The sequence below is a fragment of the Salvia miltiorrhiza genome, chromosome 5 (genome assembly GCF_028751815.1).
Source record: "Salvia miltiorrhiza cultivar Shanhuang (shh) chromosome 5, IMPLAD_Smil_shh, whole genome shotgun sequence".
Classification (NCBI taxonomy): domain Eukaryota; kingdom Viridiplantae; phylum Streptophyta; class Magnoliopsida; order Lamiales; family Lamiaceae; genus Salvia; species Salvia miltiorrhiza.
Window position 1 is genome coordinate 45,184,826 of NC_080391.1, and position 72,089 is coordinate 45,256,914.

Genomic DNA, 72,089 nt, shown 5'->3' on the forward strand with positions numbered 1-72,089 from the left:
CTCAGTATCTGTTAAATTTATTCCCGGTAATCGGAAATAAAATCTCAACTCAATTCAATCAGCATCTCTATCTCAGCTCATTTCTCAAATCTCATCATTCTAACTCTATCCTCGGTTTAGTCACTCGTATCTCTATTTAAAAGACAATCTGTCTTATCTAATCATAAAAAAAAAAGAAAGTCTTGCATCTCGACATCTCAGTTCTCTCAATAGTGTTAAGACACTATCTCACATCATAGGAAAAGTACGGGGTGTTACAATAGAGCTCGAAAATACTGATAAAATCCGAAAATCCCGCAAAATCCCAAAAATTCCGAAATTCCCATCGGGCACTATTCACTGCTGCGCGACTTTCTTGTTTCGGTCATATCTTTCTCGTCCGAACTCGGATTTGCGAACCGTTTGCGCCTACGAACTCGTATCGAGACGAACTACAACTTTCATTAAGATCAACAGTCCAAATTCAAACTTCATATTTTTGTAAAATTCATCAAAATACGAGCAAGTAACATATTTCACAATATAAAGCAATTTAAGCACAAAACAATCATCAAACACTCAATTTCCTATAAAATTAACATCATAAGAACATTAAAAACCATGGAAACATGAGTGTTATCAACGATCGAGTGAAATTTTACAATTCAAACTAAACAATCGAAGCTTGGAAACTGAACTAAGAAAATATACAAATTAGAAATAACAAGAAAACTGGAAAGGAAATACAACGAAATAAAACAAACGTGAGAATGACGTCGAGTCGAGATGAATCTCTTCCCGCAAGAAGATTATCACCCCGGTAGTGCTTACGGTGTTGGCGAATCTTCCCCAAAGGTAAAACGACGACGCCTCGTTGGATGTAGCACCACAATCCGGCGAGCTCCGGCGAACGTAATGGGATCAAGAACTGAGCACAAGAGTGATTTTAGAGAGTATGAGAGTATGCAGATTTATGCAGACACTTAGCTCAGTCCTCTTAAGAAACAACATCGCTTTTGGAAAGGTAGCTTGTGGCTTTGAACCTACTATAGTCAATCTTATCGAGTATACCAGCGGCCTAGTGGATATGGTTCCTTGAACTAGTCCTCCTTGGTGTATACTAAATCAACAATATTGACACAATATTGCTTCAATCCTCATTCGTTCTTACGTTTGTGTCCATTACAGGCCTTGGAACACCCCTTTGGATTTATAAGTGTTTCAATCGAAGCGGCCACACTTCACACTTATATAGGTAACTCTTAACTCAAGCATCCTGCTATACTTGTCCTCATTGAGGAGTTCTAGAGTTATTAAAAGTCAAAGACTTAACCTCACCACATGCAGGTTTTCGAACACTCACTGTTCTACAAGGAATAGGTAACTCGAGTGTTCAACACACAGATTCTCATAGCTTAGTTGTCCCATTGAACCAAGTTCTTGGGATCCTCCAGTCATCATAGTTGGGTATCCACTATGATCATCTTTAAGATGTGGGTTTCAAACCCATTCCCCCTAACAACCTATACATTTGATCTCGATGGATACTTTTAGTCAACAGATCGGCTATATTATCAATTGATCTTATATAATCAATTGTGATAACATCACTCGTGATCAAATGTCTCACGGTATTATGGCGTCGACGAATATATCTCGACTTACCGTTATACAAATTATTTTGTGCTCGTCCGATAGCAGCTTAACTATCACAATGAATTATTACGGACGACACAGGTTTCGACCAACATGGAATATCCTCGAGGGAATTTCTAAGCCACTCGACTTCTTCACTAGCTTTATCCAAAGCTATAAATTCAGATTCCATGGTCGATCTAGCAATACAAGTTTACTTCTTGGATTTCCAAGACACAGCACCACCCCCCACAGTGAATACATAACCGCTCATTGAGAACAAGTCTTTTGCATCAAATATCCAGTTTGCATCACAGTACCCTTCAAGTACAGGGGGCTCCCTAGTATAATGAATCGCATAGTTCTGAGTATATTTCAAATATCTCAAGACTCTTTCAAGAGCTTTCCAATGTTCATTACTAGGATTGGCTGTAAAGCTGCTCAACTTGTTGACCGAGCATGCTATATCGGGACGAGTGCAATTTGTTAGATACATCAAGCTCCCAATAATCTTAGCATATTCTATAGCATCAACAGGTTCTCCCTTATGAACATTCAAATGTACACTAGGTTCCCATGGAGTCTTAGCTATTGGCTTGTCAAAAGCATTGAACTTCTTTAACACTTTCTCAACATAGTGAGATTGTGTTATTGCAATGCCATCAGGCTTTCTTAGAATTTTAATTCCAAGAATTACATCAGCTAAGCCCATATCTTTCATGCTAAAGTTTTTACTTAGCATATTTTTCGTTTCTTGAATCACTCGGGAATTACTCCCCATGATGAGCATGTCATCTACATAAAGACAAACAATAACATAACTGTTATTAGAATTCTTAATGTAGACACACTTGTCACACTCATTGATTTTAAATCCATTTGACAACATTACGCTGTCAAATTTCAAATGCCATTGAAGCGGTGCTTGCTTCAATCCATATAAAGACCGTTGGAGTTTGCATACTTTGTGCTCTTTGTTCGCTATTATTTTCACCACGCCGCAAGTATACGGTGTAGTTGCAATATAAGGGAAGCAAGGTCGTATTCCACAAGGATTGGTGAATTTAAACTTCTAAATATTATTAATAAGTTGTTTTTAATCTATTTAGACAACCAAAGTTGAAGAGATTGAAGGTTAAATCAAAGTTAAATTAAAGCAAGCAAACTAAATAACAATAATAAAAACTAGTTAATAAATTGGGGAATGACTTAAAGGAAAGTTATCATAGGGACTAGATTTCGATGGATCATAATGAACTTCAATCTAAATCAATTTAAATCTTGATATGGCCTACTTATCTAGGGCGATCTCCCCACTAGTTTTAGCCCCCTCCCGGACGACTAAAACAGTAGATTGTCAATTTCTAACCTATAACTCCCAAGAGCACAAAAGATCAACAATCCCTCACCCAACTCTCAACCTCCCGGTTTATTGAGATGATATGTATCAAACTCCTAATCTATTGTAATTATCTTCTCCCGATTCAAATCACAAATTAGAAATGCACAAAAGGTGGCCAACCAATCATACAAGAGATAAATCTAGGACTTGAAAAGACAACAATAAGCACAATCAAGATATATATTGAACAAAGAAATCAATCCATTACAAATCCATCTAATCTAATCCCTAAGATAAGAGATTTTAGCCAAGCATATTCATAATAAAAGCAAATCTCAAGTCATAAGAAAACATAAATAAAGATATAGAGAGATAGAGATTCATAGACAAATCCTATAATCTTGATCTTCAATCATGTAGTCTTGATGAGCTCCTTTCCAAGTCTTCCCCTTCTTTATTTGATTTTGGTGTTGTTTTTGTGTGTGGAAGAGAGAAAAATGGTAGAGATGAAGGCTAGGGTTTGGAATTGGAGTGTTGGGGAAGATGAAGTGGGTGTGTGTGGTGAATGATATGAGAAAAGAGGAGAAAAATGGAGTTTTGAGCTAAAAATCACGTCTGGGCCCACCAAAAGGCGGATCCCCGCCTCTTTCCCGCGGTCACGGCATGAACCGCGGTTGAAAACGCGGCTGGAAGCAGGGGAGGCCGCGGTCATGGGCCGCGGCCGCGGCTCGGACCGCGGGTGACTGTCAAAAACGTTCTGGACTGCTCTGGAGCAGAGGCCCGCGGTCGGGCCCGTGGCCGCGGCCCGGACCGTGGGTTACTGGGCAAATTTGGAGCAGTGGCCCACGGTCGGGCCCGTGGCCGCGTCCCGGACCGCGGGCACCTGGGCTTTATGCGCAGTCCGCTTGTTCGGTTCCGTTCTCCCTCGTCCGGACTCGGATTTGGTCGCCGTTTGCGCTCACGAATTCCTATCGAGAAGTACTTCGATCTCATGTCTTCAAAATCCTCCAATTAATCCTTGATTTTTCCTGAAATCACTGCAAAACTACACCAAGAAATCAAAACTTCACAAAACTCAAAATTGGGATACAAACACATATTAGCAATCAATTCAAGGGGGAAAAAGATAACAATTCATGCGATATTGAGGTACGAAAACCATGTTTGTCACTCTTGTCCAGGTACTACAAACCCTTCAGGTTGCTTCATATAAATTTCATCTTCCAACTCGCCGTATAAGAATGTAGTTTTCACATCCATTTGGTGTATCTCGAGATTGTGCAAAGCAGCAATAGCGAGAAGCATCCTAATAGATGTCAACCTAGTCACAGGCGAATATGTATCAAAGAAATCATACCCTTCTTTCTGCCTGAAACCTTGAACGACAAGTCGGGCTTTGTACTTATCTATAGTACCATCAGATTTGTACTTCTTCTTTAGGATCCATTTGCATCCTAAAGCTTTGCAACCAGGTGGTAGATCTACTAACACCCAAGTATGATTCTGCATAATGGAATCAATTTCAATATCTATGGCTTCTTTCCATATAGCTGCATCAGAGCCAGATAAAGCTTCTTTGATCGCACCGGTTCACCGTCTAACATTAAGACAACATAATCCGGTCCATTGACCTTAGCTTTTCTAACTCGTTCCCCACGTCTTGGTTCTACATCCACAGGTTTAGACCTTGGTCTTTTCCTATTAGGTGGTACAGGATTAGAACTCGAGGCATCATCTACTTGTGTAGAATTGCTAGCTACGTCTAAAGGTTTAGAGCTGGTAGCTTCACACTCAACTCCATTGTTCGAGTTAGATACACCCTTATCCTTATTGGGATAGATATTTTCAAAGAATATAGCATTCCTTGATTCTATCGTTGTCCCTGCATGCATATCGGGTATCTCCAATTTGTGTACTATGAAACGATAGGCACTGCTATTAAGTGCATAACCAATGAAGATACAGTCCACCGTTTTAGGTCCAATTGTAACTTGCTTTGGTAAAGGCACTTCTACCTTAGCTAAACACCCCCACACTTTGAGGTATTTATACGAAGGTTTCCTTCCTTTCCATAGCTCATAGGGAGTTACATCTTTCCCTTTGAGTGGAATTTTGTTCAAGATATAGTTAGCCGTTAAGACAGCTTCCCCTCCACATGTTTTGGGGTAATCCTGAACTAATCAACAAGGCATTCATCATCTCCTTAAGAGTTCGATTCTTGCGTTCAGCAACGCCGTTAGATTGTGGTGAATAAAGAGCCGTCGTTTGATGAATTATATTGCTTTCGTTGCATAATTCAGCAAACGGAGCTACATATTCTCCACCTCTATCACTTCGAACCATCTTAATTCGACATCCAAGTTGATTCTCGGCTTCATTTTTGAAGTTTTTAAAAGCTTCAATAGCCTCATCTTTACTTTTCAATAAGTAAAGATAACAATATCTTGTGCAATCGTCTATAAAGGTGATAAAGTACTTCTTACCACCTCTAGTTTGCACAAACTTTAAATCACAAACATCGGTGTGAATTAGTTCTAATGGTTTAGTGCTCTTTTCAACCGATTTAAACGGTAACTTAGCCATTTTGGCTTCAACACAAACTTCACATTTTTCTTGTGAGTTAAATTCATCAACTTTTAGTAAATTCATTTTTACTAATCTTTTTATAGAATTTAGATTAACATGTCCAAGTCTACAATGCTATAAATCGGAACACTCAATCAAGTAAGCATAAGAAGTAGATTATTTCTTATTGATAGTTGCCTTGGCAGGCTTACAAGCTCTCACGCCAAGTTTGAAAAGCCCTTCGGAGGTATAGCCTTTCCCAAGGAACTTTCCCCACTTGCGAATTACAACATAATCAGCTTTGAAAAACAATTCAAAATCTTTCTTAGTGAGCTTAATGCCCGAAATCAAATTCTTTCGGACGGTGGGAACATGTAGCACGTCCTTCAAGGTGATCTCCACGCCTGAAGTGAGTTGAAGAACCACATCTCCCATGCCAAGGACTTGAGAAGTCCGCTCGCTAGCCTCCATGATCGTCTTGTTTTCCACTTCTTTGTAGTTGTGGAACAACTCACGATTGATGCAAATGTGGACGGTAGCGCCAGTATCCATGAACCAAGCATTTGGGCTATCAACATGATTCACCTCGGAAATCATCGCCGCAAAGTCGTCTTGGTCCCAATCCCCAAAGTCCTTCTCGACGTTGTTGACGTTGTTCTTCGCCTTCTTCCTCTTTGGCTTGCGGCAATACTTAGCGATGTGACCATGCTTGTCACAATTGAAACACACACCATCGAACTTTGATGGTTGTCCTCCACCTTGCTTCCCTTTGCCCTTGTTGTTGGGATTAGGGCGACCACACTTGTTGGAAGGACCGCCTTTCTCGGTGAGATTGGCCTTTGCATCCATCGGCGCTTTGCCCTTTTGATCACGACTCCTCACATGATCCTCCATTTGAAGCTTTGACACCAAGTTTGCCACGGACATCTCCGAGCGCTCATGCTTCAAAAGGTTTTGAAAGCTCCTCCAACTAAGAGGCAACTTCTCGATGATGATCGCTACAAGTAGTGCATCCGCCAAGGGCATTCCTTCGGCTTGAACTTCATGTGAGAGAGTTTGGAACTCTTCCACTTGGTCCATCACGGAGCGGGAGTCGACCATCTTGTAGTCCAACCACTTGGTGACGACATACTTTGTAGTATTCATCTTGTCCACTTGATATTTGAGATCAAGTGCCTCACACACCTCTTTCGCGGTCTTATGGACCTTGAAGACGTTGTAGAGCCATTCGTCCAAGGACATGAGAACGGTGTTGCGGCACAAGTAGTCGCCTTGACACCAATTCGCATACCCGACACGAACCTCGAAGCTCGTCTCCCCTTCACTCATGGTTGGAGGCGCATCCTCCGTCAAGAAACCGGCAAACCCCACGGTTGTGAGGTAGAACAACATCTTTTCTTGCCAATACTTGAAGTTCTTGCCTGAGAAAATAGAGGATTTCTCGGCAAGACCCAACGTCCTCGACGTTTGCAACGGGGCCATGGTGGAAGTGGAACCACCCATTGATCCAAAGGATGAACCAATGAAGGTGGAGGCAGTGGAGCCAATGGTGGCAGAGGCAGTGGAGCCAATGGTGGCAGAGGCAGTAGAGCCAATGGTGGCGGAGGCGGTGGAGCCGTTGGTGGCGGTGCCGGCAGCAGGGATGGTGGACGCCATTTCTCCAAGCAAAGGTTTTAGGTTTCGAAAGTTTTAATGTAAATTAAAAATCCAAACTCGAACGTGCGGCAGCAGCGAATAATCTTCTTGCGATTGTTACAATAGGGTACACGATCGAGTCAACTTTTACAATTCAAACTAAACAATCGAAGCTAGGAAACTGAACTAAGAAAATATACAAATTAGAAATAACAAGAAAACTGGAAAGGAAATACAACGAAATAAAACAAACGTGAGAATGGCGTCGAGTCGAGATGAATCTCTTTCCGCAAGAAGATTATCGCCCCGGTAGTGCTCACGGTGTTGGCGAATCTTTCCCAAAGGTAAAACGACGATGTCTCGTTGGATGTAGCACCACAATCCGACGAGCTCCGGCGAACGTAATGGGATCAAGAACTGAGCACAAGAGTGATTTTAGAGGGTAGGAAAGTATGCAGATTTTTCGGTAAGCAACAATGCCATGCTCTAGACCTATTTATAGGCTACTCATCAAGGGGGGAAAATAAAGACTGCATTATGGGAATTAATCCACATATAGCTACTGGGATCAATTCCAGAATTCAAAAGGATGAGCAGTTTCGAAAACTGTTGCAGCTCTTCAAAAGCTTGGGCGGGCTGAACGGATGGGCTTCTATTGGGCTGAAAAACAAATACAATTGGGCCGAGAATTAACAATCCAAAAAACCCAAAAATATTTTGTCCAAAAAATTATATAGTTTGGACCCAAACACCACCCAAAGCACCAATTGCCAAGATCCAAGTCCTTGGCCGCGGCCCGCCCATCCGGCGGCGGCGTCGTCCGTCCGTCCGATCGATCGATCGTCGGCGGCGGCGCGCGTGTGTGTGTGTGCGCGAGGCCATGGCCTTCATCCAAGCCCACTAGCAAGCCCACAAGTTATTAGCTCCATGAGCATTTCTATTCTTATACAAGAGTATTCTTCCCTTGTTTTCCAATGTGGGACAATAACACTTCACAAGTGTTATTTCCCTTCTCAACATCCAAACTTTGATATACAATATCTCACTCACTGGAAATCGGTTTTGAGACTTCAAGTATACCACGTTCATCTACTCGAGACGTAGATTAACATCCAATAATTATTTCAATCAAATAATAAATATTTAATTAAATAATTAATTCCAGAAATGGTCTAAAAACCATATTTCCAACAGAAGAGGATGATGGTATAGGTGTAAATGAAATATGTAGTGAGAATGAAGGAGATGAGCATGATCACACTTTTTCTGATCCTTTGGGGGTTGGTTCTGATTCGGACTCTAGTACATATAGTGACAACATGACAGATAGTGATGAAGATGTAGTGAAGGATGAGGGTATGATAGGGTCTGGAGACCAGGGTGAGCAAGGAAACTTTGAGCTAGGCATGACCTTTGCCTCGGCAAAGGATGCTAGAGAGGCTTTAGCCAAATATTCTGTGAGCTTGAGCTTGGAGATGGCTCAACTGTTACTATAATGTATGATATGCAAAAGGTGCTTCCTTTCTTATTAATATACAGTCTTTATACTTAAACATATTAAAGAAACTTATATAGTTCTTTTGCTTCTTTTGCTAGGGTTTGATGGAAGCTGTTAAAAACCAAATTCCAAAGGCAGAACACAGGTGGTGTGCACGACACATATACTCTAATTGGAGTAAAAAGTGGAGAGGGAAGGAACTGAAAAAAAGATTCTGGATAGCAGCATGGAGCTCTTTTCATGAGGAGTTCAAACTGAGCTTGGCCAAGATAAGCTCAATCAAAAAGAGTGCAGCTGAGGACCTGCTGCATTATCCTTCTCAGAATTGGTGTCGTGCATATCAAAGTTTCAGGTGCAGTACTTATATGGTGGACAATAACATTTCAGAGTCCTTTAATTCTAACATCATAGAGGCTAGGCATAAGCCAATCATCAGTATCCTTGAAGACATCAGAGTCTTAACAATGTCTAGGATTAGGGATAGAAAGAGGAGTGTTGCTTCCTGGAAATGTGATTGGTCTCCTAACTCTATGAAGCTATTTGAAATTGCAAAAAGTGTCTTGCAATGTTATATGGAATGGTGAGGATGGGTATGAGATAGGGGAAGGTGAGGATAAACATACTGTTTCTTTAGATAAAAAAAAAAGTTACACCTATAAGATTTGGGAACTAACAGGTATTCCTTGCTGTCATGCTCTTGCTGCCATGTACTCTTCATCCTTGGATCCCATGAGTGTCATGTCCAACTGGTATCACAAATCGACATTCATCAAAGCTTATGAACATTCCGTTAAGCCTGTTCCGGGTTTGAAGTTTTGGAATGTCAGAGAATCTGATGCCATAGAACTTCCACCTGTGGAGAAGAAAACTGGGAGGCCAAAGAAAGTAAGAGTCAGAGCAACAAATGAGCCAAGGAAGAGCCACAAGCTATCAAGAAGGGGACAGAAACAACACTGCAGCATATGCAAGAGTGAGAGCCACAAGAAGGATAACTGCCCTAAAAGACCAGTTCAGGTATCCTTCTACAAACTGACAAAACTGATCTTCCTTCTAATTTTTAATTTGCTTCCATAATTCATAGGTTACACAGGAAACTCAAGCTTCTACTTCATCTACTCCTGTCAAGTTCAAAGCAAAGAGGGGTGGTAAAGGAGTTGGATTGTATATCAATCCTGAGACTGGTAGGACAGTTCTACATGTAAGTTCTTAAAACTAAGTGTTCATTTGATTATCCATTCTTCACTTAACACATACTATATGTTGACATGACATGTTTATGCGAACCACAAAATAGGGTGGCAGCTCACAGTCAGTTGTGATAGATGAGGGTACCCCCAGAGAGCCTGATCCAAACAGTAAATTTGCAATTCCAAATGAACTCGAGTTGAGGAAGGAAAAAAGAAAATTACTTGGAAGCAAAGGAGAGAGACATAGTTCAAAAGTCAGGAAGATGGCCTCCAATCCATTCAAGCCTCCAAGAGGCAAGGGAAAACAGGCGCTGGACCAAGCAATCCTCAGGAGATCACCTCGAGGGAAAAATGTCAATTCCACTGCTGGATCAACCAGTTGAATTGGCATTATGTGTTAGCTACTCAAAAAACTTGTGATTTTGTTTATGGTTTTTGACATGGTTGGATGAATGTTAAAACTTGTTGTTGATGCTCAAAACTTGGTGGATCAGTTGGTTATTATGTGATTGAATCACTTTTTATTTTGTCATTGGAAATCTTGTTGTTTTATGTCCTTGAATCACTTTTTATTTTGGTGTTTTGATGAATCATTGAATCCATTTTTTATGTCAAATAAGAAGACAAATCTTAATCCAAAACAGGGGAAATATGCTTCATTTCATAGGCAAAATATATGTTGGGAACCTTGTGGAATATCCTAACCCTTGTTTTGATGATACCAAAATTCATAGGACTTATATGTAATAAACTAGAATCGTTTTGAACTCAAGTGTTAGAGTTCGTTTCTAGTTTAGTTGCGGTGTCAAAGACTGAAGACTGAAGACTGAAGAACGAAGACTGAAGACTGCAGATACCAACTGAAGTATCAGTTGAAGAATTAGTTGAAGACTGATTATTTAATGCGCGCAAAGGACTGATACTAAAGTCAAGTATCAGTTGAACATTCCTCCTAGGACTGATCTTCCAACGTTCAGAGGAAGCCACGTACGCACAAGTACAGCCGCATTAAATGCAGAGATCTCAGAATATCTTATCTCTGCAGAGGTCATTCCTATCTGGTGGTTACTTTTCAGAGATGTCACATCTCCTGTCCATCAAAGAGAGCCATTTCCACACAGACAAGGAACCTCGAAGATTGAAGCCTCAGCCCAAATTCGAATTGCTCTCCAACGGACGATTTACGCCAACGGATCTATTCAAGAGTTCTCCTACAAATAGCGCTCGAGGATCACTTCAACCTTCACCGATTCAACGACATAAGCTGAAGCTCTGCCGAAATTGCTACTCAGCCTAAAGCTTAACCGCCCCAAAGCTTGAATCAAAGAAGAGAATTCCAAAGCCAAAATCAGTCACTGCTGATTACATACATTCTCTTAGACCCTAGGCATATATCTGTTTACCCAGAAGCCAAAGGTCAAACTTACTTCAAAGAACTTGTTCTTTGTAAGTAAAGTTGGCACTCGTTCAAACCTCCCCCCCATAAGAGTGTTTGAGTGGTTCGGAGTTCAGGAAGGTACTCTGAACTCTGAGTGAAAAGTCTGAGCACGAGGTGTGCTTAGCAGGGAAATCCTACACGAGGTGTGTGGGTGCTGAAGAAGAGTTTTCTTCAGTCTACGGTTGTGTGCACCAGGCAAGCACATGGGTACGGTTTGTAGTGCACCAGTGAAGCACTTGCGGAGTGGATTGTTGGTCTGATCAACCAGCCGTGGATGTAGGAAAGGGTTTTTCCGAACCACGTAAAAGTCTCTGTGTTGTTTACAGCTTTCAGTTTTACATTCTTACTTGTGCTATTTCTATTGATAAAACTGAACACTGACTAAAAGCAAAGAGAAACCTTAATCCAACTATCTGCTCCACCGAGGCTATTGCAAAACGAAGTTTAATTTCCGCTGCGTATGATATCAATCTGACTGAACTATCCTCTGATAGTAAGGAAGAGTGATATCATCTCTATCTTAGCAAACACGATTGAAGCCCTTACTTGGATCAGTTAAGTTCCAGCAACTTAACTGATAACTCATTACTGAAGAGCTTTCAGTATGAGTCGTCAACCCTGTTGGTCAAAACTGATTTCAGTAAAACAGGAGTCCTTGTTTGCATGTAAAGTTTCGTTTTGATCTCTGACTGAGATCCCTCTGATTGAGGTCAGTAGATTGTTGTAAAAATAGCCTATAGGTGTATTCTCCCCCCCATACACCTATTCGAGACCCCCCGGACCTAACAATTGGTATCAGAGCAGGTTGTTCGCAAGAACTATCTGCATCTGACTAGGTTCTATTTGAACTAGATCATTTTTCTTAAAGGTCTCGAAAAAGTTTTACTCTTTCTTTTTGTGCTTGCTATTTGCTCTATCTGCTGTTATCTGTTCTCTCTTTTTTGATGGAGACTAACCACAGCAGATTATCTTCTCTACCTATGTTTAGTATTGAAAAATACGACATATAGAAGTTTCGGCTTGAAAGCTTCCTCATCGCCCAACATTGCCGAATGTGGGAAGTCATCACCAGCGGACCGATCACCATCACCGAAACTATCAAAAGAGTTCCTGTTGATCTCCGACAGGATCCTTACGATGAGGTCCAGCCCAAGTCAAAGGCAGACTTCACCACAGAAGAAAGGAAGCAAGATGAGTTAGACAACCTCGCCAAAAGCATCATCTCCGGCACCGTTCCTGACAAGCATGTCATGAAGATCATCAAGTGCGGAACTGCAAAGGAGATGTGGGACATTCTGGAAAGAATGTGCGTAGGTTCCGAGGAAATCAAGGAGAATAAGCTATCAATAGCTTGCCAGAAGTTCGACTCCTTCCTCATGCTCAAGAATGAATCTGTCGAGGAAATGGAACAAAGATTCAATCTCATCTTGAATGAAGTTCAATCCATTTCCAAAGACAAATACACTCAACGAGAAATCAACTTGAAGATTCTTCGAGCACTGCCACGTGGAGAATGGCAGATCTACTCAGTCGCTCATCAACATAAGCCAGGTTTCAGTCAGCTCTCGACAAACAAGCTTTTCTCCGATCTCATGGCAAATGAGTTCGACCTTCTGAGAAATCTTGGTAACAAGAAGGCTGGAGGATCAGACGAAGATGGTCCATCAACCTCAAGAGGAGTAGCACTGAAAGCCTCAACCAGAGAAGGCAAGAAGCAGATCAAGGAACCAACGGAACTCAACCCAGAGGACTTCTTCAGTCAATATGCCTTGTTGATTGAAAGATTCAACAAGATGGAGTCCAAGTTCCGGAAGTACAGAAGGTTCCACAAGCAGCACTACAAAGGAAAAGAAAGAGAAGGGAACTCCAGACATTCCACAGATCGAAGCGGAGAAAGGAAGTCAGCCGCTTACGACATCAAAGATATGGAATGCTTTGGATGTAGAAAGAAAGGGCACTTTCGACATGAATGCCCTGATCTGACTCCAGCTGAGCGCAGAGAACTGAAAGCTAAGAAAGATCGTAGCTTTTCGAAGAAGAAAGCAATGGTTGCTGACGATGCTGACTCTTCCAAAGACACATCAGAATCATCCGACTTCGACAGTTCCAGCTCAGATGATGAGAGCCGAGCCCTAATGGCCAATGAATCAGAAAGCGTGGCTGACAACAGCTACGACAATGGAATGAATGGCTCAGAGGTAAACTCTCACTCAAAAACTCCATTTACTGATAACTTCCTGATGCTTTCAGGAGACCACTCAGAATCTGGAGATAGCTCATCCGATGAAACTGACGAGTTTGATCAGCTCATGACTGATCACTGTCAGCTGAGGAAAATTGTAACACCCCGTACTTTTCCTTATGTTGTGAGATAGTGTCTTAACACTATAGAGAGTACTGAGATGTCGAGATGCGAGACTACTTTTTTTTTGTGACCAAATAAGACAGATTGTCTTTCAAATAGTGATACGAGTAAATAAACCGATGATGGAATTAGAGTGATGAGATTTGAGAAATGAGTTGAGATAGAGATGCTGATTGAATTGAGCTGAGATTTTATTTTATTTCCAACTACCGGGAATAGAGTTACCGGATACCGAGTTATCAGAGTTTGATTGTCCTATTAAGAAAATAGGAATAATAAGTTGGAAATAGAGTCGAGAAAGAAAGAGTGAGAACCTCGATGAAAATAGTCGGTTAGAGAGAGACGTTTAGTCTGTTTGTGTTTGCTGACTGCTTTGATGTGATGTTATGTGAATTACGTGACTGATTGATTATGTGATTTCTGTTACGTGTGTCATTATGACCAAGTTACTATGATTTTTATTTGGGACCTTAGCACTTGGATTTTTGATTAAGTTTCCAAAGAAAGTGCGATTTATTTTTATCGAGAAATCGAATGATGCCGGTTTATGGAAATTTTTCCAAAGCATAATATTTTTTTTAAATTATTTTTCCTATGATGAGGAATGTTATAATTGAGTGAGTGCGCTAATATTAGTGCTATAATTATTTTATTTGATCACATGAATAATTATATTATGGTATTTTATTAATGAGTGATATTTCCATAATTTTTGTGATTATTATTTAATCACCCTACTCACACTATTACTTTAATTTCCCTACCATGTGATTAAATACCACAAATTGAGAGAGTGTAGAGATTAGAGAGAGAGATCAAGGCATTAAATGCCATATATTCTCAAAGATTTCCAAATATCCTTTAAGATCACAAATCTTTCATAAGATTTCCAAATCAATTCATATCTTGCTAAAGAATTTCTCTCTCTCCTTCACCCCAAATTTTCGACCACTTCACTCTCTCCCTCATCTCTCACTTCACCTCCATTGACAACCATTAACGAGACCTTCGGAGCTTCACAAAATCACACCAAAATCACAAATCACCCTCTAAATCTTACACTAAACACTTCCACCTCCTTGAATTCAAGAAGAGCTTTGGAGTTTGATCTTCAAAGTTAGAGAGAGAAAGTTTGGTTTTGGGTGTAAGTTTGGGTAAGTGAGCTTTAAATTCATAGATATAACTTGTATGATGATATATATGGGTATATTTGAAGGATTGAAGCAAGAAATCACCCCCTCTCTTATTCTTCATAATTTTTGAAAATATGGGTCTCATACCCTTCAAAAAAAAATTCTTTTTCTTTTCTTGATTTGGGGTGAAAAATGAGTTTTATATGATGATTGATGAAGATTGATGTGTGTTGTGAAGTATGTGCTTAGAAATGAGAAAGTTTGATGTAGTTTAGTTTACCCAAAATTGGGAACTTTTGAGTTGATGATTTAAATGATGAATTGATGATGTAGATGAGTCCATGAGATATATATGATGATGATTGATGGAGTAAATTGAGTATATGATGTCAATTGATGATTTTGATATGAGTTGGTTTACTAAAATTAGGGCTATGTGTATCTATGCTCTAATTTGTAAATTTATGGAGTATATGTGAGTTTAAATGACTAAAATTGATAGATATATGATGAGATTAAAGATCCATGTGTGTTTATAAAATTTCAAAGAGTTTAGTTTAATAAAAATTAGGATTTTCTTGCTTATGTGTCTATTAAGTGATTTGACTTAAGATATATGAAATTGAGCATGATATTAGTGTTTTAATATGTTTGATTAAGTCTATTGTAAGCTAAGTAAAATTTGGACTTAGTTTAGTTTGAATGAATTTTTGAGTTTTCATATTTTGAGAAGTCAATAAATGATAAAATGAGGTCTAATTGATTTATGACCATTATGTGAACGTTTGTCATGCTTTTGTTAAGAGTTTGCGTTGATACATGAGTTATCATTAGAGTTTAGTTTACTTGATAAAAAGGGGATTTATATGTGTAAAATGAGTTATATGATGTATGAGGTCATTAATGAATGATTGAGTGATTTTGAACATGAGAATGAAGAGAGAATTGAATTGATGGTTCGTTGAAACGTTTTACTTGAGATTTGAGTTTATGATGTAAAAGAGGAGAGTCTAGATTAAGTATGATGAGTATTTTAATGTGCTTGAATGTTTTTGAGTGTTATATGTGTTTAAAATAAGCTTTGATGAGTTTTCTTGGATGGAATGTTGAGTTGAGCATTTAAGAGTTTGAGATGAGATTTTGGTGATTTTCGTAGGCCTACTGACCTACTGTGATCGACGGTTTGTCGATGTCAAAAAGCTTTGAATATTTTATAGAAAGTCCCTACATGAGTCTTGAGCACCCCTGTAAAATGTCAAGTCATTTGGACTTCGTTTACTATTTTTATAAAATACAAAACCCAAACTGCACATTTCTACCGAGAGTTGCAGAGAACAGGGGAAAGAGTCATTATTTTCAGTGACTTCCTGTGTAATCTAGCTTACCAAATGTTTATGGTATTAACCTTATTGTGTTCTCTAGATATAAACCAAATTTGAGCCCAATTTGACAACATTTACTATTTCTCAAAAATCCAAGTTTTCGATTGCTCAAAACTGCCGAATATGGTAGACTGTAGTAAAACAGTCATATCTCCCAAACCACTTGGAGTTTTTGATCCTACTTTTTTTTAAAAGAAACTAGACTCAAAGAGGTTTCTTTTGGTATAAATTAAAACTCCAGGGGAGTTCTGTACAGAGTCTGGTTAAAGTTTCAAGTCGAGTCTGTGTAAAAACAGAGTATGTTTGATGATGTTTGATTGTGTTTCTTATGTGCCTTTATGTGTTTGTGTTGCCTATATGTTTGAATGATAATTTGACGAGTCTTATATGAGAGATAAATCGAGACTTAGAACCATGATTTTCTTGAAACCTATCCTTGAGCTTAAGGATTTAAGATGAGTGGAGAGTCTATATAGAGTTGAATAAGGAAATAGAATATGAGATAGAGCAAGAGTTAAGGCATGAGATTTTGTTAATAAGTTTCTAATCGAGATTCATTTTATGACATGAACCTTCGATGATGACGATGATCCCTGAAGACACGAGCAGAGCAAGGAAGTAAGTAACTCCGCTTTGACGGGAGATTTTGAGTAAGGTCTTCAGGTGGGCAATATTTTGAGTATACGTATATCGTACGAGCTTTCTAAAATGATTTGATGATGTTATGAGATTAACAAATGTTTTGAGATAAATGATATTTGAGAATTGTTTGACTTGCCAATTTTTGATGTTGAGCTTGTGTGTTACCCTCTACTGTTGAGACGAATTCGGTCCTGCCACAAGCGGAATTTTGTGCACAGAGGTGACTGTGAGCCGTCTTCGGGTCGGCCGGTCACGGTACTTGAGAGGGAGGCCTACTTCTCAGTACCTTTGATGATGAGTAGTGGATGCGGTACATATATGTTGAATGTTTAAACTGCGCAGTTACTTATTTATGATGTTGATTATGAAAACTGCATGCACAGATTCGTTTAATGCTAACTTATTTCTGTGTATTGCTGAGAGGTGGCAAGCTTCAAACTTATAGCTCTAAGAGCACATTTCTTGTTTTTCGGCGTTTGCCCACTGAGTATTACGTACTCACGCCCTGCATGTATTTCTAAATGTGCAGGCTAAGCGGGGAGCGAGATTGGTCTGGTGCTGGTGGGGAACCGTTTCAATCGATGTGATCATATTTAATATTGCCGTTATGATTGATAGAGTCTTGATGATTAAAAATACTTCGTTTCCTTTCGAATCAAGTAATATACTCACGGTTATGTGTCTTCATACATATAATCGGTTCGCCTTTTGCTGCGATACTCTGCATATTATGTTTCCTTATGAAAAATAAGCTATACCTGTTTTGTTTTTGTTCGTGAAATTCCTGATAATTAAAAAGTTATAACGACGTTGACGATTTTACCATTGGGTTCATTTATGATGATTTTCCTTAGCATTCTTTAATGCGAGCTTCCGCTTGATATTCGACCTATTCTTCTTATCTTTTATTCTTTTAAAAATAGTCGTATCGATACTCGTACCCCACTATCACTAGTGTCGGGAATCGGGCTGCGACAAAAATGTTCGAAGATCTCCTCAAGCAGAATCAGAAAATAGACAAGGAGATCAATGATGAACGAGCTAAGAATCAGACAATTATCTACTTTTCGGATGAAACTTGTCTTGATCAGCTAATCATGGAGAACAACCGACTGGAAGAAGAGCTCAGAATCTCCAATTCAGAATGTGAAAGAGCATCTCATGAAATCAAGAGGCTCAATCACAAGCTGGAAGAAACAGCAAGAACTGCATGATGCAGTCTCCCATGATGAGCAACTTTCCATCGAAAGGACTGGTCAACAGCATCGGAGGAAAGGTTGCAGCTGACAAAGGAAAGGATATCATGATCATCTCAAAGGACGATCCTTCTGAAATCACAACCTCAGAAGAATCAAGAGATCATGATATGGATGAAGTTCGCAAGCGCAGACTGATGGCTAGATCAAATGTTCCACCTCCGAGAAACTACAAACGAGCTAAGGAGGCCCCCAACCAGATCATTCTATTGAAAAGGCTGGAAAGCAGATTTCAGTCGAAGATCCGGGAAGGAACATCAGGAGTCAAGAAGAATCTTCCTCACCCATCCAGGGGGAAGAAAAGTCACATCAGTCAGAAACTGACATCCTCAGTTCAGTTTCAGAAGGAACAACATCCATGGAGACCAAGCAATACTGAGTCCAGACGAACAAAGAGTCATCCACGACAACAAGCTACTGGACATCAGCCAAGTCTCCAAAAGTCTGCAAAGACTCAAGTATCTCAGGAAAGATACTTCGCCGAGCAAAGAAGACCTCAACCACTCATCAGACAGAACTGCTACAAGAGTGAGGCCTTCAGAAGGATTTCTCAACAGAAGAATGCTCATGTGTCACCTGAAGCGCCAACGACGTCAATCAGACATTCAACAAAGCGCAAGAGATCAGCCAGACCAACTTTGAAGCAGATATGGGTTCCAAAGGGAACTCGAGCTAACATTGAAGGACCCAAAGCTTGATTGGGTGCCTGAAGCAACTCTTCCTTGCAGGTCAATGTCAGGAAACACAAAAAGAAGGAAGAGGCCAAAGCTTCAATCAGAACGTGGTATCTGGACAGTGGCTGTTCGAAGCACATGATGGGCTACAAAGAATATCTATCTCAGTATGTTGAGAAAGCTGGATCCAAAGTTGCATTCGGAGACAACTCAATCGGAGAAACAAAAGGCTACGGTGTGCTCAACATGGGTAACGCCAGTATCAGTAATGTTAGCTTTGTTTCTGGTCTTAAACATAATCTGTTGTCTGTGAGTCAATTTTGTGACAGTGGTTTCACAGTGAAGATCAAGAAGGATGAATTCACTGTTAGAAACAATCAAAAAAATGTGGTTCTGAAAGGATTCAGACAAGGAAGTCTCTACGTCGTTTCTTTGGAAGACAGCCCACCAGAAACGTGCCTCATCAGCAAGAGCAGCTCGGAGCTCAATTGGCTATGGCACAAGAGACTCAACCATCTCAACTTCAAGACGATCAACAAACTTGCTAAACATCAACTGGTAGAAGGTCTTCCTTCTATTGTGTTCCAGAAGAAGCAAGAATGTGAAGCATGCCTCAGAGGAAAGCAGACGCGGACGTCATTCAAGTCAAAATCAGGACACTCCTCTGGAAGGATTCTGCATCTACTTCACATGGATATGTTTGGCCCGATCACTCCAAGAAGCAACAACGGTAGGAAGTACACCTTAGTAGTTGTGGATGATTATTCACGATATACTTGGGTTATCTTTCTCTTCAAGAAGAAAGAGACACTGGAGGAACTGCCAAAGCTGCTGAGAAGACTGAGCGTTGAAAAGGAAGTCAACATCATCAGCATCAGATCAGATCGTGGGACTGAGTTCCTCAATACTGTCATTCGTAAGTATTGTGATGAACAAGGAATCAGTCATCAAACTTCTGCAGCAAGAACTCCACAGCGGAACGGAGTTGCAGAAAGAAGAAACCGGTCTCTAAAGGAAGCAGCAAGGACGATGCTAGCCGAGTCAAAACTCCCCTTGAAGTTTTGGGCCGAAGCAGTCAACAACGCATGCTACACGCAGAATCGCTCCTTCCTCACTCAGAGACATGGAAGAACTCCATACGAGTTATGGAAGAACAGAAAGCCATCGATTGCCTACTTTCATGCTTTCGGTTCTAAGTGTTTCATACACAACAATGATAAGAAGAGGTTGAACACTTTCGATAGCAAGGCTGATCCAGGAGTCTTCCTTGGATACTCTGGAACAGAACGTTCAAGAAAAGCCTATCGAGTGTTTAATACTCAAACTCTTTGTGTTGAAGAAACACCTTATGTGATCTTTGATGAGTCTACAGATGGTGAAAAGTATGTTCAGATCGCTGAAGGTTCCAAAGTTGAAATCCACAACATCGAGCCCTCTACTGTCTTGGTGTGGGGACCTGGCAAAGATGAAGATGCTGAGATGCTTCAGTATCAGAAGATCAACCAAAGGTCTGAAGTTCAGACTGGAGCCAATGCAGACGACATCAGTCAAGGGGGAACTTCAGTTGCTGAAGTTCGAGTTGAAAGCGCAGAAGCCGCCCCAGCTCAACTCTCCCCTGCTCCAGAAGGTGCTCAACTTCCCAGAACCATTCTAAGCGAAGAAGCCTCACCTTCCCCAGAAGAAATCAAGAAGTATCGAAGATGGTTCGACATCAATCAGAACTGCATCAATGAAGATAAGAATTTCAGCTGTTTCTTATCAACTACAGAGCCCAAGGATATTGAAGAAGCTCTGAAGTCTACTCAATGGGTCATCGCAATGCTAGAAGAACTGAATGAATTCAACCGGAATTCAGTTTGGGAGCTTGTGGATCGACCAGACGATGCAAAGGTGATTGGCTTGAAATGGATTTTCAAGAACAAGGAAGATGAAGAAGGAAACGGTGTGAGAAACAAAGCAAGGCTAGTGGCTAAAGGATATAGTCAAGAAGAAGGAATTGACTACGACGAGACGTTCGCTCCAGTTGCCAGATTGGAAGCAGTCAGACTCTTCTTAGCCTTCGCAGCTCACAAAGGCTTCAAGGTACACCAAATGGATGTCAAGTGTGCATTTCTCAATGGAGTGCTCACAGATGAAGTCTATGTAGAACAACCTCCAGGGTTTGAGGTTGCTGGACCAGAAAAGGTGTACAAGCTGAAGAAAGCGCTCTATGGGTTGAAGCAAGCACCAAGAGCGTGGTATGATACTCTCTCGGAGTATCTGGTTGAACAAGGCTTCAAAAAGGGATCTGTAGACTGGAACTTTGTTCACTCTCAAAGAAGGAGAAGATCTCTTGCTTGTTCAGATTTATGTCGATGACATAATCTTCGGATCCAAATCCGAACGCATGTGCAAGAAGTTTCCTGACATCATGACCAACAAGTTTCAAATGTCCATGATGAGAGAAATGAATTTCTTTCTCGGATTGCAAGTCAAGCAGACCAACGAAGGAATACTGATCAGCCAGTCCAAGTATGCCAAGGAGCTGATAGCTAAGTTCGGTATTCAGCACATGAAGTCAGTCAAGATCCCAATGAACACAAACTGGAAAGTTGATCCAGGTTCAGAAGGAAACTCTGTCTCTCCGAAGAAGTACAGAGAAATCATTGGATCTTTGCTGTATTTGACTGCGAGCAGACCAGATATCGCATTTGCAGTCGGGGTATGTGCAAGATATCAATCAGATCCTAAGGACGCTCATTTGGATACAGCAAAGCGGATTCTGAGATATCTCAAAGGCACGCCCAATTTAGAATTGTGGTATCCAGCAGACGACGACATCAAGCTCACCGGATATTCAGATTCAGACTTCGGTGGATGCAAGCTTGATCGCAAATCAACCTCCGGAACATGTCAATTCCTAGGCAACAAGCTCATTTCTTGGTTTTCAAAGAAGCAGCTTCAGTCGCCACCTCTACAACTGAAGCTGAATATGTTGCTGCCGGAAGCTGCTGCTCACAAATCCTGTGGTTAGTCCATCAACTAAAGGACTATGGGATCGACGAAAAGGAAGTTCCTATCTATTGCGACAGCTCCAGTGCTATTGCAATCTCCCAGAATCCAGTTCACCACACCAGAGTGAAGCATATTGAAATTCGACATCACTTCATTCGTGATCATGTCGAAAAGAAGAATGTCTCTGTGGAATGGATTCCCACTGCTATTCAGAGAGCGGACCTGCTGACCAAGGCTCTTCGAGAAGAGAGGTTCAATGATCTATGTGCAAAGATCGGCCTCATCAACCCTGAAGAGTGATGCTGTGTTTGAAGATTCTCTCAAACAGTCATGCTGACTGGTGGTCAACCAATTGCTGCTTCTACGTTCGCCGACGTGGAAAGCAATGAAGTCCGAATGCTCATCTGAAGAAGAAGTCATCCTGATGAATCAATCAGGATCACGTGGTATCAACTGACTACGATGTTCAGTTGATCAGTAAGTATTTTAAATGCTTACCTTTCAAAATCAGTCATTTCAGTTATGAGCTTTAAGTTTTTAGTTCAAAATCTTTTCTCTAACTGATCAGTTTCTTTCAAAAACTTTAACTGATTGTTGGAATTGTTGGAAAATGGAATATCCGTGAAGGACAAGATTTTTATAAAGTGAAAATCTGTTTTGATTGAACTTGTCCTGATCTTTTTGCCAAAAATCTTTCCAACCTGTGTGCCTCTGCAATAAAATTTCTTGAAAAGCTCATTGACATGACAGTATGTAATGATGCCTTTCAACTTTTTGAAGACGCAGTCCCTCGCAGTGACGGCAGACGCGAATTTTCTCTTCAAATGCATTTTAGGCACAGTTTTCGAAAAACCTTTCATCTTCTTACATGGTTCAAATCTTCTCTATTTATACCATGTTGTCTTCACGACTTTTTCTGCATCAACTAACAACTCTCCACAGCCTTCACTGTGAGAAAAAGTTTCAATTGTTTCAAAAGTTGCAGAGAAAAATTGTTCCGACTAAAGGAGAAATCTATGAATGCAAAGTTGTTCGCTATTTTATTAACACGCCGCAAGTGTACGGGTGCAATTGTGTACAGTAGCAAGCAAGGTCGTATTCCACAGAGACTAATTATTATCAATTCCTATCCTAAATTATTCTACTCTATCTGGACAAACGAAGTTGACAGTTTTTGTTGTAAAGAACAAAATAAATAAATAACATAAAACAAATAAATCAAGCTGCGAAACAGAGAAATAGATAAAAGAAGATTTCCCAAGGCAAAGGTTTCAACAGATTCTCCTAACTAACATGTTCAATTCAATTAATAAGACGATTCCTAAGGCAAATCTCAAAACTAGTATATACCCACTCCCGTGGCATACAAACCGTTGATTACATGCAAGGCTACCGTCCCCGGATCGCACTTCTAACATGCAACTCCTAAAAGCTCATAGGATTAACGCCCTCACAAATATCAATTCCCTTTAGAATTAAATATATGTGTTCTATGTTCTTAGTTCAGGTAATAATTATCATCTCCCGATCTCAAATTAAAACCTATGATTATGCTAAATTGGTGGCCAATCAATAAAGCAAACAATTGTAACAAGAACATAAAAAGGAAAAACAATCTCAATTAATTGAATCAAACAGTCAGAAATTCAAACCATGTCTACTCCCTAAACCCTGGGAAAAAATGGATTCTAGCCACACATAGACATATGAACTAAAATACAATTCTCAACAAAACTATAAAACATTCAACGATGAAACCGTAGTAAAGTTGAGAATCTTCAATCTTGCTCTGGCTCTGTTCTCCGTCTCTCTCAGCTCTCAGGAAAAGTAAAATATGATACAAAGTGATAAAAGGTTCACAGAATAAGTTCTTGGGGAGTATTTATATGCCCTAGGTCTTGTAGCTCTCAAAAATACCCAAAATCGCTAAAAAAAACGAATTTTGGGCGGAAATACGGCGACTCGCGCGGCCACGTCGCGCGGCCGCATGGCTGGCCCGCGTGACGAAACAGAACTCCTGACAACTTTGCGCAGAGATTTTGTTTTGGCTCGTTCTCCCTCGTCCGAACTCCGATTTATGATCCGTTTGCGCTCACGAACTCCTATCGAGACGAAATACAACTTGTATTTCAGCCAATTCTTCAAAATTCTGCTTCATTATTTCTGAAAATTCGTTCAAACACAAGCAAGTAACAAGTTCTTGACCATAAACGAATATAAGCTCAAATAAACCATCAAACACACAAAATCCTCACAACTAAGCATAAAAAATGACACACCAAGAGGTAAAAATGCATGTTTATCAACCCCCCAAACTTGAACTATTGTCTGTCCTCGGACAAAACAAAGATGAACCAAGAATTAATCAACAAGAGCGCAGAGAAAAGTGGATAACATTGTGGCTTCAGATTTGTTTCTGAAAATAACAACATGCATTTGTATCTCCTATTATCAAGATATCACAATCATGACAAACTTCAAATTATGGTCTCAATGACTTGCAATCCTCGTCAAAAAGATATAGAATATAAGAACTCTCAACTCTCAAGTGTATCAATTAATATGGACGTGTATACGCTCAGTTCAAGCAGAACAAGTACTCAACCATATGCTTCTCAATCGTCTCACCTCTCCACCACTCAATGTGTGCTCCTATAACCAAGATCAAAAAGAGCTTTATTGAGGGTTGTAATGTAGGCTCTTTGGTAGGGTATGATATATTTGGCTAAGTGACTAATAGATACTCTCAATGTAGCACAATCATCAACCTTATAACATTCTTACTCAACGCAATCCTCCACCTCTCATAAAACCAAAATTTTCAATATAAAAACCATCACAACTCATCAATTATTTCTCATAACATTATGTCTCTCTAATGCATCCTATGTACCCATTTTTTCAATTTTTTTTTTCAACAACTTGTAGAGTACTAGGATTTTCAATTTTAAACCACAAAACATAACTCATGATCATTCATCTCCACAACCCAATTATCTCCCATCAAATAGTCTCCAAGCTTCCACCCATAGCTAAATCAAAGAATATGGAAAAATAAGGCTCAAAGGGGGTGAACTAGGATCATATAAAGATATAGGACAAATAAGGGATAAATAGGCTAGCAAAGATGGCCTTCTATCATCTCAAAGTTATTAAGCACACTATGTGACCTCGAGGGAGAAACCAAGACAAGTTCTAGTGAGAAACATGCATGCTCGAACAATCACTCAAGAATAAGAAATAAGACTGTAAAATGGTGACAGTCAAGGCTCAAATCTCACAGCTTATTTCATTGATTGCAAACACATAGAAACCACGCTTATCATTCATCAATCATGCTCAATAATCACGACAATATCAACACAAATGTATGCAATTTCACAATTTTAAAGCATAAATCATCATAAGCCAATTATCCATCCAAATCCCTACACAACTCATATCTCCACCAAGGTATCATCACAGAGAAACCACCAAAGCAAGACTAACGAACTCAACAACAAAACAAATAAAAACAACTAAAAAGAAACAATGCACCCACAAAGACACATCCCCCCAAACTTATTCACCGCCAAGGAGAATAAGCTTGAAAAGGATTTGTGGGGCACAAAAAAAAAATTAACAAACGAAAAGAAACGAACTAACCAAAAAATGGGTTGCCTCCCAATAAGCGCTATTTTTAACGTTGTTAGCTCGACAAAACAGCAACCTCTTCAAGGTGGCTGGTACAAGCAGTGCTGCGAACAACTGCTCCCTGCTCCACTCTTGCCAGCCATGCTCCCTTCCAACTTTCGATCACCTGGGTCCTGCCAAGAAAAAGGATCTGTATCAAATGTATTAAATACATCAACACTTACCGTTCCCGGATCCTTTGCTTTCTTGGGCACTTCATCCTTGTGGATGCGGTATGGTTCATAGACATAGAAAGTTTGGCTCTCAGCATGAACTCGCAGTGTGAGCTCTCCTTTCTCCACATCAATTAAAGCTCTTCCCGTTGCAAGGAACGGATGCCCCAAAATCAGCGGGATTTTGTTGTCATCTTCAATGTCTAGAACCACGAAATCGGCAAGGAGAATAAAATCCCCCACCTTCACGAGCACGTTCTCCACAATTCCACGAGGATAAGTGACCGACCTGTCCGCCATCTGCAGCCTCATTGATGTCGGCTTCAACTCACCAATTGCCAGCTGCTGGAAAACAGATAAAGGCATGAGGTTTATGCTCGCCCCTAGGTCGCAGAGTGACCTTCCGAAATGCTGGCCTCCAATAATACAGGAAAGTGTGAAGCTGCCCGGATCTTTGACCTTCGCCGGCAGCTTCCTTTGTAAGATTGCGCTGCATTCTTCATTGAGATTCACCGTCTCAAACTCTCCCAGCCTCCTCTTCCTCGAGATAATGTCCTTCAGGAATCTAGCATACTGCGGCATCTCCTGCAGTGCTTCCACCAATGGAATATTAATATGTACTTTCCTGAAGATCTCTAAGAATTTGGAGAACTGCTCTTGTCCCCTCTCTTTCTTCTGGCGTTGAGGGAGAGGTGTAGTCACAGTTGCTGGTGAAGTAGCTTTTTGCTTTTCATCCTTCTTTCTGCCAGAAACCTCAACAGTGACCTCCTCAGCTCTTTTTTCAATCAACTGTGCACTCTCATCTTTTGCCGTCATGGCCCCTTCCTGTGTAGTCCCGTTCAGCAGATCAACCATCTTAAAATGACGCTGGGGAAACGGCATCCACCCAGGAGGACGCAGATGAGGTGGAAGTCGTCGGCCTTCCTCATGGACTCTCCACGATAGCTCTCCTCTCTCCATCTCACGAGATCCATGGCTACCTTCAGAGGTGGCTTCATTCTTCAACCCAATGGCCATGCACTGCTCCTTGGGATTCACCTTGGCATTGTTTATGAGATTGCCCGACTGTTGGAGTTTGTTGACGGCGGTGGCTATTTGACCCAATTGGGTCTCGAACATCTTTATTTGAGTCCCCACAGCAACGGCATTGGACTCTAGCTTTTCCATCCTCTCATCTGCCTTGGAGATGAACTTCATCATCAGCTCCTCTATATTTGGCTTCTTCTCTTCATTAATGATTCCATTCGTAACAGAGAAGCCTGGTGGAGGTTGGATTGCATTGTTGGGATTCCCATAAGCCAAATTGGGATGTGGACGCCCTCAATGATGAAACTGTTGTCCACTATTGTATCCACCCTGTTGCCCATGCTGAAAGTTCCCATAATTTATGCCACTGATGTAGTTGGCGTCTTCTACGCCTGTTGGGATCTCCACAGCTGGCTCAGGATTGCCAACAGTTATAGCATTGATCTTCGAGTTCATCTCTGCCAGCTGAGTCAAAATCAACGCCATAGGGTCCGAACTGGAGGTAGCAGCAACTTTCTTCAAGTGAACTCTCTCAGATGGCCATTGATAGCTCGTGGTGGCCATGCTCTCAATGATCTCCATAGCTTCAGAACTCCCTTTCTTGAGCAATGAGCCCCCTGCAGCTGTATCCATGAACATCCTGGTGCGCTCCCCACAAGCGTTATAAAACATGACCACCAGAGTCCCCTCATCAAAGCCATGGGACGGGCACTTCCTCAACTTCTCCTGGTATCTCTCCCATGTCTCTGCTAGTGTCTCTCCATCGAACTGTTGTAATTGGAGAATCTCCATCTTTAACTTCAATGTGAGCCCGGGAGGATGGAACTTCCGCAGGAAAAGATCTGCCAGGTCCCCCCATACTGGATTGGCTCCCAGCTGTAGAGTTTGATACCACGACTTTGCCTTATCCCTGAGTGAGAATGGGAAAAGGCGGAGTCGTATAATGTCATCAGGGACTCCATTCATCTTAACAGTGCTGCACAACTCCAGGAATTGCGCCAGATGCGCATTGGGATCATCCACAGCTTTGCCTCCATACTAGTTTTGCTGCACCATCGTGATCAAACCAGTCTTAAGCTCGAAATTATTCGCGTTGACTCTTGGAGGCTCGTAGTACTGATACTGCGGAGTGAACGCCTCATTGATCGGAGGCTGCTTCTGAACCTCGCGGTTTTCCTGCGCCTCAATCAAACGCTGCAGTTGCTCCTTGAGAGCACGAACTTCTTCTACGGTAGCCATAGAACTACCTAGCAAACTTCAGAACAAAAAATCAGGACCACAAGAAAAAAATAAAGAACAGAATTTAAATAAACAGAAAAAAATTCCAGATTAGTATCAAATAATTAACAGATAATACTGATAAAAATCAGTTCCCGGCAACGGCGCCAAAAACTTGTTCGCTATTTTATTAACACGCCGCAAGTGTATGGGTGCAATTGTGTACAGTAGCAAACAAGGTCGTATTCCACAGAGACTAATTATTATCAATTCCTATCCTAAATTATTCTACTCTATCTGGACAAACGAAGTTGAGAGTTTTTGTTGTAAAGAACAAAATAAATAAATAACAGAAAACAAATAAATCAAGCTGCGAAATAGAGAAATAGATAAAAGAAGATTTCCCAAGGCAAAGGTTTCAACAGATTCTCCTAACTAACATGTTCAATTCAATTAATAAGACGATTCCTAAGGCAAATCTCAAAACTAGTCTATACCCACTCCCGTGGCATACAAACCGTTGATTACATGCAAGGCTACCGTCCCCGGATCGCACTTCTAACATGCAACTCCTAAAAGCTCATAGGATTAACGCCCTCACAAATATCAATTCCCTTTAGAATTAAATATATGTGTTCTATGTTCTTAGTTCAGGTAATAATTATCATCTTCCGATCTCAAATTAAAACCTATGATTATGCTAAATTGGTGGCCAATCAATAAAGCAAACAATTGTAACAAGAACATAAAAAGGAAAAACAATCTCAATTAATTGAATCAAACAGTCAGAAATTCAAACCATGTCTACTCCCTAAACCCTGGGAAAAAATGGATTCTAGCCACACATAGACATATGAACTAAAATACAATTCTCAACAAAACTATAAAACATTCAACGATGAAACCGTAGTAAAGTTGAGAATCTTCAATCTTGCTCTGGCTCTGTTCTCCGTCTCTCTCAGCTCTCAGGAAAAGTAAAATATGATACAAAGTGATAAAAGGTTCACAGAATAAGTTCTTGGGGAGTATTTATATGCCCTAGGTCTTGTAGCTCTCAAAAATACCAAAATCGCTAAAAAAAAACGAATTTTGGGTGGAAATACGGCGACTCGCGCGGCCACGTCGCGCGGCCGCATGGCTGGCCCGCGTGACGAAACAGAACTCCTGACAGCTTTGCGCAGTGATTTTGTTTTGGCTCGTTCTCCCTCGTCCGAATTCCGATTTATGATTCGTTTGCGCTCACGAACACCTATCGAGACAAACTACAACTTGTATTTCAGCCAATTCTTCAAAATTCGGCTTCATTATTTCTGAAAATTCGTTCAAACACAAGCAAGTAACAAGTTCTTGACCATAAACGAATATAAGCTCAAATAAACCATCAAACACACAAAATCCTCACAACTAAGCATCAAAAATGACACACCAAGAGGTAAAAATGCATGTTTATCAAAAGTCATGGAGTGGAAGAATGACGCTCACATACCTGGTCTTCACCGGACCCTTCCACTGGACCTCAACGTCTCTCCGGCGTCAAAGTTTGCTCTACCCTCACTTGTATCCAGCGAAGCGAGCGTCTTCCATCCTCATGCCCGGTGCATCGGATTGAAGTATCTGAATGAAATAACACAGACTTCATCGTCTTCACAATAAGACCTCTCGTCCACTGTGAAGCTTCGATGCCAAGCAACAACAATGAGCAGGAGCTCGTTGTCAACCGGGGGAACTATTTTCGTTCTTGCTCTAAGTACAAGTTTTTAGGTTCTATTGTTAAGGGGGAACTGTTTTCACCCCTTGTTTAGAACTTGTACTGAGAGTTCAGTCGTTTTGCTGTCTAGAACTGCTGTGTGGTTTTGGCATCATCAAAAAGGGGGAAATTGTTGGGAACCTTGTGGAATATCCTAACCCTTGTTTTGATGATACCAAAATTCATAGGACTTATATGTAATAGACTAGAATCGTTTTGAACTCAAGTGTTAGAGTTCGTTTCTAGTTTAGTTGCGGTGTCGAAGACTGAAGACTGAAGACTGAAGACTGAAGACTGCAGATACCAACTGAAGTGTCAATTGAAGAATCAGTTGAAGACTGATTATTTAATGCGCGCAAAGGACTGATACTAAAGTCAAGTATCAGTTGAACATTCCTCCTAGGACTGATCTTCCAATGTTCAGAGGAAGCCAAAATCAGTCACTGCTGATTACATACATTCTCTTAGACCCTAGGCATATATTTGTTTACCCAGAAGCCAAATGTCAAACTTACTTCAAAGAACTTGTTCTTTGTAAGTATAGTTGGCACTCGTTCAAACCTCCCCCCCCATAAGAGTGTTTGAGTGGTTCGGAGTTCAGGAAGGTACTCTGAACTCTGAGTGAAAAGTCTGAGCACGAGGTGTGCTTAGCAGGGAAATCCTACGCGAGGTGTGTGGGTGCTGAAGAAGGGTTTTCTTCAGTCTACGGTTGTGTGCACCAGGCAAGCACATGGGTACGGTTTGCAGTGCACCAGTGAAGCACTTGCGGAGTGGATTGTTGGTCTGATCAACCAGCCGTGGATGTAGGAAAGGGTTTTTCCGAACCACGTAAAAGTCTCTGTGTTGTTTACAGCTTTCAGTTTTACATTCTTACTTGTGCTATTTCTATTGATAAAACTGAACACTGACTAACAGCAAAGAGAAACCTTAATCCAACTATCTGCTCCACCGAGGCTATTACAAAACGAAGTTTAATTTCCGCTGCGTATGATATCAATCTGACTGAATTATCCTCTGATAGTAAGGAAGAGTGATATCATCTCTATCTTAGCAAACACGACTGAAGCCCTTACTTGGATCAGTTAAGTTCCAGCAACTTAACTGATAACTCATTACTGAAGAGCTTTCAGTATCAGTCGTCAACCCTGTTGGTCAAAACTGATTTCAGTAAAACAGGAGTCCTTATTTGCGTGCAAAGTTTCGTTTGAAACTCATGAATCTACTTGAAAACTGAGAACACCGAAAAACCCTCGACTAATTTCACTAAACTACGCAAATGCTCCCGATTTTTGAAGCCCTATTCACGATTTAGGGTTCAACTCATTTCAAATTTGCCCCAAATTAAAAAGGGGGGTTTCAGGCCGTTAACTGCGGGGCCCACAATGATTAAAAAAAATAAAAAATAAAGGAAACAGACGACTTGAAATTGGCGTTAAAACGGAGGACCAAATTATTCAAAATTAATTAGTTCAGGGGTTTAGTTGGCCCAACTTCGACTATAGGGATCCCAACGTGATAAGGGCCACCATGATAGGGGCTTATTTGATACTTTTCCCCTTTTTTTTTAATTGGATTTCGCCCCTTCCATCTTTTTCGGCCATTTCTCAGGCGCCGTTGCTTGCGCGACTCCCTCGCCTTCCTCTTCATCAATTCTCGGAAGTTGATGGCCTCTCCTCCCAATCTTCACAATCCTCTTTCTCGGTAGCCATAGCTTATTCTTCAAGAAATCTGGCTCAATCACATCGGACACCTCGACTAGATCGCCGTCGGAGATCGAGACATCGGACGTAATCAAGAAGCAGGAGCCCAGTTTTCGGGAGCGGGCGTGGCTGTAGAATGGGGTCTGATTGCAGTTTCTAAACTCCCGTGGACCCCTTGCGCGACCTTTGTTTTCGCCTTTTCGTCCCTTGCGATTCCGACCAGCAGAAACTCCCCGTGATTGTCTTCTTCCACGGCGGCAGCTTCGTCTACCTCTCCTCCGATATGAAGGCCTACAATGAGGTCTGTCGCCCCTTCGCTCGTACGCTCCTGATCGTGGTGGTGTCGGTGAACTATTGCCTGGCGCCGGAGCACCCGTATCCAACTCTATGCACCGCCCAGTCCGAGACAACGTTTGCTCGGATCAAGGTGTTAGGAGTGGTGGCCATACAACCCTTTTTCGGATGAGAAGAAGCCAGCAAGTCGGAAATGGAGCTACATGGGATCGATGTCATCGTCACCAATCAGCGGACCCAATTCATGTGGACAAAAAGGTGCAAAGATGCCTTCCCATGGCTTCTTATTTTAATTTGTTGTGCAGATCAAACAATTCCCGTGGAGAAATCACATGGAATCGGAAGAAATGGCTAACAGTCCAAGAGTTCTTTCTGTGGCAGTGAAGGCCGAGGTTCCGGTGAAGGCTGGCCGGAAAAGATGAAAGGGGCGAAATCCAGAATAAAAAAAAAAAAAAAAAGTTAATAGCATGAACCCACCATTTTCTCGTTGGGTTTAAATGTACCATTTTCATGGGCTTTGGGGGTTTATTTGGGCCAACGTCGAGAATGGGGAGTGATACGCTCTAAGGGTGTCTACTTCAGGGGTGGATCTGTACCTTAACCCTTTAAAATTTAAATTCACAACTAGAAATAATGTAAGTCGAGAATTTAAGTTTTAAAGCTTGAATTCACGATTAACAATATTTCTAGTTGTGAATTAATTTGAAACTTGAATTCACAACTAATGTTATTTATAGTTGTGAATTCACGCGAATTCACGATCAACAATATTTCTAGTTGTGAATTCACGCCTAACACTATTTATAGTTGTGAATTTATTTAAAACTTGAATTCACAACCTAATGTTTTTAAATTCACGACCAGATCTATGAATTCACAACTTAATATATTCTTGAATTCACAACCAGATCTATGAATTCACAACTAAAACCATAATTCACAACCAGCTCGATGAATTCACAACTGAATCGTTAGTGTTGGTTGCGAATTCGAGTTTTAAAGCTCGAATTCACAATTAGTTGTTTCGGTTGTGAATTCGAGTTTTAAAATTAGAATTTATAACCAATTTGATGAATTCACAAGTGAGTTTCTAGTGTTAGTTGTGAATTCAAGTAGTCGTGAATTTGAGTTTTAAAGCTTGAATTGACGACTAACAATATTCGTAGTTGTGAATTCAAGCTTTAAAACTTGAATTCACGACTAACAATATTTTTAGTTGTGAATTCAAACTTTAAAACTCAAATTCACGACTACTTGAATTCACAACCAAAATAAATCCTGGTTGTGAATTCGACTGGTTGTGAAATGCGCAGATTTTTTATAGGGTAATTTTTTAATTTTTATATGCAAGGGCAAAATAGTAAGTGTGGCTAATTTTAAATTTTTTTTATTTTAGTGGATAATTTTTAAATTTACTATTCCAAAGTGGCTATTTTCAAAAGGGTTAATTGCATCAAAATACCTGACTTTTTCCCAAATTTTGGTTTTTTGACAAACTTTTTAATTGTAGCAAAAATTTTAGCTACGTTTCAATTTATTGCAATGTCCGTCCCGCGTATATTTCTGGCCAAATTCATGCTGAGGTGGACCTCCGTAAAGCTTAGGTGGCATGTCGTGCCGGGTAATGAAACATTGTCGTCTCAAATCCATTGCAATAAATTGAAACGTAGCTACAATAAATTGGCCGGAAATGAATGGATTTGGCCGAAAATATATGCGGGACGGACATTGCAATAAATTGAAACGTAGCTAAAATTTTTGCTACAATTAAAAAGTTTGTCAAAAAACCAAATTTTGGGAAAATGTCAGGTATTTTGATGCAATTAACCCTTTTCAAAATCGACTCTAAAATAAAACTAATGTTTGAATATCTTTTAGTTTAGCTTGTGAGCGCATCATGGAGATGTAATTTTATATAACTTTCTATAATTATATTTTGAGAATAATACTCCCTCCGTCCCAATATTGTTGGCCACATTTCCTTTTTGGTTTGTCTCACTATTGTTGGCCACTTTCTAAAAATGACAAAGTTTATTTTAATTAAGTCAACAATTGTTGGTCACTCTCTAAAAATGCCAAAATTACTCACCAATTTTGGTGGACCACACTCAATTAAAACATAACACTCAATTTCTTAATCTTTGTGCCAAAAAGAATGTGGCCAACAATAGCAGGACGGAGAAAGTAATTTATTTTTTGTATAAAAAATAAAATCATTGAACGTAATGTATAAAATAATTGTTTTACTCTTATATGCAATTTTATCAAATAAACACCATTTTGATATTATAAGGCCTATGACATTGATTATACTACACATAATAACTATACTTTTTTAAAATATCTTAATAGAAAGGGGGAATTATATAAATATGATTACAATTTTATTTCATAATAACTAAACTTATACAACTTCATTACTAAAAATATAGCTTTGTACTATTGTATTACACAATATGAATATCTTATAAAATTTCTTATGTACAATGAAATATCCATATGATAAGTTCAATATTATAAGACAAATATTACAACATATGTTAAATTATACAAAATATATTGATTTGTCCATCAATTAATTATAGGAACTAAAAATATTTTAAAATATAAACAATACCTTAACATAAATTATGAGTATGTTATGCTTTTATTTTCTTTCAAATGAACTATTTTGATATTGGGTCAATTCACATTTTATTTAACAATTGAACTCATCATTAAATGATAGCATAAAGTAATTTTTATAAATATTTTTTATATTTATTGAAAAAATATTTAATCCTCCCCCGTCCACAAAAAATAGTCCCTTTTTGTTATTTTGGGATGTCCACAAAAATTAGTCTCTTTCTATTTGTGAAAACTTTCTATCACATGGTGGTCCCTTTCTCTATTCACATTACAATTAATTATCATTATGAATATTACTTTTAAATGGGACACATTCTCCACTCACAATACATTTAACTATTTTATTAAAACTCATGCCGTCCACTTCTAGGACTAATTTTTATGGACGGATGGAGTAAGTAGCAATCATGACCCATTAATCAATAGTTGAACGTTTTATTAAATTGAGATTTTATTAAAAAAGAAAAAAACCTATAGAACCCTTGAAAGTACAGAAAAGCAGGCTAAGGACCGAGCTTTGTTAAAACATTTTTAAAGAAAATCCAGAGAAAAAGAGTACTAGTCTAAAAAAAGGCCCCGAAGGACGAGAAGAAGCAAAAACAAAGTCACACGCATGAGGAGGGAGGACCTGCTTTGGAAGCTCCGACCTAACCATTACCCCCAAGCAAGTCCGGGACCGCCCTCATGCAAAAAGCCACAACACCAATTATGCCGAGAAAACCAACAACAATCCTTCACAGCCAACACAAGCGAGAACACGGCAAGGTAACCCGACCTGAACCAGCACCAGGGACAGGCGCCAAACCCAGCACTCCCGCCGACAACCCAGATCAGCAGATTAACCGAGAGAGCAGCAGTCGAGCTCGGGTAATATCCCACGCGATCAGGGAAACAGCCGCAGCAGACATAACCGACGAGCAAGCAGCCGAACCCAAGAAAAATAGAGCAACACAGCAGGTTCCAAGCTGAGCAACCAGACCAAACATCTCGACGCTAAGGCCCAGAGAAAGCTAATCTCTGATATTGATTGGATAAATAAATGATAATTTTGTTAGGAAAAATTATTGCAACCAAATTATTTACTTTAATATATATATTGATTGGAATCTAACTAATTAACCGACTCTGTGCTTGAGTTTTGACCAACTTCCTTCAGTTTTCTACAATCCAATAAAAAGCCGAAACATTCATCAAAAAGAAAAAAGAAAGCGAAACATTCATCAAAAAAAAAAAAGAAAGAAAGAAAGAAAGAAGCCGAAACACGGTAGCTAAGAACAAGGTGAAATTTGCATTCTTTAAAATAACCATATTTGTATGGTCATGTAGCTCTGCTAAACTTTTCATCACCTGGAAGACCTTTTGTTCCCTTTTTTCTCTCTCTTGAGCTCTTTCTCTAAGTTCTTAATCCTCGCCGCCGCCGACGCCAACGACCGTATTCTTGGATCTACCAGCTTCGACGCTTCATCAACAGGTGGAGGTGGTGGTAAAGACTGCGCTAGTTGTGATAGAGACTGATGTGATGGTGGTGCGTTATAATTCAGCTGCATATGAAGTATGAACCCCTTCAGAGCGTCGGAAAACGAGGGATTTGGTGGCAGCGGCGGTGGTTGTGGAATATCCGGTATTCCCAACATCTGCTTCACCTCAGGCTTCTTTATCACTGCAAATCGAGGAGCATTCGAAAAAAAATAAGAATTTGACAGGAGATTTTAAAACTGGAAATTTGAATACTACTCCATTATACATAAACAGGACTCACCCAATCCGTACGCAATGGTATACAGGTGTGAGGTAATCCAGTAACAACATATAGCCTGGAGAGAGAGACAGACAGACAGACAGAGATAGCAAGTAGGCAGGTGGCAAAGACATGTCAGGAACTCAACGAAATATATTAGCTAACCATGGAAAAGGATTTTTTTCTGGGAATCAAATCATGAGTTTGAATACTGATCTTAATACTTGGATCTTAATACTTGCCGGTTTTTGCAAAGGAAAATCCCAAAAAAGGGAAACAATAAGTATCCGGATCATAGGAAGCAATAAAGAGGCATTGCTTCACAATTGTTTTGGCCGTGGAGACAATATGACAACTTCTTTATATGTGCAATACCACAATGAGGGTATATAATAAGTACAACAAATTTATCATGGCGAGGATGAGCAGTAAAAATGGAATACTTGCTGAGATATAGGGCGTGACTTATTTATTTTTTCCATTAACTTGGAAACTGAAGTGTAGCAGAAGTATAATAATAGTACCTTCGGGAAATATTCAGTGGCAGGGATCGTTAATATTGCTAAGACTGTAGAGGCGAAGAATATGGCCCCTGGATCGCCCACTACACCTTGTTGAGTGTTGCGCTAAAAAGAGATTATTAATCAAATTAAACAGCTCTTATTTGTGGAATCTGACAGTGAATAGGAAGTCACATTAAACAACATAGGATCCGTAATAACCCTTCACAATAAAATGGAGAGGATCTAACACTACAATCTAAATTTTCACCAATCAAAGAGAATTATCACTGGTCGGTGGTGATAATCAGCATCTTCACAATGGAAATAAAATGCAAGCAACATAGTCTCATGCTTACATTTGCAAGAGAACTTTGCCATTAAACTCAAGAGAATAAACAAAGATACCATGCATGGTGGATCAAACCATGAGATATGGATAAGGTATATTACTTTTTGTTTCCTCCTTTACTAGTTCAAATGGATACTATAAGCACAAATTTCTTGCATGCATGCTGACTAGAAAGAACAGAAAGTAAACCCCAGAAAAGATTGGGGAGTCACAAGAAACATCAAACAGTGAAAAATGAATAAATGGACATTAAATTACGGATAGCCTCACTAAAATTTCCAGTGAATTAGTATAATGAATATGACAACAATTCTTCGTAAAACCCTTTAGGTCCCAGAGAAACCATAAATTATAACTGACGAAAAACTTAATATTAACAAATGAATATTTTATACAATTTGTAGTTTAGTTAACACGACAGTTTCGCAGAAGTGTCTGTGTCGACATGGATATTGGTAGGATACGCCTCGGATCCTTCAAGTTGCACTGGGATACTCCATGGAGAGAGAGATAGAGAAGAGACAGAAGTGTTCAGACATAAGTTTAGAAGAGATAGTATCCAGACTTTAGTTTATTAAGTAGTTCTCTTTTGAGAATCTTAAACAACACATTAATTAAAAGTCTCTTCATTAAGTGGCATTAACTAAAAAATCCTTCATTTTCCCCTCTAATATACTATCAAGCATTCAAACATTAGAATTTCCTTCTACAATCTGCTTAGAATTTCCTTCCATAATCTGATTGGAATCTCCTTCTACAATCAGCTTACAATTTCCTACTATTTTGATAAAAACATTCTTTATTTATTTTGTGTTGTGTCCAAAGTTAGTATGTTGTCCCCATATCTAAAATTCTCTTAAAATATGTATCTGACACTCGGATCCACACCCGTGTCCATGTAACACCAGTTAACATCATGAAATGCTTAATTTATGTCGCATATGATTTGAAAGTGCAGTAACCGTGCATACTAGTCTTAGTAGACGTCACATCAGATGTACATGTTCATTGATTTGGGAATATATTTATGAATGTTTAACATAGCCTTTTGCAACTTCCCATGTAAGAAATTTAGCACCACTTGACATACCATTAAAATTTCTTAGATGTAATTCATGTACGATCTTGATTAAAAGGAAATTGTATGTATAAGAAAACAATTAACCTGTAAAAACTTGAAACTGTTTCTAGGACTAGTGAAATATTCAACACATCAATCCAGGAATTATTTAACTACAAGTAAAATTCTAACACCTCAACAACATAACTTTCGGAATTCCGATAATGTAACTGTGCAAGATACGCGGTGCTTCGATCATAATAACAAAGCATTCCAAAGAACACCAGCACAGGATTCATATCACACGATATTTTCAAGTAGAACATTAAGACATTTTTTTTGGTAGCCTAAAAGAAAAACATGTAGTGAAAGATACCAAGCAAACAAAGAAACAGTTAAAGTGACTGACCTTCATCATTATCCAACATGTCAGTGCCGTCAAAACTGGCAAGATATGAATTGCATCTGGAGTAGTCAAATCAGTAAACCAAAACACTCCTCCCTCCTTGAAAGATTGAACCTTTACTGCCATGTTGTTGATCTGCACATAAAGTGATGAGGCAATAGTGTCAAATTCTTTGAAAGTGAAATAACTGAGGGATAAACACAAATGTACGGGGAGCTGAGGGAATCATGTAGAAGAGTTAAAGGAAATGTGATCTTACTGCAAAGATGAAACAGAGAAAGACAGGTCCGCCAAATAGAATTCCATTTACAGGGGTGAACGGTGTAACATCATATCTGTAACAGAAAGGTGCAACCATTTCTGTGAACTGCGTATTCTTAATCCGAGTATTTTTACCAAAAAAAAACAAACAAACAAACAAACAAACCAAATAGTAATTATGATCATTATCATGACCAAAAAAAAGAAAAAGATATTTGAAACTCAGTAAGATAACAATTGATGTGCGTGCAGGATAAGGACATAAGCCAAACAATATTTTATGTCTTGTTGGTGGAGCATAGTGGAAAATATTTAACTCTACTTATCCTACCAATCAATCAATGAGGTAAAAATTACAAATGATGAGGCAGATACTATTGATGGAAAGATTGGTTAGTTCAAGTCCAGCCTATGACCAGTATTGTGGCCCAACTGATGTGGAACGTCCGAACGGCAAGCGCTTTAGGGTTTTTGACAATTTGCATTAGGAAATGAAGAGGTATCCCAATCCAAAACCTCTTATAATCATATTAACCAAGGACATTAAAGCATATTGAGGTCACCAAAACCAGTAAAATGGTGAAAGGGGTGGGAATTTATAAGCTATATGGAAGGACTAGGCACAGCAGACACTATTGAAGGCTGAATCTGTTACACCTCCAGTTTATGCCAGAAGGAAAAAGATGCAAGTATAGCAGCGCCTGGCTTTAATTAAGTTAGTTGTTTTAGTTGTGGACTAGGAGTTCCTTTAATGGGCTTCATAGTTCACCGTCACGTTGTTATACTAAAAAAGTTAAATGTTTCCAAAAGATTCTCTTAAAAACAAATCAATAGGACGATATGCTATATTGCCGACATCTCTGCAGGGCAAATTGCATGCATATCTCAGATTCAGAAATAGAGTAAACTACATAATCTCTGCATTCTGGAAGGTGAATCTCAAGTGTATATGGTCTAATGTAAATATAGGGTATTTGTGTCCCTCTTTGCCTTTTGAAAGCAGTAATAAGGCAATAACGACTTACGAAATCTGCCTTATATATTAATATGGAAAAGTTAGACCACCCAAAAGAAAAAAGTAAATAAGTAGAAGTAATAGAAAAGGCTACATACTTTTTATATAATTTTCCCGATAATGCCTGGGATTCAGCAAGAGTAATAACCTGGAAACAACCAATGAGCATTTGTCAAGTGTAGAACAAAAAGGGGTTTCTGGAGCATAATCCTTCTTTAGAGAGTATCATTCAAGCTGACATCATCTAACAAGCCTATAGACACGCATTCCAGTAATCAAGCAGAAATTCACAGACACACATTCCAGTAATCAAGCAGAAATTCGCAGCAGGTTAGCAGCCAATAATAGTTTGATGCACATACCCCACTCTTCTTTTTCTTCAGAATCTCATCCAACTGGGGCTTTATAAGCTGCATCATAAGACATAACTTTGGCATCAGAGAGAGCGGCAGTCATTGTTCATGACATATATGGAGTTAAAGGAGATACTACCATAGGAATTTGGCAGAAGAAGACTGAAAAATGTGTTTTTATTTTTTTTAGGGGGGGGGGGGGGGGGGGCTTAGACAGATGTGTTGCACAACTGAGAGAATGTAAACGTTACAGCAGCGCAATTCATCGCTTAAAGTTTCTCTTTTTTTCGTGTATCAATTTTCAATATGTTTTACCCTCTACATTTTCGAGAAGGGGAGGAAAGGGGCCAGATGAAATTTAATATGTTGTATTATAGAAAAATATTACATATCCTTGTCTTCTAGAGCTTTGTGCCATAAAGGGGAAGACAGGGGGAGATGACAATATGCTGAAATGAATCTAATCAGCTAAAGTTGTGACTCATTTATAAATAAGCATACATTACTTTAGCCAAGTGTAGCTACTGGCTCGACCAGACAGTATGGTTCCTAGGTCATAAAACAATGAAACATCTAGGAAATAAGTATGCAATTAGGCAATCCAAATTCAAGCCAAAAATATCAATGGAATCGCAACACAAAAGAATCAACAGAAAGAACTTACAGTGAATTTTGAAGCAGCTATAGTGTGACGGATTGTAAAAGGAAGTATAAGCGTACGGTACAAGATAGTGGTCATCACAATGGCTGCCCACCTAAACACAACCAGTTTCAGAATCCACAATCTGATTGGTTAACTTATAAAGCGAAACCATCAAAACATAAAACTCATCCGCACCAATTCAACCCTGTCAAAGTGTGCACATAATCAGTCAAGTATTGTATTGCGGCCACCGGCCTGAACGAGTCCGCCGCCGCAGCCGCCACCTCACTCGTAACCATCTCTTCCACCACATCACCAAGAGTCGAGAGCTTCCTCACAGAAACTGGCGAGAAAGCAGCTGGAATCGCAAATCTCCGATCTTGGAACAGATTCCTCGACCCATAAAAACATCCCACATTTGCTCCGGCCCCGAGCTGGAGGCGGCGCCGCAGAATATCGGGGATCCCACTGCCCTTGTAAATGGGGTTATGGCGGGGCAGGTTTTCGCGGTCGACATCATCACGATCGACATGCGACAATGGGACGGCGACTCGTTGCTGTTGATAGAACAACTTGGCGCGTGCAGGGACGCTCCGTCTTAAAGCCATAAATCTGTACTCCTGCGGTCGAAAGAGTATCAATGAGACGGCAATACAAAACAATAAATGGAATATCTATTGATGATGAACACTTACGCCTTCAATTGAAGGAAGAAGATCTCCTTGGATTTATGGGTTTTGAAATTCAGGGTTTTTGAGGTGCGTTCGGTTGTAGGAATGAGAGTAGTGGCTGAACCTAATTAGTTAGCTTCTCCTCTCCATATAAAAAGGGGTCTGCTACTTTCTTCAAAGGGAGAAAACGTACTGCCATTTTTCTGCTCTCCCAAACTTCTCAAACCCCTCTTGCTCTCTATTCTCTCTATCAAAGCGTCTCTAGTTCGTCTTTTGCGAGTGCACGCATTTGACGGATATCTGTGTTGCATTCGACAACGAGACTTGACACCAGAGGATCTGCTCAGATAGCTTTTAAAGCAGCGGTGCGCTGCGGCACAGTTCGGTTCTTTTTCTCTTCTTCTACTTTGTTTTGCAGGTTCAGGAGTTTTATCAGACAGGTGGAGTGCGGGTCTGAAAATTAAAGGATTGCCTGCACCTGCAATCCCAGTTTGAGTGCAGCTCATCCAACATTTTCATCACAAGAATGTCTTTACTGATATTTATTTATATTATTTTGAGACAAAACTTTTTGGGCACAAAATTTTAAAAACTACTAGCTTTTAAAAACTACTAGCTAGTGTATTAAATTTGGCAGGTAAAAAAAGTGAAAATATAAATAAAGGAAAAAAATTTGTTGTATAAAGAAATATATCAAGATAGTTGGACGGCTCAAAACTGAATACGAATCAAGATGGCCAAGGGATACAAATCAAGATAGTCGAGACAAAAAGAGTACGATGTATGCTAAATACTTTTCTTAATAATTACGAGGGTAATCAAAATTTAATAATATCATAAAAGCTCTCTTAAATATATTATTTAAATTTAAATGTTCGTCATTTTTTAATTAAAATATTTAATTAATTCAAACATTATAAGTACTCAATATTTTATTATAATATATAATAAAACAATCATTATATAATATGATTTGAGATTGCCCTTTCCTTAATTAATAGTCCTACGCGGATTAATGAGAGCTTGTTTTTGTTAGTTTTGTACAATCTTACATATCTTTGCATAAATTTCAACATGAAAATTTCTCTCATATGGAATTCTCTGAATAAACATAAAAAAAATTTATAGTAATATTTTCTTTATTTCTTTTTGTTTTTTTCTTCTTTTTATTATCATTTTTGTCTTTCTTATTTCTTAAAAAACATACTCTTTAGTTAAACCATTTAAATCACCAAACTTCAAAAATAAATATTTTAAGAAAATGATATTGATGAGGATTCACTTAAATTAGGGATTCTCTTTCTTCTAAGTTACCTAAGGCCCATATATACAACTAAAAATAAAGGGTTAAGTATCAATTCCACCTCTAACATAGAAGCCCTTATCACGTCTAGCACCCTATGGTCGAGGTCGGGTCAACTAAACCCTCAAAGTACTTAATTTCCTCCAATTAACCCCTCCGACTTAACGAACGCCGTTAACTATTTAATTTTTTTATTATTATTTCATTGGTGGTGGGACCCATGCCTTCTTCTTCGTCAAACTCGCCGAAAACTCGCCGAAAACTCGCCACCGCCCCCGCTGCTTCCGACTGCATAGCAATCCTCAGCCTTATGTCACACTTCTTCCGCCTGATCTTATTTGACAACACCCGCGCAGCCTCCCCGACCAGCTTGAATGTCTCCTCGGACGCCACAAAGGGGTTCTTATCGGGGTGAAGCGTCAAAGCCAGCTTCTTGTACTGTTTTTTAATCGAATTGATGTGCGAGAACCTTTGCACCTGCAGAATTCTGTAGTAGTCCGGAGTCGGCTTCTGCGTCTCTGCGCCGCCGTCGGGAAACGAGTAGGCGACACGGCGCGGAGGATTTAGAAGGCGGTGAGCATCTGGCGCAGGCCGGAGATGGAGGGATGGAGGTCGCGGGCGCGCTCGGCGTATGTGATGGCGGAGGTGAAGTCGCCGGAATACTCTCCGTCGGGTTCCCTCTTTTCATAGTTCGCGTGCCCTAGCTTGAAATCTATTCTCTGGCGAATCGAGTTCGCAATCGCGTCTCCATCTCTCGCGCTCTCTTTTATCTCACTCTCTATCTCTCTCAAGGTCTCGCTCACTCTCTTCTCCTTTTTCGCACAGGTTCCCAGCTCTGTCCGGCATCGAATCATCCCCCCACCGCCGCTAGTAACCTCTCACTCTATATCTCCTCTCCTGCTCCATCTATCTCTCAATACATTTCACCCTCACACAAATTAAGTCATTGGTTTTTCTGTCACTAGAGTGCCGCCGCCGCCTTCATTAATCGGCAATGATAAATTTGAGGTGAGTTCTTCCCTTCTTTCCGCTTCATCATTTTGTAAACAAAAATCCTTTGTTCCACAAAATTACTTGGCAGACTAATGGTATTGAGAATGGTATGCAGATTAAGTGTTCACTGAAATGCTTGATAGAAGGTTTAGCTGAATGGGAATTTGGTAACGAAGAGAAATGGTGGAAGGGTGGGGCCCACCAATTCAAATTTAAAAAAAAAAGAAAAAAAACGGACGACGTTAACCGTTCGTTAGGGCAGATGGGTTAATTCGAGGAAATTAAGTACTTCGGGGGTTTAGTTGACCCGACCTCAACCACAGGGTGGTAGACGTAGGGCCTCTATGTTAGGGGTGGATTTGATACTTAACTCAAAAATAAACTATTATATTCGTATTATTTTGATATTGTCACAGATTTAAAAGTCACATTTGGCTGGTCTAAACAACTACAAATCCAATTCCAACATAGTTGAGCAATAATCTGGCAGAGGTGCGACGAGTCTGAAGAAAGAGAGAAGTCAGATTTGAGGATGCAAGTCAAAGTTAAAGAAGTAACAAAGATACGGAGTAGATTTGAACACTAGTCAGAGCTGACTACTATTGCCATATCTGAAAGTTTGAAGATATATGAATTTGGGTTAAGTATCATATAAGCCCCTCTCATAGTGGCCCTTTTCACGTTGGGCTCCCTATAGTCGAAGTTGGGGCAACTAAACCCCCATAGTCCATAAAATCGAATATTTGGGCCCCTTGTCCTAACGATAGTTTGACGCCGTCCGTCTTTTTTTTTCTTTTTTTTATCGGTGGTGGGCCCCACCATTAATGCAAGCGCGGATTCCTTAACAACCATAGCATACGAATCGTCTCACCATTCTCTTCTCCTTCTTGCTTCATCGGCGAACCAAAGCAACAACAAAGAAGACGGGCTAGGCTAAACAATACAAGTTTAGTGCATCCAACAATACTCGATCAAGGTAAGTGTTAGAGATTCTTATATTTTGAATTTTTACCTTTCTGAGAAGTGTATTAGGTTTGTTCGCGAGTTTTATTGTTTTCGTACATGCAATGTTGAATGTGAACATGTTTTTTCTTTTCTTGTTGTTTGTGATGCAACATGCCTCGTTTAACTTTCTTGTTTAATTACTGGGGTATATGGAAGATGGAGTCTGAAAATGCACCATTGATTTATGATGGCTTTAATTCTTTTGAAATCGAAGAAAGCTTCGATAAGATGAGTTATGATCGTATTATGACTGAATTTACTAACTGTTATGGTAGTAAACCTAATAAGGTGTATGCTTTAGATGAAGAGTTACTATTGAAAAGGGTTTAGCGCTACTTAGGAATGATGAGCATGCTAAGAAGGTGTTTGATTATCTGGAGATCCTTGGGGCAACTGAAATTCTTTTGTTTGCTGACCATGACAGAGATCCCATTCCCCAGATTACACCGTTACCTTTATTTGATGAGGAAAAGGAAGGTAATGACTTAGATGATATCCATGGACTGGAGATTAAAAAGGATGGTGAGGGGATTGATGATGCAGAGATTGGGGAAGGGATAGAGCTAGGAGAAAGTGGATTAGATGGACAGGAGGGGAGGGATGCAAGTGAAGAGGATAATGAAGATGTTGTAAATATCATAGTCACTGATTCATTAGGTCTTGGTGATGGTTCAGAGACAGACTCTAGTACCTATAGTCAGGATCTAACAGAGAGTGATGAGGAATTAGTGAAAGCAGGTGTTGTTGGGGATATAGAACAGGGAGGTCAAAGACATTTTGAACTAGGTATGACCTTTGCAGGGGCAAAGGAGGTTAGAGATGCTCTTAACACTTATTCTGTGAATTTTGGCTACAAGCTTAAGTTCTTAAAGAATGAACCTAAGAGGGTGAGGGTGGTTTGTATTGGTGACAATACTTGTCCATTTGTATTTCTTGCCTCAAAAGATGGGGATACAGAGGGTCTTATTGTTAAGACATTGGTGGCAGAGCACACATGTTGTAGGCAAAGAGAAGTGCCTAGTGCTTCTCAGTTCTATCTTGCAAACTTTTTCAAGGATGCAGTCTATAGAAATCCTAGGTTTACATCCAAGGATATATAGGGGCGTGTGAAAGATCACCTAAAACTCCATGTCAGTCTTGGCAAATGCAAAAGAGCAAAGAGGACTATCATCACCGCACTGCAGGGAAGCTATGTAGAGGAGTTCAAAAGCCTTGTTGGCTATATTGACAAGGTGAAAGAGACAAACCCAGGGAGCAAAGTGGAACTCCAACTATCCAAGGATGAGTTGGCTAATGGCATGAGGGTTTTCAAGAGGATCTTTGTCATGCTTGATGCATGTAAGAAAAATTGGCTAGGTGGGTGTAGGCCTTTGATCTCCTTGGATGGATGTCATTTGATAGGGGTTACTTTCGGTTGCCTTCTCACAGCAGTTGGCAAAGATGGAAATGAAGGGATTTGTCACAGCCCGCCCTAACTAGGGATAGTTAGGCCGAGTGATCCGCGACTAGGGATGGGGTTAAAGAAGAAGGGGAAGAAAAGGGGCGTCATTTTGTAGCCGTAAAACTTACTCATCTTAATAAAACTCGTCATTTTTATTCATTAATACTCAATTGAAAACAGTCTATGAAAGACAGCATAAAACTTAATTAATATCATTAATCAAGTTATACATCATATGAAACCATTCTCTTAAGACTCAAAGTATGACATAACATACTATAACATCAACAACATTTTGCAGAGGAAAGTAGCTAGACATATGTATGAAGACATATTATAGACAGGTTAACTATTTATTAACAACCCTGGAGACTCCGCTCATTGCAGCACCATCATCACATCAGCTCAACCTGCACATTTAGAAAACATATGCAGGGCTGAGTACAAAAGCACTCAGTGGGCACGTATGCATAGGTATAAAAATACATGCTTCAAAACTGTAAATTATCATGCCATCATAAATAGTACAGCAAGGGGGTTTTTCGCTAAAAAGGCCCAAGCTTACTAAATTCATTTGTGATTCTTAAGGTTCGTCTGCAGACTAAGTTCTCTTGTAATCTATCATATCTGGAGTTGTGTGCCGGAGAGGTGGCCACCTCTCACGGACACTTGACCGGCCAACCCGCTAGATGACTCACGGTCCCTGGTGTACACTAGCCCTGGCAGGATAGCTATCAACTGCTCAGGACCCGAATTCGATTGCATCATTGGCAAAGCCAAAGCAGATAGATATCATACTAAAATTGAAACATTTTATGGCAAGACAATACTTGAAATAACTTTAACTCAAAGATTTTATCATGAAATAACTTGCTTGAACGTAACATTTAAACTCATTTGATATATATGAAAGTAATGCCCACCTGATAAGCAAACCTTTGCTATAGCTTAATTACTCCTGAATAGCTTTTACTCTCGCGCCTGACCTTTAATGCGAGAATATAATATAAGACTTTAACTCGATGATAATTCTCAAATGAATGAGAATGTATAAAATAACTATGCATGACTTCTTATTCTAGTGATTATTATCATGAAATAATAATTCAAGAAATTTTACTATTAATCTTGACTATCGGATTAAAACTCGTTTTAGGAGATTGAATTAATAAACTTAATTAATCCACTCACTTCAGGGTTTGTTAACCCACTTATTAGCTAATAACTCATTCTAAATTATTCCATAAATAGAATTAACTAAGTCCAATTAATAGACTAATCTAAATTAAAATTCAATCGGGCTAAATAAATAATGCGGTAATCTACTGTCCAATTAATAAAAGAAACTGGGCCTGGAAACAATTTAAGAGGGACAACCCACCTAATAAAAGCATTAGTCCAATTAATTAACAGCTTCAGCCCAAGAAATTCACCCTGTTTCGGCCCAATCAAAACTGACTTCTTCGGCCCAACTAAAAAAAAATAGAGGGGCCCAGACCAAAGGAAAAGTCAGCCCAAATCCACTCTCTCTCTCAAATTTTCGGCTGCAACACGCAACATCTCTCTCTCTCAATTTTTCGCCTGAAACTCATCCTTTTTCCTTCTTCATTTCTCACCCATGAAATCCGCCGCCTTCATCGTGGCTCTGAGATTCCGGCGAGGTCGGTTCTTCCACCGCGTCTTACTCCAGGCGTCCTTCAATTTCCATTCATTTTCTTCATTGTCATTCCTTCGAAATCACAAAGATCGAGCCCTAGCTTTCTCTCTATTAAGTGAAACCGTCGCCGCCGCTCCTCTGTAATTCCGGTGGCGCCGCCGCCTTCAACGGCTCTGCCCTCTTTCCTCTAGTAACATCAAGTGGAACTCAAATCAGGGCCAAAAATCTCCTCGCTTTCTCAGTCTCAACGAAGACACACAATTGGGGAGGAAAATCGAGCCCCGGTTTCTCCGTCTGAATCGCGAGTCCCCGCCCTTGTTCGACGCCGTCGCGTCCTCCTTGGCCGGAAATCGCCGCGCCGCTGAAATCTGTTCTCTGCTCAAGAATCGAGCTCTAGCCTCTCTCTCTCTCTCGGTTCAGGCGAAGTCGCCTCTGCTCAGCTGGACGACCTCCGTCTCCTCTTCATCGGTCAGCGTCGACGTCATCTGGTACCCGTCCCCGATTTAATGAAATCAGGTACAACAAAATACTACTTTTATCTTTCCCTAAAATACTAGATTCAGTTTCACTAAATCGAGAAGGAATTTCTCATTCTATAATCTATGTCTTTCATGTTACTAGAGCAAGGGGAAGCATCATAGATTGGGATTCAATATGTGTAAAATATACTATGGATTAATCTTATTACAGCAACTCGTGGTTTGGTTATGACCATATGTACGTATATTACTCATTTATGCACTCTGCATTCCATAAAACTGAGCATGCTTGTTGGTATGAATGTGGACTGGATAAACTGAGATAGTATATACCTTGTGAGGGTTTAGCGTTTCTCGTTGTTGTTGTTGGATTTAATCCAGTGGATATTTACTGAAACGAATCATGTGTTGTTCCCTTAATAAATGCAGGTGAACAAGAATGGTAGTGGAGGAATTAAGACAAGGCTTACCTCTTGAAGAAGTGCAAGCAGCAGCAAATCAACTCTCTTTCTCTCTCTCTCTCATTTCTGGTTTCTAGTGTCCAAGGAAATGAGTGAAGGGATTGTTGGGTGTAGTATAAAGGGGTAGATAGGCTGTCATAGGGTGGCTGATAGAGGGTGGTTGAAAGACCCCTTACTGCTCCAGCCGCAAGCACCGCAAGCTACAGGGGAAAGGATGGGACATGAGTGTTATCAGAACTACTGTTGTTGCAGCTATTTTATTCTATGTGTACACACGCACCTTTCTCTTTCCCTTCCCCTTTTTCTTTTCTTTATGGATGCGTGTACTAGCTATATGGTAGGAGTAAAGTGAAGAAAATCCTTCAGTCTTCGGTAAATCTATATCTTGTGTATCTGTAATACTAATCTCGAGTTTTGCTAATAAAATTGCATGTTTGCAATCAAACATTGATTATTCCCATTAATCACGTATCTTGAATATCGATCTCTGGTCTTGCTAATATCATGCATCTCATTTAAAATAAATCTGAAAAAAATGTAGATGTAATTTGCTTCCGAAGTTTAAAAAAAATCCACGACTCAAGTAATAATAATAATAATAGAAAAATAATTCTATTGTGATTAATAAATAACATGACTTAGATAAGTCAGTTATGAATCTGAATTGAATACTTATTGGTTTACTCAATAATTCTCATCGCGGTTTTACTCACGCGAAGCTAACTGGCTTAGTAATAAAATAATAACCTTGCTTCAATTAGAATATAATCCAGTGTCATAAGCTGAATTTAAATCATAAATAATCACTGGACTTGATTTACTGAAAGATGAAATAAAAATCATCGTATTACTGGATTTAAATATAATAAAAGAGCGGGCTACTACAGGATTGTTCCTATTGCTTGGGCAGTAGTGAACAAGGAGAATAAGCAAAACTGGAATTGGTTTCTTAATTGGCTCAAGCATGAACTACAGCTTGGTGATGGATCAAGGGTGGCTCTAATATCAGACATGCAAAAGGTTATGCACTGCTCCTATTCTTTTTGCATTCCAGTAGACATATAAATGAATATTCTTATTGTTTCTTTGTATGTTTAATAGGGATTAATGGAAGCAGTGAAAGAGTAAGTACCAGAGGCCGAGCATAGATGGTGTGCAAGACACATATATGCTAATTGGAGTAAGAAATGGAGAAGTGTTGAGCTGAAAAAGAGGTTTTGCATTGCAGCTTAGTCCTCATTCGAGGAGGAGTACAAGCTTAGTCTGTCCAAGATCAGCTCAATTAACAAGCAAGCTGCTATGGATTTGCTACAATATCCACCCCAAAACTGGAGCAGAACATATCAAAGTGACATGTGTTGTACTAACATGGTTGATAATAACATTTCTGAATCATTTAACTCTAGTATTATGGATGCTAGGCACAAGCCTATTATAAGTATGCTAGAGGATATTAGGATATTAGCTATGTCTAGGATTAAGAATAGAAGGGTAGTGTTAATAGTTGGAAATCTGAATGGGCTCCTAAAGCCATGAAGCTTTTTAGGCTGCAAAAGGTGAGTCTATGATATGTAGTGTCATATGGAATGATGAAGATGGATATGAAATTGGTGAATTTGATGATAAGCACACTGTTTCCTTAGATAGAAAAACCTGTACCTGTAGGAGCTGGGAACTCACAGGTATTCCTTGCTACCATGCACTAGCTGCATTGTATTATTCTTCTATGGATCCTCTAAGTGTTATGTCACAGTGGTACCACAAGTCCTGCTACATGAAATGCTACGAGCATTCAATACAACCTGCTCCAGGAAGGAAGTTTTGGAAAGTGAATGAATCTGATGCAGTGGAGCCTCCTCCAGTGGAGAAGAAGATAGGCAGGCCCAAAAAGATGAGAGTTAGAGCACCAAATGAACCGAGAAGAGGCAACAAGTTATCAAGAAAATGTCAGAAGCAGCATTGTAGCATCTGTAAAAGTGAGAGCCACAAAAAACAAGCTTGTCCTAAAAGAGCAACTCAGGTATTATTTGATCAAGTTTTGATATTGTTGGTCTGCTAAAATATTAATCTAACTACTTTTACTTTAATACTGGTTAGGTACTTAGGTTACACAGGATACTCAAGCTTCAACTTCTTCTCAGCCCACCAACTTGAAGATAAGAAAGGGTTCTAAAGGAGTTGGACTTTATATCAACCTCGAGAATGAGAGAATTCTACTAATTATAAGAACTAAGCCATGCCTTTATATTCTATTGTTTTCTAATACATTAGTTGCCTGAGTTAGTGGCTAATATATCTTATACCATTTGCAGCCAGGAAGGTCACAATCTGTTGTGATAAATGAGGGTACACCCAGGGATAGTGATCCAATCACTCGGTTTCCCATTCCAAATGAAATGGAGCTAAGGGCTGAGAAGAGAAAAGAAATGGCAACAAAAGGGCAGAGAGAAGCATCAAAGGTTAGGAAGATGGCCTCCAAGCCATTCAAGGCGCCTAGAGGCAAAGGAAAATAGGGTGAAGAACAAGCTATCCTCAGGAGATCCCCTCGTGGCAAGAAAGTCGATTCCATAGTTGGTTCCACAACAACTTGATAGCAGAACTTGCTCCATGAAACTTTGTTTTATTTAGTTTGTGTTATGATGGCAGAACTTGCTCTAGTACTTGGTTTTTGATTATACTTGTTTTTGATGGTCAGTTTGGTGTTGTTTTTTGATGGCATGAAGCTTTTAACATGTAAACAAACAGATAGTGTTTCCAGTATGCATTGTGCATTTTTTTAGTGCAAAGATGTATGATATGTACTCCATAAAGATACTCCATTTCATTTCCAAAAAAGGGTGTTCAAACAAATTACAGATGAGCATTATGCTATTGCTAAATAGGCAAACACCAACCAAGAAGCAAGAAACAGAAATGAAATTAATCTAATTTTCTTCATCATTTTATTTGAATCTTCCTTCATTTCTTGCATAACATCCCAAAGCATTCCAATTTCACACTCCATATCAATAGCTGCCGTTTTGGAGCTTTCATTCTTGATCTTCATCAGCTTCACATTCTCATTCTTCAAGTCATTGATAACCTCCTTAGCTCTTTCAGTTATCGATTCGTCAATCCAATAAAAAAGCCACAATTCTTCGACTGGAAAAAGAGAAATTTCAAGCCAACAAATTCAACTAAAAAAAACAATAGAAAGTTATAAATATACCTTTCAATTCCTACATCCATAGAATCTCCGATCCGGATTCTCCTCCGTCCATGAGGTCATTATCGAAGCCTTCAACCTTTTACCTTCAAATTCACAACTACAAAACTTTGGATTGTCTGAACCCTCAAACTGCCGGCGACTACGCCACGAGCTCAACCCAGAACCTGAGACGGAATTGAAACTCATGGCTCCACTCGAAAGATGAGAACAAACGAAAATCCTACGCTAATTTGCAGAAGCAACAAAAGAAGCTCTCAATTTTGTCGCCCCTGTTCGCGGTTTAAGGTTCTTATGATTTGGAAATTTCCCAACATTAAAAGGGGGATTTGAGCTTGCATTAATGGTGGGGCCCACCGCCGATTAAAAAAATGAAAAAAGAAAAAAGACCGACGGCGTCAAACTATCGTTAGGACAAGGGGCCCAAATATTCGATTTTATGGAATATGGGGGTTTAGTTGGCCCAACTTCAACTATAGGGAGCCCAATGTGAAAAGGGCCACTATGAGAGGGGCTTATATGATACTTAACCCTATGAATTTCTAGTTCTTTTATTTAGACCAAGTACTCTTTTTCCTTTCTTATGTTTTTTCCACTGGATTTTCGCCTGAAAGGTTTTAACGAGGCTTAGGTCAAGAGACCCATACTAATGGGTCCCTGGTAATAGGGTTTAACTAGGTTTAAGAGGTAGCTTATAAATAGAGAGAAAATATTTAAATGTAAATTCATTACGTATATTTTTATATAATATTTAAAAAGATCGTATATACTATTGGTGGACGTCGTATACCACCAAATAATTTCTGCAATACTATTAAGAATTAAGTGAGTATAATGATAAGCATGGTCGAACCACATAGAGCAGGTAAAATCATCAAATTCCCTAAAGACCTAATTTGGTGTAGTCACCATGCCTTAGTTTTGAGAAAATATGAATTAACCTAAAAAGTAAATTAAATCAATTAAAATAACTCTTGAAAAATAATCAATAAAAGGTAACTCGGCTCGAATAAATCCACACTAAATCAAACCTCTGATCATTGACGCAAAAATTAATTAATCTCTATCAACCAACTAGTTATAGGATACCGTGATACGCACTGACATACCCCAATTCCTACTTACTATGTCGATAGACGGCTGGATACGCCAGTCCTGCCTATTTCCCTTATTAAAATATAACCTAGCTGGATACGCCAGTCATAGATTTAATATTCTAATAGCATTAAGAGGAAGGAACCCAGTTTAGACCAATTATCCTAGATACGCTAGTAATAATTAATCCACCATTTTATTCCTACTACGAACATAGTAGCTTTATCACTAATCAGCCATATTCCAACAATTACGGATTGGAGGTGCTAATTGCCTGTAATCTAATTAAATCTAAGTTGATCAGGCTTAAATAAAATCGGAATTATCTTTAAACACAAGGAATTAATCGGAATCAACATGAACCAATTTTAAAACCAATTAAGACTCACAAATTGATAAATTAGTGTTTCATTATTCTCGCCGAATTAAAAGTTTAGCTACTCATGATTAAACTAAGAACAATCAAATAAATCAAAGCAAACATGAAAAAATAAAATAAATTGCAAGAAAAATAAAAGTCACCACTTTAGAAAATAAAAGTAAAATCGACTGTCCCAACTCCAATTCCTTGATCCAGCTGCTAATCTCCCAACTCCAAAAGCAAGAAAAGTAGTAATTGAATTCTCTAAACTAATAGGATTGTAAAAACAAAAGTCAATTGATTAAACTTGCGGCTCTACTAAAAAAAACTAAACTAATCACCTATATATGTATTTAAAGTTTTGCGGTTACCCTAATCCAAAACAAACTAGGGGAATTAAACCCTTAAGTGGCCGATCACCCCCATAAAATGGGCTTCTTGGCCCTTACAAAAATAAGGTCCCAAAAAATAATTAAAAATAAGAGTTTTAAGCTTAATTAAATTTAGAATAATTAACTCCAAGCCCAATCTCTAATTCCTTCTTCAAAAGCACACGAACTTCATCAAATTCACACCATTCTTGAGCTTTCTTCATCCATGAGTCTCCAACTCCAATCTATGCAATTCCTGCACCAAAACACCACAAACTTAGGTAATATCATATAAAATCACACGATAAATAACTCGAATCTAGACAACTAAATCACACACATCAACTACAAACTCGTATATCAATATATACATATACATATACATACATATACATACATACATACATATATATATATATATATATGATGAGGAGTAAAATGAGCAAATAATGGAAGTGATGACACGTGTATGAAAACCAAAGAGAGCAATATGCCGAACACGTCAAAGAAAGTCTCTTTTGGAGGAAGTAGTGTGCAGCTCTGTAATCAAGTGGTACCTGTAGAAGATTCGAGCAGCTCTGTAATGAGGATCGAGTTTGACTAAAAGTGTCTGCAGAACTGTAATTTGGAAGAGAGAGAGAGTCGAGAAAAAGTCATCAGAGGTGTTTTATCTTCTCTGTATCCTAGTTGAGCATAGACTAGATAGGAGTTCTGAACACGCCCGACCTCTGACCAAGTTTGTTGACGTCATCAGAACCTGAAGTTAATGGATTCTGACACATCAGGTCCAGCTTTGCCTTCGTTTTACATGCGTATCGCGTGACCTAGATAGGAAATTACCATTTTACCACCCTGTATCGTGTGCCTTATAAATAGGCTCCTATTCGATTTGTAATACACACTCAATCAATAGAGCCAACTTCTACTCTTTTCTACATTCTGCCTTTTTCCTCTTTATTTTCGATACTCTCACAGGTAATTTCATGATTTAAAGTAAGGCTGAGATTTATGATCCAACAATTGGCGCTGTCTGTGGAAAAAGTGAGCTAAGACGTGAGGTTGCGAAGGCATCATCTAGGGATTTAGAATCTGGATAGGAAGATCCTCGTGTTTTCTTCTATCTCTTTTCGTTAACTTTATGCCGAATGTTCCGACCTATCGTTTTTATGATCGATTCCATGAGGATTGGAAGTTTTATCTTTAAATTCGAAGAAAATCATATGTGCTCTTTTACTTCTTGTGCTCTTTTGGGGTTTTGCATTTGGTCATGCGCTTCTAAATCTGTCAATGTCTGTTAAATTTTCTTCTGAATGTTTGTGGATAAAATCACATAAAACTATTGGTATAAGAATTTTCGTAGTTTTAAAATTTGTTGAGATCTCTTGCTTCATGTAAAAAAAAAAAAGGGGGCAGTTCATGATAGTTATTATGGGCTTTGTTATGGATCTAAGGATGTAAGGGTTCACATTCAAAGTGTTGTATAGAAAAAGGAAAATACCTCTCACAATTCTATTGACATTTATTTGGAGCTTAATATTTTCTTGATCAATATTTGCGCAGGGTGCCCCATGGATTCCAAAAACTCCATTCGGGATCTGGAGAAAGATTTCGAGAAAGAAGTACCGCCCTCACTTGTTCCTAGTGAGATAACAGTTGGAAATCGTGCTATGACTAATCTCGTTGATTCGTCGATCTTGGTACCCACTGGGTTTACCATGCCTTTATCTAGGTTTGTTAACACTAATCTTCCAATGGGAGGATTTAATACCGGACTAGCCACATCTGGTGGTGGATTAATCAATGTCACTATGACCGAACAGATGTTATCTCTGTTCAACTATGCTATGCTGCGACATACTGCAGGGATACCTTTCACACCTATCGCACCACGAATGTTGCCACCAAGAGAACCGCCAGTCACGCTGGAAACTGACAACCCGGTTCTTCCAAATACCGGGGTAACTGTTGCTGCACAGGGACGAGAAGCTGCTCTTCTTTTCTTTTTATGCCTTTCATTGTTTGATATTTTTTATTCTCTTTATTTTATTGGATAGCATAGTATCAAACAATTCCTATTTTTTTTAAAAATTATAAATTAATGGTATATTTTTAATCATTACATCGTTACAAATACATGTGTCTTTTAGAAATATAAATAATTTTTCTAAGGGTTAAGTATCAAATTCACCCCTAACATAGATGCTCTTATCACGTCTAGCACCCTATGGTCGAGGTCGGGTCAACTAAACCCCCGAAGTACTTAATTTCCTCTGCCCTAACGGACAGTTAACGTCGTTCGTTTTTTTTTTAAATTTGAATCAGTGGGCCCCACCCTTCCACCATTTCTCTTCGTTACAAAATTTCCATTCAGCTAAACCTTCTGTCAAGCATTTCAGCGAACACTTAATCTGCATACCATTATCAATACCATTATTTTGCCAAGTAATTTTGTGGAACAAATGATTTTTGTTTACAAAATCATGAAGCGGAAAGAAGGGAAGAACTCACCTCAAATTTATCCTTGTCGATTAATGAAAGCGGCGGCGGTGCTCCGGTGACAGAAAACCGATGAATGAATTTGTGTGAGAGGGAGATGTATTGAGAGATAGATGAAGCAGGAGAGGAGATAGAGAGTGAGAGGTTTCTAGCGGCGGCGGGGGGACGATTCGGTGCCGGACAGAGTCGGGGACTTGCGCGAAAAATGAGAAGAGAGGGAGCGAGAGCTTGAGAGGGATAGAAGAGAGCGCGAGATATGGAGATGCGACTGCAAACTCGATTCGCCGGAGAATAAATTTCAAGCTAGGGCACGCGAACTATGAACAGAGGGAACCCAGCGGAGAGTCTATTCCGACGACCTCACCTCTGCCGTCACATACACCGAGCGCGCCCGCAACCTCCATCCCTCCATATCCGGCCTGTGCCAGATGCTCACCGCCTTCCGAATCCTTCGCGTTGCCGCCGCCTACCCGTTTCCCAACGGCGACGCTGAGACGCAGAAGCCGACTCTGAACTACTACAGAATTCTGCAGGTGCAAAGGTTCTCGCACATCAATTCGATTAAAAAACAGTACAAGAAGCTGGCTTTGACGCTTCACCCCGATAAGAACGTACTTCGTGGCGTCTGAGGAGGCGTTCAAGCTGGTCGGTGAGGTTGCGCGGGTGTTGTCGGATAAGATCAGGCGAAAGAAGTGCGACATAAGGCTGAGGATTGCTATGCAGTCGAAAGCAGTGGGGACGGTGGCGAGTTTCCGGCGAGCTTGGCGTAAAAGAAGGCGTGGGTCCCACCACCAATGAAATAATAAAAAAAATTAAATAGTTAACGGCATTAACCGTCCGTTAAGTTGGAGTGGTTAATTATAGAAAATTAAGTACTTCGGGGATTTAATTGACCCGACCTCGACCATAGTGTGCTAGACGTGATAAAGGTCTCTATGTTAGAGGTGAATTTGATACTTAACCCTTTTTCTAAAGTAGATGTGATGAGATATGTATTTATAATATTATAATAAAAAACACAACACAAGTCGGTCTATTTCATTTTGAATACCATATTGATTTTTCAAGTGATTTCACGAATTCAAAAATCTATATAAAATGATAAATTTCGTACCACCACAATAATTTTTCAATAGAATTCGTCAATAGAAAATCTAAATAAAACAAAATATGTCGTTTTTTTATTAGATTTCACTAATTTAGAGCCTCAAGTATATAGAATGTACAATTTATTTAAAACGATAGTTGAATTTAAGTTAGTCGGTATTATTATATAGATTTCAGATGAAAAAAACTAATCAACGCGTATGTATACTACTCCCTCCGTCATATAAGAGTGTGCATTTTTTTCTAATTTGGGACATATACAAGAGTGTGCATTTGCCATTTTTTGACACTACATCATCACTAACTCCTTATTTCTTACTTTTATTTTATAATGGATCACTGTCTCCACTCCTAATACACTCAGCTAACATTTTATTAAACATGTGCCACCAAAGGTGATGCATACTCTTGTGGGATGGAGGGAGTATTTATTATGAATGTATACTATGTAGTATTCGGGTTTTATTGACTCATACAACCAATTATTATAATTATATTCGGGTTTGGGTAATTAGCAGGTATTATTGTATGGGTTCGAGATGAGAAAAAGTTGTAAAATTATTATCTTTTTAAAAATTGTATTTGAGATATGTACGAATTTATAAATTGTAAACTCGTTCAAACCTTAATCGACATGCCTACATAGAATTTTCTCTATTTTTTTATAAATTACATAAGTAAATAAAGAAATTTAAAGAATGCACAACGGTGGACTCGAACCCAAGACCTCAGGCATTTGACATTAACCACCTACCGCAAGGCCAACACACACACACACACACACACACACAATTTTCTCTATTTTTTAATCTTTCGTTATTATGTTAATTTAGATTAATGTTTACTTTGTAATTGTTGGGAACTTAATGAAATATCATAATCCTAGTTTTGATGATACCAAAATTCTTAGGTTTTCCTTGTAATAAACTAGAACTGTTCGAACTCAAGTGTTAGAGCTCTTTTTCTAGTTTAGATATTGTTCTAAAGACTGAAGACTGAAGACCGGAGGACTGAAGACTGGAAACTGAAGATGCCGACTGATGTAATGAATTAAGGCAGAGTCAAATACTGATATTTGACTGATCAGTCCAAGAATCAGTTACGACTGATTACTTAATGCAGGCCACGAGATTCAGCGGACTGATACTAAAGTCAAGTATCAGTTAACATTCTTCCTCGGACTGAACCTCCAAAGCTTAAAAGAAGCCACGTACTCCCAGAGTACAGCCGCATTAAATGCAAAGATTTCAAGGATCGTCCTTTCTCTGCAGAGCCTTCCTTTTTGGTGATTACCTTTTTCAGAGACGTCGTATCTCCTGTACCAAGTAGTTGTTCTCACCAACTAAGGAACTTCGCAGATTAAAGCCTCAGCAAAGTTCAAATCTATCTCCAACGGATGAATTCTTGAAGACCTTCTCCGCCAACGGATCTATTGAAGACCTCTCCTATAAATAGAGCTCGAGGATCACTTCAATCTTCACCGATTCATACACATAAGCTGAAACGCTGCCGAATTCGTCACTCAGCAAATCATTGCCATTCCAAAGTTTGAATCGAAGAAGAGAATCACAAAGCCAAAAATTAGTCTCTACTGATTACACATGATTTATGCTTAATTGTTCTAAATTTTGGGGTTTGCATGAGCTTATTTTAAGATAATCTTCTGGAAATTGGTGTGTTTTATGTGTTATTTTATGCTTTGTAGGAGACTTAGGTTTTATAGATGGAAGAGTGCAAATTTTGGAGATTTTGGGCTAAGAATCGTGTTTAGGTGCATACTCCGGACTGCAGAGCTGAAGGCCCGCGCCAGAGTGTGAAGGCCCGCATTACAGAGCAGAGCAGAGACGCTCGACAGAGCAGAGCTGCGAAGATAGCTCTGTAGCAGAGCAGAGCCGAAAATCACCAGAGCTGAAATCTCCAGAGCAGAGCCGAAATCTCCAGAGCTGAAATCCCCAGAGCAGAGCTAACTCGACAGAGCTAAAATACGCGCCAGAGTAAACCCGAAAGAGCAGAGTCAACTTTACAGAGCTGACTTTTCAGCTCTGCACTATTCAGCAGAGTCAACTTTCCAGAGCTGACTTTTTCAGCTCTGCACTTATCGCCAGAGTCAACTTTCCAGAGCTGACTTTTTCAGCTCTGCACTTCTCGCCAGAGCTGAATTTTACAAAGCTAACTTATGCAGCTCTGAATGACAGAGTCAACTATGCAGAGCTGACTTTTCAGCTCTGCACTTCTCAGAGCGCGCTACTACAGAGCTGATTGTTAGCTCTGCGATGCCTTTGCAGAGCCGACTATCCAGAGTTCGCGTATGCTGCCAGAGCTACGTTTTTCGCCAGAATGGAGATGACTTGCAGAGCACGCCAACTGGAGTGTAATACCCGGACTTTTGATGACGTGTTTAATTGATTGAGTTTGAGTAATTAGGGTTTAGATCCCTTGTTTGATTTACTTTGTAAAGAGATGAAGAGTTATATGAAGTTTTGTTGTTATATTTTAAAAATGTTGAGATGTTCTTTTGATGATGTGAGAATGATGTGGGATTTTATATCCGTATTTGAGTTTGAGTATTCAAATTATTTGAATGAGAACGGTGAACTCGGAAGTGAAATCTGAGTCCGTTAAGACGTTTTTGAAATTTTTGACTTTTTGACGATGAATAGTAAAATACGGCTATTTCATCTTTTTGTCGACTTTCAAAATCTTACGTGCACGTCGTCGAGAAATATTCTTAGTTTTTCGATACGAGTCCAATAATGAAAGTTTTTATTTTTGGACGACGAGTGAATAGTAAACCGGGATTTCTCGATAAACGAACCGAGCTCGTTTATCAGAATTTCGAGAACGAGCTTGCGTTTTCTATATTTATATGGAATTACGAGTGTAATGAAAGTGAGTAGAGGTTGAGAGGGCGAGTAACGAAGAGTATGAGTTGTTAGTCGTTAAAACGAGACGAGACGAGACGAGACGAGACGAGACGAGACGAGATATTTAACGACTAAATATCTAACCCTACCCCACCAAAACCACCCCCCAACCGCCCAAGTTCAGCCAAACACTCTTAACTCACGTTGATTTTCAGCCCACACACAACTCACACACACTAACACCTAAAACACACACACCATTCACGCATATACCATTTTTTTAGCTTGAGCTCAAGCTTTTGAGCTCCGATTTGAGCACCGAGACGAGCGCCGATCATCTTTTCGATCACGTATCTAAGTAGGTAAGATCTCTACCTACGTTTTGATGGTTTTCTTTTCGATTTTCGTCGACGTCGAAAAACGTCGATTCTCGACTTTATTTTGAAACGACGTCGGATCGTCGTGAAATTTTAGTATGTTGTTCTTGGGTAGATGTTGAGCATGTTTAATGAAGGGAGTAAGAACGGAACGAACCGTAGCTATGAAACCCATGAGGGCAGCCCCGTTTTTCACATATTAGCTTGTCTTTCGATTTTTGTTTGATCGTTTTGACTTGATATTTGTGCTTAGGGATATGCTAGAATCGATATATATTAAATTCGTATTTTTCCAAGCACGAAAATTGTATAAATTTTTAGAGTATGATTATTTAAATTCGTGAAGTTTGAGATGTTGCATAATGAATATTATTGCATATATGTGTTCTACGATATCACATGAGCATGCTAATTGATTTACAATTTATGGATGATAATTGTTGAACGAAATTAAAACAGGAATTCTGTCAAAATTTTACAGCAGTTTCAAGCTTATGTTTCGATGAGTTTTCATTGCTTGATGGCTCTGAAATTTAAGTATGTTTATCTATGATATGTGTATTTCGTTGCTGCAAAATTTCATGTCTTTTGGATGATGTTTGCTATTTTAAAGATATTTTGAAAAATCATTGACAGAATCTGTCAACTATTGGTAGACTTCACAAAAACGTTTATATCTATTAATCCATGAAGGATTTTGCATCACCGTTTTTTTTAAACGAAACTAGACTTCAATACTTTTCTAAAAACATAAGATTTCGATTTTTATGACCTCTGAAACAGAGCAGTTTATTATTTCAAAAATGCCCTGTTCTGCTGTCATATTTGTCCAACAGTAAAAGTGTATGAGTTTCATTGTTTATTTGGCAGATCATATGAACGTTTTCTCTTGTGAAATTTTAACCAAATCTTCAAGGATACCTTTAGTTTTGGATGATTAAATTTGATGGAATTTTATTAAGGTTTGCCTTGGTTTCTAATGGCCTAAACAAAATTGGCAGAAACTGTCAATCTTTGACAGCCTGCACTAAAAGAGCAATATCTCCAAAAACCTTTAACCTTTTTGGTTAACTACCATTTTTAGAGTGAACTACACTTCATGAAGTTTTTGAGATCAATTGGTATGAGAGTTTATGATGATTGAGTTGGTTGTTATGAATTTTTAAAGATGACACAAAAACAGCAAAACTTTCTAGAAAACAACTTGATTATATTTGTTTTGATGGATGATACGATATGACTAAATGGTGTGAGTTGTGAGAGTTATGATTAACGCACATAAATGTTGGTATCTGACACTCGAACAATTGGTGTCGAGTATAAATGATAGTTTACTGATAAAGAGTTTTGATGATTTTGAATTGTTTGGTTTGCGTTGAAAAGATGTCAAGATGTTAAGTTTTGAGTCGAGAGACGAGTTCACGTAGTGAGATTCACGCGTTGAAATCTCGTGGCTGACATTATATATGAATAGGTCATGCCGAAATTTTTAGTGAAATTAGAATTTGAGCATAGTCAATTCTTGTTGACCCGTGACTCAAATACATGCCTAATGGAAAGTTTAACTTTCTAATCGGTTAATTAGACGAGATGAGAGCGAATAGATCTGCTAAGAAAGTGGACTTTTCGATGTGTTAAATATTTCTTTTAATTGAAGCGCTGCTAATTATAACATAAGGATGTTATAATTAATGAGTAATGACGAGAGATAATAATTGTTATATTGATTAACAATCAAGAGAGATGAACATTAGAGATACTAATGTTTCATAAAAGAGATTAGATTATTAATCGAGGTTTCTTTTATAACTTCTCACCAATTCTTCATAACGATGACGGTCCTTTTGGGAAGTAACGACTTGAGGGAGAGAGTGACGTTACTCATTGATACAGAGACACAACGAGGTGGGCATTACTTTTACTATACGTATATAGAGATCCCCTGCTTGTCGTAGGCCTCTTATACGAATGAATGCATGAGATGATTTAACTGTTAATTTCAGTTTTATATATCTATCAAACGAGTTTAATGCTACCTTTGAGCAAGTTATTTCATGACAAAATCTTTGAGTTAAAGTTATTTCAAGTATTATCTTGCCATAAAATGTTTAAATTTTAGTATGATATCTATCTGCTTTGGCTTTGCCAATGATGCAATCGAATTCGGGTCCTGAGCAGTTGATAGCTATCCTGCCAGGACTAGTGTACACCAGTGACCGTGAGTCATCTAGCGGGTTGGCCGGTCAAGTGACCGTGAGAGGTGGCCACCTCTCCGGCACACAGTTTCAGATATGATAAATTACAAAAGAACTTAGTCTGATCAGACGAACTTTAAGAATCACAAATGAACTTAGTAAGCTTGGGCCTTTTTAGTGAAAAAAAAACTCCCTTGCTGTACTGATTATGATGGCATGACAATTTATAGTTTTGAAGCATGTATTTTTATACCTAGGCATACGTGCCCACTGAGTGCTTTTGTACTCAGCCCTGCATATGTTTTCTAAATGTGCAGGTTGAGCTGATGTGATGATGGTGCTGCAATGAGCGGAGTCTCCAGGGTTGTTAATAAATAGTTAACCTGTCTAGAATATGTCTTCATACATATGTCTAGCTACTTTCCGCTGCAAGATGTTGTTGATGTTATAGTATGTTATGTCATACTTTGAGTCTTAAGAGAATGGTTTCATACGATGTATAATTTGATTAATGATATTAATTAAGTTTTATGCTGTCTTTCATAGACTGTTTTCAATTGAGTATTAATGAATAAAAATGACGAGTTTTATTAAGATGAGTAAGTTTTACGGCTATAAATGACGCCCCTTTTCTTCCCCTTCTTCTTTAACCCCATCCCTAGTCGTGGATCACTCGGCCTAACTATCCCTAGTTAGGGCGGGCTGTGACATGGAGTTACCTTATCTTACACGATTTTATTGCCTTTAGAGTTCTACTTTGCATGGTAACTTTCATGGTGATCAAGAAGAATTTGAAGTCTATAAATAAGGTTTAGTTATTCATTGTAAAAATCAATCCCTTTTGCCTCCAGGCGTGTAGTTAGATAATTCCTTTTGCCCTAATCTTTAGTTTCCGCCAAGTTAGCTAAAGCTTAGGTTTATTGCTTTTCTAGTGTTAGTTTCGATTATTGTTCTTAGTTAGTTTAGTATAGTTCTTTCAATTCATGTTTTAGATTAGTTCCCGTTTAGAGTTGTGATTACGTGACAGATTACTTCTCGAGACGAATTACGGTATTTCTTTTATCAAGTTTATTTATTTGCTTTTACCTGCGTTTCTTTAATTTATGCAATTTAAATTATGCAATTTCAATTATGCAATTTAGTTTCTGCCTAGTTAGATTAGATTAGAGATTTTAATTAAAGTTATTTAAATTCAATTTGCCTAGTTAATTCTTTACTTTAAGTTCATTTAATTTTGCCTAGGGTTTAATAGTTTCTTGCCTAGATAATTTTAAGATTAAGTTTTAGTTAAGTTTAATTTACACGCATTAGTTAATAATTCTTTTCATGCCTAGATAATTCTTTAATTTATATTTCTAGTTAAGTTTACTTTTCCCAGCTTTAGATAATTTTACAGCTTTAAATCCATAGTTTATAGTTTTTTTGTTGTGACATAATTAATTGCCCTTAAAGATCTTCCTTGAGAGACGACTTGGGTTAACTTACACGTTACAATAGATCTCGTACTATTGCGAGTCAATCTAAAGTAGTGTTTAGGTTGAGTCAACACACATTCTCTTAGAACTTAGGCAAATATTGCATATCCAAAGCCTAGGTATAACTGATTACAGAGAGCCTGCTATTCGTAATCTAGTTGGCAAGTTTTCGAACCTCTTTTCAACCGACCGAATCGAGAGTTTGAGCCGAGAGGAGTTCAGACCAATGTTCTGACTCCGTGAGATATTAGTCTTTGCGGAAAGTCATAGTTTTGTCTCAGTGAAGCTAAGAGTGAGAAATCCAACCCAGTGTGTTGGTACCAAAGATTGGATCTTTGGTTGTTTAGGTTTGTTGTGCACCCGTAAGCACAAGCCCAGTGAAGTTTGTCAGTGTGATCAACTGACGATGAATGTAGGATTTTGATTCCGGACCACGTAAAAATTCATTTGTTGTTTATCGCTTTCAGTATTTACTTTCTTATTTATGCTTAAACCTTTCGTTAACTGAAGCTGATTAACTGCAAAATGAAACATAAGTCTTAACAACGTGATTAATCACTAAGGCTATTTCAAAGTAAAGTTTTCTGCTTCCAGTGTTATTAGTTTAACTGATAAATCTTCGGATAGTCAGTAAGACTCATAATACTCCTCTGTTTTACAAACCCGACTGAAGCCTAACATGTATCAGTTAAAATCTTTGACTTAACTGGTAACTCTTTACTGAAGAGATTTTCAGTATCAGTCGCCAACCGAGGTTTTGGTAAACTCTTTTAACTGAAAAGAATGTGTTGGCTTGTTTTCCTTCAGTTTCGTTTAAAATAGCCTATAAGTGTATTCCACCTCCCCCATACACCTATTCGAGACCTTCCGGGATCCAACAATTAGTATCAGAGCAGGTTGTTCGCAAGAACAATTTTGCTTTGACATTGTTCTAATTGAACTAGATCCCACTCAGAAGGGTTGTCAAAAGATTTCGAAACTTCTGTTTTGTTCTCTGTGCTAAGTGTTCTTTCTCTGTTTTCTCTCTGTCTTGCTATGTTTTCTAACCCTTGCAGTTCATCTTCACTACCTTACTATGGAAAGAATGAAGACAAGCAGCTTGAGAAAGGAAAAACAATTGTTGAAGAAGAGTTTGAAGAGTCAAATTCATCATCAGAATCCACTACTTCAGAACAAGATCTTCTTGAATTTAAAGAAGTTGAACAAGCTTTAGCTGCATACAGTGATCAAAGAATGATTCTTGAGAATAGTCTTGTGAGGAAACAAATATTGGAAATGTCCATCACCAAGACAGCCTCAAGAATGAACGAAATCTACATGATCCCAGCTGAAGAAGAAGATGAAGTAGGACTGGCTATTGAGTAAGCCAGATTGGAAAGTTTGATGCAGACAAGTCAGAATGAGAGAGATCAACTCATACAACTTCTCATAGACGTAGATGCAAACTTCATTTGGTCGAGAAGAGAACTTGACATGGCATTGATTAAAATGGCAAGTACAAGAGTCAAGAAAGAGCAATGGGTTGAATTCGGCATGAAAGAAGTCAAAGTAAAACGCTTTCCATCCATTTAAAGAGAAGATTATCTTGAAATGAAAAAAATGGGGACGTCAGGGGAAAGAGAACTATGACTGCATGTTCCTCACTGACAACCGAGCATCAAGAAAATCTGACTGATGACTCTTCATCACAAGAAAGAAGTTCAGTCATCTACCCTGAAGCAGACTTATCATCTCGACTGATGGAACTTTCTCTCAAGTTTCTTCTTGATTCCACATCAAACGAGGATGATGAAGGAAGAAAGATGGAGAACAAAGAGAAGATTGAAGAAGAGGATTCGGAAGAGCTTTCACGCTAGAAGATCAGTCAAAGAACTGAAGATGCAACTGGAGTTTCCACAAATGGCAACAGTCAAGGGGAAACTTTATCAACTGAAGATTCATGACTGAAGCCACCAGTCAACGACTAAAGAAGGACTGAATTTCAGATCAATCATCATATGGAAATCAACTGGTTTGTTTAATCAATTGACTCGTAAGCATCCATTTCAGTTCTAAGAATTGTCTGACTGAAAATGTTTATCGATTTAATTGGAATACTTTAAGTTATCTACTTTGTGTATGCTGAGCTTGTTTGGTTTAATGAGAATCTTTTTAGATTTTATTTTAAAGCAGTAACTCCATGATCTCACGATCCCGCCCTTTTTACTAACAAGCGGAATACCCGACACATGTTGATCCCCAATTTGTTCGGATTTCAAAAGATCATTGAAATCGCCTTGGACACGTTTTTCCATAATTCCTTCAAAATTGATTCATCTTCTGCAACGATACACTCAATCCCTCATACTCTAACCTCTCAATTCTCTCTCCTGCGAAATTCTCTCTCCTCAGCTAATCTTGAAATCCACAGTTCTTCATCTGTAAGATACATTTTAAGTTTTGCAGAGACATTCAAAGTTCTTCACTACGACAAAAACTTCTAAATCCGTCAATCAACAATCGGTGTGTCATGAAACTTCAATCACTCCTGAAGTATTTCTGAATCTTGAAGAGCATGACAAGATCAATGAGATCTTGAGTCGACATGGTTGGCTCAACTTCCTGCATACAGTGCCAATCTTCTTACTCGACGACCCGACCATCAAGAAATTCTACGACACCATTAAGCTAAATGAAGCCACTGGAGATTACACCGCAGAAATTGACATCTACACCTCTGAGGATTTCACAGATTTAGTGAAACATATCGTCAATGTCACGAGAGTGGTAAGGGAAATTTTCCATCTTCCCTCCAATGGTCCTGCTCCAACCTTCTCCGATGAAGAAGCTGCCAGACTGATGGCGAATGTCCTGAAAGACGAAGCCTTTTCAGACTACAATATCAAGAATATCTTAAGCATGTCACGGCTTCACTCTCATCTCAGACCAATCGCCAAGATGATCAAGAAATGCTGGTTTGGCTATCTAGGGTCGCCAGATCACCTGTCAAGACCCCACAAACTTGTGTTGATTGAACTGATACAAGAAGGTCCCTACAATTAGAAAAAGCTTATCTACGAGTTCTAGTGGAAGAAAAATGTGAAACTCACTCTTCTTAATACTCACGACAAGGAACAAGAGTGTCGTCAATTATCCTTCACAACACCAAGTGGATGCAGTGCTACTGGAAGGATACCACTAGAAGAGCTCAAGCAAAGTTCCACCCATTGTGATCAGCGAAAGCCTTGTTTCGTCAACTGGTGTTTTCAGCCGTACAAGAAGCTCGTCAAGAAAGACTTTTGTTGGTCTTAAAGGTCCAATAGAAATTGACCTTGTTACTCTGAGTACTCAGACTGATGTTCCACTGAGAGCAACTCCTGAGAAAACTTCTGTCGATTCATCCATTCCATTCGACGAATCCTTTCAACCACCATTGAAATCTCCAGAACCGCATTCACCAACTCAAGAAGAACAAGCTCCTCCTGAACCACAAGTCAATCAAGAAGAAGGAGAACCTTTCCAAGGGCCACTCCCTCCCCTGTCAGGATATTTTCAGTTCTGCCTTGAAACCTTCTAAGAAAAGGTCACTTTCACAGATCCTAATGCTCCTTCCTCCTCAACCGCTACACCCACTGCAGAGCTTATGAACTACTTCCTGAAGCTTGCATAACACAGCGTCAACGTCTCTCTTTCTTCAGTCCTAGCTGAGAGATATCCTGATGCATATCAGGATCTGGTCAGATATCATTTCTACACCTTCGTCAAGACAGCTCCTAAATTCCAATTTCAAGGGATTGATGAAATGATGACAGTCTCTAAGTTTGACTCATTAGAGACTGATATCTTTGAGAAATTCAACGTCTCAAATCTGTGGGATGCCATCCACGATTGGGTGCCAAACTTCAGGCAATATCTTCTTGCCAAAGGACTGCTCAATATTTCTATCAACGAAGAGAAATTTCCCTCAGAGTCGCCACATGCATCTGATGGCATCCGAACAGAACAAAGGACTGAAGAGACACCAGCTGCAATAACTCACTCAACTGATGAAGAGGAAGCTTAAAGCTGAAGAGATGGAGATTGCTGACCTCAAGGTCCAATTTGCCTTTCTCGAGTCAACAGTAATGAATCTGCAAACATAAGAGTGGACAACAAGCAATGGATGCAGTTGCAACTGAAATAGAAGAACGAAATAAGGAAAGCAAAAAAAAAGAAAGGGAAAGAGAAAGAAGAAACAGAGACTGGAAAGAATTCCGAAGACAGGACTAGCAAAAGACTTCGCATTAATTAAGTTCAGGTGAAGAGGTATAGGGTAACGAAAGTCAAGTTTTGCTTACTGTCTGTGAATGCAAGTATTAGTGAAAATAATTAGTTAGAATTGTTTTCGAAGAAGTTCTATTGTTTTCGCGTGTTTCCTATCGCGGTCTTTTATGCTTTGGTAATTGATATCTTATCAGTTATTATCTTGGTTTGTAACTGATAAATTATCAGTTAATGTTTCACCCTTGAATGGATTGAATTTCTCTGTCGATAGACAAATCCTCATTGTCTCATTCATGGTTGTTTCTTGCTTTGCTGTGATTAGTTTTAAAAATTGTGTGATTATATTTTTTAGGGGGGGAACGAAACTCAACTGCTCAGTTGAAGTCGTGGAATTGACTGAGCACAATTATCAGTCAACAAGTGAGTAACTTAACCTTGGCTGTGTATTAAAAGGAATACTTCAGTTAAATCAGTTATATTTCTTCTCTTTCATATTTTCTGTAGATTAACTGATGTGCTTACTTCTCAACTGATTGTTGGGAACTGAAACTGAAACTTTCTTGCTGGACAAGTCTTATTCAAAATTGCATTTAAAAATTACTTTAACTTGTCTCACTCATGATTTAATTTCTACTCAGTCATTTCCATTCTAGAGATTATGCCAAATATTCTTTAACATTTAAATCTCTTATTTTAAGAAGTTTTCCTGATGGGCATTTAATGCAGACTTCAAATATCATTAAACTTGGCGCGCGGATGTCAAACCGCCGCTGTCTTTTTAAATGCCCTAAGTAATTGTTCCTCTTCCACGATCACACTTCATCATTACTTTCTCTCTCATCTCTACTAACTCCCTTGTCCTCTCTCTCTCTCTCTCTTGCATGCAAACTAGCTAATCCCCTGCTCCACATCAATCAACTATGTGACTCTCTATTCAAACCCTTGTTCTTTCAGAATCATATAAATGGCGAGAACAGAAGATAAAAAGAAATCTGTCGATTGCAGCGTCAAGGATGTTCGGTATGAACACTAAGTGGATACTTCGTCATTCCAAACAAAACTACGATACACGAAGCCGAAGAAATCATGTCTAGGCATCTATGGCTTCCCTTCATCTTCAAGGAAGCGGCCTACTTCTTGAAATCTCCAATCAAACAGTTCTATCAAGAACTGCGCTACAACGAGTCCGGCGAACTTTTCTCCAAAGTTCAGGTGTTCACATCTCCCGACTTCAAAACACAAGAAAAGATTCTTATCAATGTCACCAAAGCAGTTCGTGAACTGTTCGTTCTGTCGAACATTGGTCCCAATCCATCTTCCATCACAGATGAAGAGGCGAATAAAACTCTCAAGGAAGCAATGGCTAAGGCGGACGAGACCACTGAAGGAACTCTCAAGTTATCTCTTCTCAAGCCTGGTCATTTCTTATTGGCCAAGATCATTCAGAAATATTGGATCGGCGCCATTGGAACTCCCGACAAAGCTTCACAGCCACTGAAGAATATTTTGGCTGCTATGATGAAGCCCAGTCCTTTTAACTAGGAACAAGCCTATCTCGAGTTGCTTTGCGGTGAACCTCGCAACTCCAAGCCTGCAAATTTGCTTCGTCAAGGCAACAGAGTGTCACAGACATCATACATGGCACCAGTCATCTTCCTCAAACCTTCTGGCCGGAGACCTTGCAAGTAACTGATCAAACCCGCCTTTTCAAAGTGGCAAAGGGAGGACCTAAACCCTCCAAGAAGCCAAAGGTGATAGACATCTCATCACCTCTATCCATGGAGACTGAACCTATTGAATCCTCAACTGAACCCAGTCTCGTACCTTCTCCAACTCCCACTCCAATTCCATCATCTGTTCCTTCTCTCACTACAACAGACATTCCCCGTCGTCCTCGTTCCACACCTAAAAAGACACCTTCAAAATCTTCCTCACAGTCAACCTCCAAATACCCCTCAAAATCATCCACCAAAGCCCAACCTAAACATAAATCCAAGGACAAAGCAGTCCAACAATCCTCCCATGTGCCAACTCCTTATGGCACTTCTAAACAAATAAAGGCTGTTGCAGCAATGCAAACCGATGCTAAGAGAGATGCCTCTCAACATATGAATCTTCTTCTCGAAGGCTTCAATACCTCTCTAGAAGTCTATAAGAACCTTCATAGACTTCTCACTTACACGTTCCTCAAGACTGCACCCTGCTCTCAAGTCAATGAACTTCAACTGATTGAGACTGATGACTCATTTGCATTTGAAGAATCGAAGTTATACAACATCTTCAACTTCCCCAGATTGTGGGATGTTATTTATGGATTTAACAAGTTTGCTCTGGACTATCTTGAGTCACAAAGCTTTACCAGAGGTCCCCTGATAACTGATACTGATGCTGGAACCTCGACATCTAAAGCAGCCGAAGAAACAATTGATGCTGTTCTTTTGATCCAAGACTCGTTTGATCCTGTGTTTTCTGATCAACAAAGTTCAGTTTTTGCTGCCACCATCCAAGAAACCCCTGTTTCTGTGCCTGCTCCTCAGGACACTCCAGTTCCTTCCGCTCAAGATCAACGGATGATTGAATCCATCAGTCATCCAACTGATGATATCACTACTGCTTCCCTAGCTCCGGATCAGCCAACTTCCCGGACAACTGCCCCCATCAGTTATCCCACCGCTGACGAATCGCAGCTGATGGCTGTTGATCAGCCTGAAGTCTCTACTGCTTCTCCTGTGTTGGAAAACCCAACCGTTGACACTGCAAATCCATCTACTCCGGAAGGATTTGTAGAAGACGTAGCTGATGATCCTATGATGTCCTCTATGCCGCAAGAATCATCTGATGTCTCTTCTCAAGCAACAGACGTTCCCCATACCTCCAGACCTGCTTTTGCTCCTTTAATCCCTACTGATAATGTGCAGGTCATTCACGCAGTTCCAGACTCCAAAGCTGCTCCTTCCTCTTCTTCATCAAGGAGACAACCCAAGCAACCACACATTCTTCCAGAGCTGCCTGTTGAGTTCATTGAGATCCCACGCAAGCCAAGGTTTATGAGATATGACTCTGATGAAGAGACTGATGGAAGGATCACTCACTGGAAAGGAAGAGAACCTAACAAAGTTACCTTCAAGATTCCCGAAGGTGCAGAAAATCCAATCCAAGCTTTATTGGATGCCATTTCCGATCAACAATTGGAAATCGAAAAGCTCAAGCATAAGAAATAACGCTAAGACATTTACGGCGCAAAAATCTTAAACAAACTGATTGAAGTCGAAGCTCAGGCGACTGCTGACATGATCGACCATGATGTTCATATCAACACTCTTGCTCGCAAGCTTAGCAAACTCCGTGCCCAGCATTTTTCCTATATGGAATAAATGATCCTCATTCAGGCCTCTATCCTGATACTGAAAGAGAACCTCCAGGATCTTCACACGCACGTGCTAGAAGCAGAACTCAAATCAAAATAACAGATTCTGGATACTCAACGTCGCCTTGCCAGTCTCCGTATTGAATTTCTGAAGGAATTCATGACTACAACGGATACCAAACTTCTTGTTGCAGAAGAACTTCGATCGGTTAATGCCAGTATTGCTCAACTGGAAGATGAACTCCATGTTGTCCGAGAATCCTCCAATTCTGCTCTAATCCAGAAGATGCTCACTGATATCCAAGAACTCCAAAGGCAAGTTGCCTCTCTCCCTGGTGATGATGCCAAAAGGGGAATGAGTATACGGATACTGCTTTTCATGATCTCCCTGCAGAACTTGCACAAGCCTTTGA

At 39.3% G+C, this 72,089-nt stretch overlaps 2 protein-coding genes and 1 long non-coding RNA gene across 4 annotated transcripts; 2 read left to right on the top strand and 1 right to left on the bottom strand.

Annotated features, from left to right (window-relative positions):
• The first annotated feature begins 14,620 nt into the window (after positions 1-14,620).
• Positions 14,621-17,623, top strand: LOC131024500 (uncharacterized). Its single transcript, XR_009101878.1, has 3 exons — positions 14,621-14,798; positions 16,759-16,822; positions 17,331-17,623. It is a non-coding gene; the product is annotated as an uncharacterized LOC131024500 (long non-coding RNA).
• Positions 17,624-35,247: 17,624 nt separating this feature from the next.
• LOC131024501 (mitochondrial inner membrane protein OXA1-like) lies at positions 35,248-41,700 on the bottom strand. Of its 2 annotated transcripts, none has more exons than XM_057954009.1 (10): positions 41,207-41,700; positions 40,707-41,123; positions 40,533-40,623; positions 39,878-39,925; positions 39,614-39,663; positions 38,499-38,574; positions 38,243-38,374; positions 36,446-36,547; positions 35,943-35,997; positions 35,248-35,843 (listed from the first exon to the last, which is right to left on the bottom strand). In XM_057954009.1, exons 2-10 carry the CDS (start codon positions 41,117-41,119, stop codon positions 35,527-35,529), a joined length of 1,284 nt encoding a protein of 427 aa, XP_057809992.1. In that variant the 5' UTR covers positions 41,120-41,123; positions 41,207-41,700; the 3' UTR covers positions 35,248-35,526. The 2 variants fall into 2 exon arrangements, with proteins under 2 accessions (XP_057809992.1, XP_057809991.1); XM_057954008.1 differs by having other exon boundaries at positions 40,707-41,131.
• A 28,387-nt stretch (positions 41,701-70,087) lies between these two features.
• Positions 70,088-71,530, top strand: LOC131025993 (endochitinase A-like). The gene has a single exon (XM_057955773.1). It carries the CDS (start codon positions 70,088-70,090, stop codon positions 71,528-71,530), a length of 1,443 nt encoding a protein of 480 aa, XP_057811756.1.
• Positions 71,531-72,089: the final 559 nt, after the last annotated feature.

Excerpts from the sequence above, each read along its gene's own strand:
- LOC131025993 (XM_057955773.1), top strand. The coding sequence starts at position 70,088 with ATGGAGACTGAACCTATTGAATCCTCAACTGAACCCAGTCTCGTACCT.
- LOC131024501 (XM_057954009.1), bottom strand. The coding sequence starts at position 41,119 with ATGGCTTTAAGACGGAGCGTCCCTGCACGCGCCAAGTTGTTCTATCAA. Across the intron at positions 39,926-40,532 it reads TAGCTGCTTCAAAATTCACT|CTTATAAAGCCCCAGTTGGA; the intron begins GTAAGTTCTTTC and ends CTTATGATGCAG. Across the intron at positions 38,575-39,613 it reads TCGGGAAAATTATATAAAAA|ATATGATGTTACACCGTTCA; the intron begins GTATGTAGCCTT and ends TTTCTGTTACAG.